Genomic DNA, 57,577 nt, shown 5'->3' on the forward strand with positions numbered 1-57,577 from the left:
TATCATTATCATTATCATAATTATCATCATTATCATCATTATCATCATATCGTCACTATCATCACTATCATCATATATCATTACCATCATCATTATCATCATTATGATCATCATAATTATTATCATTATTATAATTATATTATCATCATCATTATTATCATCATCATTATTATCACCATTATTATTATTATTATTATTAAATGTTTATGTAGTCCTAAAACCCAATATTCTGTGGGTCCTGCAATTTGATGACAAAATGACAAAAACCCTGGCACTGGATTGGACACATTTTTGCACGTCTATTAGTGAATGAAAAAATCATGGTAATCTCGTTTTTTGAGGGTATATGTGATTCATATTTCACCCCGCATATGTAAATCACCATCTTGTTTCTTTTATGCTTTTCAACCTACAGACCCCCCCCCCCCCCAAACGCCCTCCGCCGCCCCCCCTGAAGTAAGTTTTACAATGAAAACATGCTCCTTCGAAAAACTCACCTGAGTTTTGTTCATATGACGCCCCCCCACACCACCGTTCTCCGACTAAAAGCCATAGCGAGAAGCGTTTTAAAAGGCAGCTTCGGCGTTGCCCCCGCATGGCAGAAAAGCAGCATGCAGACCTTTGCGCGCATGACGTGTTGGCAAACACGTGGGTGTTACGATCCAGCTCACCCGTCGTCTGGTTCAGGATGGCACGGCTCGCCCGCAATGCAGCCGGTGGCCATTAAAGTTTAATTCGCTCGCTTTTGAACGCCATCTTCTGGTTTTTCTGGTAACAATCTATCACGAGATACCCGACTGCTGTTTCATCGGCTGACCGTGTCAATCACGGTTTCGCACAGAAACTCCATTTGCGTTTTCAAGGTTCAAGACCATTTCAGTTTATCGGTTTTGACGTTTTTTTTTTGGTCCGTAAGAGTCAAATTTAGGTCACCTGATGGACTCGGATCGAAAGAAAATCTATCCATCCATCCATCCATCCATCCATCCATTCTTCCATCCATCCATCCATTTTCTAATCCGGTTTTCTAATCAGGTTGTCCCAGACTGTCTCAGGCAGGAAACTAACTGAGCTACTGAGTTATCGGAGCTTGAAATGGGGGGCGGATGTACAAAATACAATATAATACATACTGATTGGTTTATATCGCACTTTAAAGGACAACCGACATCATTTTTTTGTTTCCTAACTGACATCAGAAAAACGTTTTATAGCATCTAAAATACCCAAAACACGCAGTCTGATATTTTTAGTCAAATGCAAAACACCAATAAAAATGACTTAAAATGTCCCAAAACTGCCACAAAATGAGCTCCGAACTGGCGAGATTCAGAAAGTCCCGCCCCCTTGTTCGTGACGTCACGCCAGGATACTCCTCCACAAAATGCCTTGCTCCAGAATAAAAACAATGGCTTCAGAGAGTTCAGATTCGGAGAAGATGCTTTCTTGTTACTTATCCAGTTATGAATATGATTCAAATAGTTCTAAAGAGGAAAGCATAAATGTTTGCAATCGTTTAAAGAAGTCCAACCGTATCAATTCGAGCCATCTGGACTCCAATGTAGCTCCCAGAAAATTCACAAGATGGCGCACAAGCTTTGTTGGAAATGGACTAATTTGTTCGCTGGGAATTTGCGTAAACATATACCTTCTTTCTGCATGTTACCGTAATTGGCTGCGACACACAACGATTCCTTCTAATTTCGCGATCAACACGGTGTTTTCAGATGAAAAAAAGTACCTAAAATGCATTGTGTGTCACTTTCTCGGTCAGGGGCGTTCCCTCCGTGACGTCACTTAGGGCATCGTCACGCCAGCCTTAAAATGTAAAATATAGCTATATGCGGTGGAATCTTTGTCAAATGCGCTCAGTAGAAGTCTTTTGAAGTGATTTTACAAATTATGGACGCAACTTGTCCGGAGGTGTCGGTTGTCCTTTAACAACAGTTGTAGCAAAGCGCTAACATGGACATAAGGCAAATGCTGCCCCCTCATGGAAGGGGAAAAAAAAAAAAACATTGCCAGAGGTCTGATCAGTGCTGTATCGGCACCCAAGCAAGAAAGAACTTCGGGCAAGGCGCTCCAAGTCATATTTTCAATAAAATTCGGCAATGGCAGTGAATGAGTTAAGATGCCGATGACGCTCAAGTCCAAACCGGTTTCGGTTTCCATTTAAACCAATTGCTCTTTTTTTTCTCCGTTTGACTCCCGGATTGCCGCATAGGACTTTTAAAAAAAGCTTATGTAATTTTTTTTCCCCCTGCCGCTTCCTACACGAGAATCTTACGAGAAAATAAATAATGAATTGGAAATCGATGCAACGCACGGACATCATCATTACGTAACGCTTCCAGTTGGAATCATACAACGCATCTACGGATTGATTTTGGAGCATGACAATCGGTCAGAAAAACAGTCAAATATTTCGCGAGGACGTCCACTTCACACTTGCAATTATCCTGCAACCCCCTTCCCCATACCACCCCCACCATATTCTTCATTTGCACTCCGGACTCTGGCCTACTTGAAAGCACTTTCAAAGCCTCTCTTGTTAGTGCTTCTTCATATCAATTATATATTTGATAGGATGTAGTCCATGTCAGCAGCTACATGTGCACAAGGTTCGCTTCGCTTCACCCCCCCCCCCCCATTCAACCCCCCCGCTGCACACGTAGTTCATAAAACAGCCCACACAACAGCGTGTGACAACCGCGTCAGGATTAGCCATCGCGGAGAAAGCTCGCGTGACCTTCCGCTCAAGGGCGCCAGTAACCGCGCATCCATGAGCGATCACCGATCGCCGCCGAGTTGTTCCCAGGGCGACGGGGAAATACGCGTGATGGCAATATTATTAGAGCTTAACTCATTCACTGATGTGCAAAAATGTGTCAGCTAAAGTTCCAGAGTTTTTGTCATTGTCACTTGAATTCCAGGACTCATAGAATATTGAGATTTAGGACTACATAAACATTCAATGCAGCATAAGGAATCTTAGACTCGTCTATCATGAGAAAAAAAGGTTAATTCCTAAATTATATGGATCTGGAGTTATCAGAGCTTGAAATGGGGGTGACTGTACAAAATACAATACATATAGATTTTTTATAGCGCTTTAACAACAGCTGAAGCTGGAACAAAGCAGAAACATGGAAAAAAAGCAAATGATTACATCTCGTGGAAAGGAAAAAAACATTGCCAAAGGTCTGGCCAGCACTCTATTGGTACCCACGCATGAAAAAACAAATCAGGAATGGTGCTCGATGTCATATTTTTAATTCCAGAATAAATTCGGGAATGGCAGCTCACTCGCTTCTAATGAGAAGATGGTTAATGTGGATATAACATTTCCATTTTACTCATTCACTGCCAGACGCAGAAAAATGTGTCCACTCCAGTGCCAGGGTTGTTGTCATTTTCACTCAAATTCCAGGACCCACAGAATATTGAGTTTTAGGACGACATAAAAATTCAATAGAGCGTTAGAAATCTTGGACTATCTTCTTTCATCAGCTAATAGAGTTATTTCCTAAATTATATGGGTCTGGAGTTATCTGAGCTTGATATGGGGGCGGCTGTACAAAATACAATAAATATTGTTTTATGTAGCGCTTTAACAACAGCTGAAGCTGGAACAAAGTGTTAGCATGGAAAATAGGGAAATGCTGCCCCCTTGTGGAAAAGAAAAAAAACATTGCCCGAGGCCACGGCCAGCTCTTTATCGGCACCCAAGCACGAAAAAAAGAAAATCCGAACAAATTCCGGAATGGCGCTCTCTGTTATATTTTCAATTCCCGAATAAATTCGTGAATGGCAGTTAATGAGTTAAAAATAACTTTGAAAAGCCACCTTTCAACCTTTAATGGCCACTGAACAGATCACACTTGGCGATGTGATTCGGTTTTGCATCGCATTATGTTGCGATAAAAGTTTTGTAACGCTGCCATTTGGCGCAACTCTAAAATCTAACCATGTTGCATCCTGAACTCCGAATCGTACGGCGTCAGCCGCACCGCCATCCATCCAGACCCGCATCAATCTCTTTTTTGCTTCATCTGTTAGCGTGAGAGCTCGTCTGCCGTTATTTATTACCGCGTACTGCTGATGAGCCCCTCGTCTAATTTAATGATCCGCACCTCCATCAGGAGGCCCACTTTGCAAAGGAGACCATTAACTGTTTACCCAACGCGCATGTCGGAAAGCGTGTTTTTGTTTGTCAGTCTTGACGACGAAGCAGACTTCCTGTTTTAGACTCTTTTGATATGTACCGTAGAATTGGTCGCTGATTATTTGTTGTTATGTGAATGGTGGCATGTTACAGCCATTATCAGGTTCGATATTGACTTGTGCGAGTGAATTTGAGCGAATTTGATCAGGGTAAGAGAACAAGGCCTGTTGTTTGGATGGTCGTGAGTTTGATCTTACTACTGGATGACATATACTACAAGTTGTGTGTGTAAAATGACATGGCCAAGACATGACCAATTTAAGTTTTATTAGCAGGATATTTTCAAAATGGCGCACAATGACACCCAGTGGTAGGTTTGTAAAATACAATCAACCCAGAACCACGTAAATAAGGGGGAGTGATAAATGTATGCCGCCTGTGTGTCATTTCACGCATGCGGTATTTCGTTACATGACAGAACTAGCAAATGATCAACTGTGTCAGCGTATTAGTCACACACACACACACACACACACACACACACACACACACACACACACACACACACACACACACACACGCACACGCACACACACAACAAAGCTGAATTCCTGACTCACCACATGCTGTATGCATGTTATGTGAGTGGGCGTAAAAAAACTCAAAGGACAGAAACTCACAAAAAAACGTGCAAGTGCACATATTGGATAGGTTTTTGTTTGTCTCCGGCTTTGTATCTCCATGTTCCTCTTGTAGGTGATGTCAGTTGCCTAGCAACCACGCCATCACGGCCCGATTGTTGCTATGACAACGTGGCGAGGTATCATCATGGACAGAATAGAGATGATAGGAGGAAGGGAGGGGGTGAAGGGTTAGCGGGGTGGGGGTCTAGTGAGGCCTGCCATTGAAGGGTGCTGATAATATGTAGCCCACAACGCGCAGGTAGGAGCATGACCTCTGTGGAGGCGGTGGCCTAGAAGGCTCATGGATGCGGGGACAAGAAAAATTTCGAGTTACACACATGATAGCTAACTAGCTAGATAATCAAAAAGCTAGCTAGATACTCAAAAAGAGAGATAGATAGATAGATAGATAGATAGATAGATAGATAGATAGATAGATAGATAGATAGATAGATAGATAGATAGATAGATAGATAGATAGATAGATAGATAGATAGATAGCAAAAAGCTAGATAGATGGCCAAAAAGCTAGCTAGACAGATAGCAAAAAGCTAGCTAGATAGCTAGCCAAAAAGGTAGCGAGGTAGATAGCCAAAAAGCTAGCTAGATATATAGCCAAAATCTTAGCTAGATAGATAGCCAAAAGGCTAGCTAGATAGATAGATAGCCAAAAAGTTGATGTATGGATAGATAAAAAACAAAGGCATGCTTTTTTTGAACAGATATAGATATACAATATAACACATATTGATTTATATAGCGCTTTAACAACAGCTGAAGCTGTAATATAGGTATAAATATACATACAGATTGATATGCACATGGCTTCTATTCAGACAGCGTGGGTGAAGTCCCCATTCATGCAAGTCGTCAGAGCGCTCCGAGTGTGAATGGTTCTCTGTCACTCGATGTGCATTGTGATTAATAACACTCATGCGTCATGTGATCATGGAGAGGATAAGCGGCATAGAGAACGGAGACACACCTAATTAGGGACTCTTTCCGGTTTAACGTCAATGGGGCAACACGGCACAGTCAATTATGGGTTGGGTTAGGTTAGCCTGTCACTGGTTACACACAGCATGATGTTAGATTTTGTGAAAACTGATCAAAAGTGCATTAACTTTATTGTGACATTGTTACAGTTCTCGTATTAAAATCAAGTTGTCAGGATCACAACAGGTTATTATTGAGCTGGTACAGGGTCGCTATAATTAGCCCTATGAGTTACAACTTTTTTTAAATTCTAAACAAACTGTCGTATGATACCATCAGGTTGCATTTATATAGGTCCCGTTACTGCATAATTGTACTAAAAATAAACCATTCAAATGTACTTTTGGTAACATCAGACCTGCAGTGGAGCGTCGATCGCTACCTCATCTCATCAAACAAAACAACATTTGAAACCTATCATTACACCAATTGGAGAAAAAAGGACCCTCACAAGCTCAGAAATCAATTGGCCAATTGATTTCAATCAATTGAGAACAATAGAGCGTCAGTGGAACTGTCGCGGCTTGGAATTGAAGTGGATTTACGTGGGACAATATCTTTTGGTCAATGGATGTTACAGCGTTCGCTTTCAACATTTAGCGTGTAGCAGACGTGCACATTCCACCATGACGTCCCTGATCCACTGGTGAAAAGGATGCTTTGATCCTCTCCTCTTTCATTTAGAACTGCTTCATACAACAAAGAGGATGAAGAAAGTGCTAAAAATTGAATGACTGTCTATCTTTTGTGTTGTGTCACATTATTTGTCGATTAAAGGGTTTCTTCAGTCGTCATTTGTACTCCTTTTGAGGGTGTCGGATGTTTCGCTCCTCATCCGAAGAGCTCCGTCAGCGAACTAAAGTTGTGCTGGTGACTCTGGCGCTATATATCTCACATTATTTGTTATTTTTAATTTTTTTTTGTGTGGTTCTTTTGACTTCAAGATGGCGCCGCGAGAGGGGCTGCCTCTACAGCAGTTCCCGTATTTTGTTTTTCTACTTCCTCCTTTCCTTTCCTTTCATCACATTGCTGCTGTGAAATGTAAATGTCTCCACTGTGAGAATAATAAAGGCTAATCCAATCCAATCCAAATTTCATATCAAGATGCCGATTACACGGCGGGATTTGGCCACCCCAGCCCATGCCAGTACTGCAACAGTTATCGTGAGCAGTCAAAGGCACACCTGTGCAATAATTAAAATATCGGATTAGCATTTTAAAGTGGATGGATGATTTCAGCATAGAATAAGGGCTTGCGTCTTGCATTGACATATTTAGTTCAGGATGATGTCATACTTGCATTATTAAAATATCTAAAGTCCGCCCCCCGACTTGAAGAAACGGTATAGGCGATTGTGGCGGGGGGGTCATCGTCACACACGCACGCACGGAGAAGATAAAATGAAATCATAGATGGTCTTTAACGTGTGTGTCTCCATGTCTGATTGGTCCCCCGCCCTCACCGCCAGGCAGTGACAAACGTTCCATTATGAGTCACAGTTGAAGCAGGCGGCCATTCCTCTACGTATATTCACAGCCATATGTCCCAAAAAACCAACAAGTCGTGCTTCCAGGAAAACTCCCTCCCTCCCCATCACCCTCCTTAGCCTTCCCCAGTTTCTTTCGCCGTCATCCCATGCCCCCTCCACCCTCCCTCCTCCTCCGCTGCGGGTGTCTGGGAGGCTATTTTTCCCCCTCCGTCTCCCGCTCATGAAGGGCCGCACTAAGCTGCCTTCCCTCTGCCCGTGTGTGGTAGGTAAATTCACCTCCGTGTTTGTGTCGTCCTCTGCCTACTGACGTCTTTTTCCATTTTTGCATGTTAGCTCAATGCTAGTCGCAATGCTAGGATTGGATTGAGTGAGGTGTTTTTTTTTTTTTTTTTTTTTTAGGGGGGCGGGGTTTCCTCTGTTTGTGCACATTGCGTCGAATGTGATTCCAGAGTGAGCGACCTGTGTGTTGATGTTTATTCATGCGTTGGGTATGTGAGGTACGAGCGTGGCTCGACACGTGTGGGTGTGCGTGAGTTAGTGGGCACGCTAAAGACATGCAGAGGGAGTACAACTCAAGCGGACTTGTTGATGTGAGCGTCAGGTTTGGGGGTGGGGGGGTCATATGTGCAGGGATAATATGGGTTGGCGTCGACGTACCTTGATGGAGGGGACACGCCGTGTGCAAGATTCGTTGAGAATGTGATAATGAAATGGGACAGTATGATGTGATGGTTGAGGGTGTTTTGTAATTTTAGGGCTGGATTATAAGTGACCCCCTCGATTTAACTTATTCACTGCCAGACGCCTGGTCCAGTGCCAGGGTTTTTGTCATTGTCACTTGAATTCCAAGACCCACAGAATATTGAGTTTTAGAACAACATAAACATTCAAAGCAGCGTAATAAACTTTCATTGTGAATCGAATTATTTTCTTTCATTATGAAAAAAAAGAGTTAATTCCTAAATTATCTGGATCTGGAGTTATCTGAGCTTGAAATGGGGGCAGCTGTACAAAATAAAATATATATGGATTTTTATAGCACTTTAACAACATCTGAAGCTGGAACAAAGTGCAAACATGGAAGTGAAAAAACATTGCCAGAGGTCTGGCCAGCACTTTATTGGCATTCCAGCAAGAAACCAAAACCCAAACTAATTCGGGAATGGTGCTCTGTGTCAAATGTTCAATTCAATTCCTGGGAACGGATTATTCTCATTTTAATGGTTTCCTATGGGAAATTATTTTTTGAGATACACACTTTTCGCCTTACAAACTCTGTCTGGGAACTATTGAAGTTTGTAAGACAATGTGTCACTGTATTTTTTTTTTACGTCACCGATGAGTACTACAGCCCGAGCTGGCTACATGTACACATGCCATTGACAAGCCAAAGCTAAAAATGTCTCAATTTTTGCAAGGATCAGATTGTTGAAGTCGCATCTAACTGTTTATACGGAACTTTTGATTGCAATGATACGGTTTCGCAAAAATTCATAAAGCGTAACTACAACATGGCCCACTTTAAAAAAATGACTTTGACACCAGTGCAGTAAATCATCAGGCAACATTTTGCACTTGCCAAGAAAATCATGGCCGTCGATGATTGGCAACATGCTATGCTTGCTTGTTGCCAAGCTAAAAAAAAAAACTATCAGTGTGGGCCTCGGCCGCTTTGTTGCATTTTATCAGATTCCACAATAAAGAAATACAGCTTAAGGAATACAAAAACAATAATACGTCTCAGTCGTACAGGAGTGGTCCATCGACCGTATATATATCCCTACTGTCCAGATATGGCGGTGCCAGACTCTGCTATGATTGGTCCCTGCTCTCAGGTTGGGGGGAGCAGAGGACTCCTCCCTGCGGCTACACTGATTACTTCTATTGTCCTGACTGATTACAGTAAAGTCTCGTTATATCGATATTCGAGGGAGTCCGAAAAAATATCGATATAACCGGGACTATCGATATATCCGACCCTGTTTGCATGTAATTTTCTCCGTGCGTGCATAGAAATAGTATCGATATAACCGGGACTATCGATATGTCCGATATCGATATAACGAGACTTTACTGTACTTCTATTTTTCTGCCTGAGTATGAGGTCTACAACTAGCCTGATTGCTACATTTGCCCTGGTATCACCTCATCATCATAACTAAGCCTATGTTGCCTAAGAAGTCTGTTGTACGAACGATCCAAATTGATCCTCAAACCACCGTGGTGATTTAGTGAAGGATTTTTCTGTTTTATGAAAATACTGTAGCTTCTTTTACTCCCCTTTCAAACTATCTATTTTCTTTCGCTAAGATTTCATTGTCGTCAAATGAGTGTTTGCTAGCTTTTAGGTGCATATGTACTGCCGATTGAGGCCCACTGATATTATCCCTGAGATGCTGATAGTCTTTTTTAGTCTCCCCAATGTATTGCTCGTTTCAATTTTCATTTTTACAATGTATTGAATGAACTACATTACTTTGTTTTTCATTTGGGATCTTTTGGATGCACTAATTTTTGTGTTTATCCGTTTAAAATAAGTAGGAATTTTGTTTGCCAAAGGGCTCTTTGTAGTTTTCAGAAACTCCTACAATGTAAGGTACTGCTACTCCTTTTAGTATCCTCCGAATTTTTGGTTTCATTCCCTAGTCTTTCCTTTTGTCATTTGTGAGGAGACCACTGAGGGTAACCACAGTTTGCGAGTGCTCTCCTGATATGTTATGTAATGTAAATTTGAATATTTTTAAAAATGTTTCTTATGGAACATACAGGAAGGGGCAGGCTCACCACATCATTCTTGACTCAGACATTCTTCCAGACAAACCTCACTAATTTCCCTCCAAAACACCATCCTACAAATTCTCATGTAAGTTTTTAACCGCACACTGATGCTTCCAACCACCCGTTTGATCATTTCCATCCTGGTGGAAAAGTTAAAGCCAGAGGGAGTAGGTGGGTGTGGGGTGTTACGTAATGATTAGCAATATGCTGCCCACAAGTGGGCATGAGCAAGTCATGGTCATGCTAGCAAACTTATACAATAGCGCAATAGCAATTGAACATTGGGATGTCTATAATGGAATTGTGGTGACGCTAAGTAGACTGCCTCACTTTGATTGAATGACAATCAACAACTGTAAATTAATATTATTATTATTATTATGGATGGATGGATGGATGACGTGAATATGCAGACGCAGTGGCTATACAAAATGTAGCGATGTGATGTTCAGTAGCTACAGTGGAACTTCCAAGTCACCTTAACTCATTCATTGCGGGGGGTGCTAATCAAGCTCTGGTCAGACCTCTGGAAATGTTTTTCCCTCCCACAACGGGGAGGCTTTTGCCTTTTGCAAAGCAGTTTTGGGACACTTTAAGTCATTTTTATTGCTGTTTTGCATTTGACTAAAAATATAAGCCTGCGTGTTTTGGGAATTTTAGAGGCTATAAAACGTTTTTCTGATGCCAGTTAGGAAACAAAAAAAAATGGTGTCGGTTGTCCTTTAACGCATAGAGCACCTGTCTACTTGAGATGCAGGAGAAAGTCAGGTGACGGCTTTATCCAATGAGAGTTGCCGTGTCACGTTCGGGGCAAAATTGTGGATTAGCCCCTTCGCGATTACCGTCCGGGTGTTCGTTAAAGTTGATGCTCAGATTTAAACATCTCATCCCTGAGCGCTGCATCTATTTTAAACTCCCCATGGCGACTGAAAGGAGTCGTTGAAGAAATGTGCTTGCGGTTTCTAAGAGGGGTCGGCTTTTTAAAAGTATTTTCGGATGATAACGTGCGCGGCGGCGGCGCCTCATGCATCATGCAAGTTGTTCGGGTCATCACGATTGGCCATGACTCCATTCCGGCATGTCAAATTGACACAGCTGGGTGGTTCCGCACGAGCGGGAATATGTGATGCGGGCTCGCGTCGTATGCTTGGTGTGTAAGAGCATCGCGGGCGAGTGAGCTTTGAGTGCTCCTGCTGTTTAACGTGGAGGCTGTGCGAAAGCAAGATGGCTGCCCCCTCCCCCTCTACCCCTCACAGAACATGCTAAAAAAATGCTACATTGTTTTGGCTCATTGGAAGATTGAGGACTTTTGAGCCGAGTGAGATACTTTTAACCAACGTTGGGTTATTTACTTGGATCCAACAGATTAGATTTAAGCAGGCTGGAGAGTTGGTCGTTTTTTGTGGACAGTGGTGAGACGTCAAGGCTTGCAAGGCCTTCTCTGCTGTCTTAAAAATATCTGAATCACAGACTAATGTGAATTAGATTTTGTCCATTAATTCTTTTTAAATAATTCCCAATTGTCTTTCAGCTTCCTTTCATTACATTTCGCCTGTTGGGCTGCTTCCAGATGTGTGTTTTCATATTTAAGCATTTAACCAATCACATTTCAGCTATCATTTGTTACCAGTGTCAGAAATTGACCTGAAGTCCTTCACGATCAGCTCTGCAGGCCCTGTCGCATAAAAATCAATGTAGATGAAACTGTTGCTTTAACCAATTAGATTTCGTGTTGGCAATCAAAGGCCAGCTGGAAGGCGATGGCAACGTCAGTTTTCGCAAAATATAATAAGTTCGTCACACGATTGGCTAATCACTAGCCAATCATAGTATCACAAGCCGCTAGGTGATCCGAGCATACTGGCCAGAGCTAGCATATTGTATTGGTTGCGAGCTGCATAAGGAAATATATTGTGTTGATTTAATAGTGATTTTGTCAACCCACAATGGCTGAAGGAGGAGAAGATATGGATTTGGTTGCAGATTTACTGTCAAAGGCCATTTTTAAGATGTACTTTGAGAGAATAGATGGGCATCATTAAGGTAGGACAGCACCGAAGCTAGCACAAATAGCAAATTATATCGATATTTTATGAGGTTATTATTGATACTTTGCTATCTTGTTGTTCAATCTTCTCTGTGGTGTGAAAGAGCGCCTGCTAACCCCATATTATGAAGCCAGGCGTTCATGGTAAAAACTCAAACATTTTAATGACAGTATTTCTTTCTTCACAAGTTATTTTCTGGCTAGCGGTAGCCTCTAAAGGGCTTGTCGTAAATCTCACCACATTTTTTACAGTCGCAGCTGTGGATTGATTCAGATGTAGCACTACTGAAGGCACAGCTCGCCACTGTTTTTGGATAATTACTGTATATTGAGTAATGAAGTCAAAATATACATGAAGGAAGTAGCTCGTTCCTCTCTGGAAAAATGCAGATGATATAATTTCAATTCATTTTAACCACAGCTATGTGGTCAATATCTTGAGTCAATGTGTTTTGGGTGAAATCGTCAATGTGCCCCAACAGTTTTAAAAGTGTCTAAAATGAGCCTATTTGGATCTGTCACCTTTGCGTTTGATCACATTGGACTCATTGGACTGCACATATTGAATTCTAAAACAGAATTACAAATTTACTCTGACCCAAGAATGGTGTTGTGATGTTAAGCCAAAACCCAAGCACAAGTCAAGTACGCGACACCCGGATCAATAAAGTCAACCCGCGTGCATGAGTGAGCCAAACTGCTTGCCGCATATCCCGAGGAAAATACCGGTGCGTCTTATTGGTGTTACACAGAGCATTTTTTTCGTTTGTTGTTGTGCGTGTGGATGTGTTCACCCCCCCCATTTAGTGCACAAACAGTTTTGACGGAAGCAGTCATTCCATAAATGTGGTGATTTGAACGCTGTTGGCAAGTGGACCGTTTGTTAGACGTCTGCCACCCCCGTGCTCACGTTGTCATGGAAACACACCAGCTCTTTTTTTTGGTGGTGGGGGGGTTCTCTATCACTCTCTTTCACACAATGCGGTATTACGAAGCTAAAAAAAAAAACCACACAATGGAATACCACAGCTCAACTGTGACCGTCATGCCTTACGTAACGGCAAGATGGAGCGGGTCAACTTCAGTTAACGGAGCACTTTATGCAGACACAACTGTGTTCAGAAATGTGCCTTTGTGGAAATCAAAATAAATAAATAAATAAATACAAGAATTAATACACACAGTAGATATGTAACTTAATAACCAAATAAATAACTGAATAAATAAATACGGTAATAAATATATAACTAAATAAATAACGGAATAAGTAAAAATACAGTAAAGTCTCGTTATATCGATATCGGATATATCGATAGTCCCGGTTATATCGATACTATTTCTATGCACGCACGGAGAAAATTACATGCAAACAGGGTCGGATATATCGATAGTCCCGGTTATATCGATATTTTTTCGGACTCCCTTGAATATCGATATAACGAGACTTTACTGTACATAAATACATGAATGAATTAATAGATAGATATATAAGTGAATGAATAACCAAATAAATAACTGAATACATAAATAACTGAATAAATAAATAACAAAACAAATACATGAATAGACAAATGAATTAATGAATAAATAAATACATGAATGAATAGATAATTATGTAACCGAAGAAATAACCAAATAAATAACGGAATAAATAAATAACCAAATAAATGACTGAATGAATAAATAACGGAATAAATAAAGAACCAAAAAAATAAATGAATAAATAAACCACCAAATAATAAATGAATATATTTAAAAAAATACATGAATTCATGAATAGATAGATATGTAACTGAATAAATAAGCAAATAAACAATTGAATAAATAAAAAACCACATGAATAAATACATACATAAATAAATGAAGACGAAAAAATAGATATATATTATATATATATATATATTATATTATATATTATATATTATTATTATATATTAATATTATTAATTATTATATTATAATTATATTATATATATATTATACATATATTATAATAAATTGTCCAAAAAATAGATATGTAACTGAATAAATAATTAACCAAATAAATAAATACATAAATAAATATTTGATCAGATATGTACCTGAATACATAAATACCCAAATACACAATTGAATAAATAAATAATGGAATAAATAACCGAATAAATAAATACTAAATAAATAAATCAGCAAATAAATAATTGACTAAATAAATAACTGAATGATAAATAGCCGGATGCAAAAATGAATGAATGAATAAATAAATAAAACAGACGCATGCTTTTGTTTTTGTTTTTTGAACAAAACACGCATGTGAATCCTTTACCCTACAAAACCTGGATTGTCCCCAGCTCCCTCCCAATCCAATAGGATGAGCGGTAATAAAAATGTATGGGTTGATATTCTGCTTTAACTTCTACGCATGACACAGAGAACATCATGACTCCTCTGTATAAGCACTTGCATTATCAAGTGTTTTACTGATTTGTGTTGACGCTTGAGATCACCTCTTCTGTCAACCAGATGAATAGTCCACACTTTGAAAATATCAGGACGTGCAATCTCTTTCAAAATGACTTTATCACCTAAGTTTAATGACGAGGATATGGAAATCGTGTCGATCTCATAGAAAGAGAACCTGCGGGAAATAAACGGCGCCACCAGTGTAATATTGACATGAAATGGTCCATTGCAGGCATATTACTCGTCAACTGTCAACACTTAACAGCCGGAGTATTTGAATGCGTTAAGTGCTGCAATCAAGGACGTCTGTGTCTTGTCTTGAACGAAGCAATATCCATGGAAACGGACACGCAAGTTGAAAAAGTCATCTCGGTGGAAGGGATTATGTCATCTGGAGAAAAGCAGTAAAATGACAATGGGCCAATACGTCATTTCACTTTGAAGACGTCACACGCATGCCGTCACATTCTTTCATCTTCACTTTCACACTTTAGAATTTGTTTAAATGGAACTGGAGATATTGAAATAGATACTACTTAGAGGAGAGATCAGTGAAACACATTTTCGAACACCTCTTTTGGGCCTTGACCTTATATCACAGACCTGCATTGCTCGCGTTCTTATAATGACACGCTTCCCAGGATATCCCTCACGAGAGTAGTGAGCAATGGAGTCGTCTGTCTATTGGATTTTTCTTTCTTTTTTCAAACCACTGACGTCACCTGGGAACATCGAGCACCTGCGCCCGCCGCCGCAGTCGGTCCTGAGATGAATGCACAATATTTAAATGGAAACCGAGCCCGGTTCTCTCACTCCACCCTGTGGGCTCTTCATGTCAACACAGTCCTGCACAAGACACTCACTGGATTGTAACTCAAATGGAATTATGACATTGATGGATTGGTTTTGGTTGATTACTGTTTTGGGGAAATATTTGAGACAACAAAAATGATCAAACGGCATTAAACTATCTCTGAAATTAACTCATTCACTGCCAGACATGTGCAAAAATGTGTCCACTCCAGTACCAGGGTTTTTGTCATTGTCACTAAATTATATGAGTCTGAAGTTATATGAGCTTGAAATGAGGGTGGCTGTCCAAAATACAAATGCAATACATACATATTGATTTATATATCAATTTAATAAAGCTTAATCTGTAAGAAAGCGCTAACATGGAAAAAAAGGGAAATTCTAACCCCCTTGTGGAAGCCATAAAACATTGCCAGAAGTCTGGCCAGCGCTTTATGGGCACCCAAGCATGAAAAACAAATTCGGGATTGCCATATTTTCAATTGCCGTATAAATCCGGCAATGGCAGTGAATGAGTACATGGGACCTATATGGGACCTATAACCATCCATTGAAAGCGACTGGAAAGTCTACAAATACCTTAACATGCATGTAACTGGGCTTTGGGAGAAAAAGATAAAACAATTACACACAGGGAGAACATGCAAACTCCTGCGACTGAAGCCACGAGAGCAGATTATGATTCAATTTTAGCTCTGTTGAGTCTGAAATACTTTTGCAGGCCTTTCAATATCATCACACCCTTGCATTGAACTGAGATATCGCTGCATTGAGGGCAAACATGAAACTAGCTTAATGCATCGTCGCTATGTGTGAGTATGTGAGTGTGTGTTCCGGACACTTTTGGACTCATTTATTAAAGGCGAGGTGAAATCCACCTTGAGCGAGCACGCTAATGAATGGCAGCGGGGCGTTCACCTCAATTTCTAAAGTAGACACGCCACAATGAATGCATTTTGCCTTACAGAACCATGGACAGCTCCGATTGTGCTGGCTATCTGAGCCGACAGGGGGCGCAGTTGCTTCATTGCACACGGCCGCTTAAATATGCCATCCAACTTAAAGCGTCGTTGTCATAAAAAAAAAATCATAATAATAATTAACAGCTTGCTAGGTGTGTTGTTTGCGGCTACCCGGCTCTCAATATATTTTTGGTTTGATTGCATTTGCGGGTAAACTTGAAGTCAATTACTAGAAAGCATGAGCGAGACAATGGGAGAAGGGGGGAGGGGGGTGCATATCATTAATCACCCCCCTCAGTCCCCGTCCCCGTCGTGTCTAACCCACAGTCCATACAGTGTAGAACGCCTAAAAACATGCTAAAAGTTGCCAGTAGTTCAAAACCGGATTAGAGTAGCTTCTATTTCCGACGGTGACTAGTCCGGAGGGAGCCCCCCCCCCCCTTTCCACTCCCCCCGAGCCCGTTTCCGCGGCTCTCCGAGGAACGCGTCGCGGGTTGTCGGTGGACAGAGTAGCGGTGTGGATGCTTTGGACTGATGTCTCTGCCGAATATCAGGAATTTAAAGTGTCTCTCGCCAGTCATGTGCCAGTGTAAGGTCATCTGTAGCAACCGGACTCTGTCGCTTATGTTCGGGTGTAAGGTAAGCCGAGCCCCCTCGTGAGGTGCATGCGGACGCCGGTTGCACCAACGCCCGCCTGATACCTCGTGTTTTTTTTTTTTTCCAAGGGGGGAATGTTCCGTACAATGCAGTCGTTTCAGGTAGGCGATTAGCATTTTGTGGGATTTGCAAGCAAATTATATGTGGCCGAGCCGGCATGGCGTCTTGCATGTAGCGGCTTGACTAGTTTCCTGCGATGAATGAAATGACTTTCTCCACAGTAGGGCAGATCATTCAGGGAGAAGCGGGGCAATTCGCGCTGACTGGTCCACATTTAGGTTGACATCATAAACATAGGGGAAAGGCACCGCATGATTTTTTTGACCTTGGGAAATGTACGTCGTCTAGCCTGGAGATGATTTAATCTCTTTCCTACATCAAGGAGAGTCAATGAGAACATTGAAAAGATAAAAAAGGGGGTGTTGGATTGACTTCATTTGAATTGGTCACGTGATGGGGAAAATTAAAAAGTGGCCAGATTCCCGTGTTTTTTAACGTAAATGTATAATCTACTTGAAAAAAAAAAATACACTAATCCAAATTATTTTACTATAGATATATAGCCTTTCTTAAAAAAAAACAATATGCTGTGCAACCACATGGTGAAACAAAATGGAGTAAATTCAGCATTTTTTCCCCCAATGAAGTTTTAGACCACCTTTGAATCACATGACCGGAAAACTGCACTTTGATTTCTTCATTCAACGAGCTCTATATACAATATAAAATTTGGATTTGACATCACAAATACTGCATGGCGAACTGACTGCGCACCAAATATCCGTTAAAAAACGACAACTACATTTTCTATTTAATTAACTCATTCACTGCCATTCACAAATTTATTCGGGAATTGAAAATGTGACATACAGCGTTCGGGTTTTTTTTCATGCTTGGGTGCTGATAAAGCGCTGGCCTTGGCCTATGGAAATGTTTTCTTATTTTCCAGAAGGGGGCAGTATTTCCCTTTTTTCCCATGTTAGTGCTTTTGTCCAGCTTCAGCTGTTGTCAAAGCGCTATAAAAACCAATATTGTTGGTTGCATTGTGTTGTATATTGGACAGCCGCCCTTATTTCCAGCTCATATAACTCCAGACCCATATAATTTAGGAAGTAACTCTTTTTTTCTGATATAAGAAGAGTCCAAGGTTTCTAACACTGTATTGAATGTTTATATCATCCGAAAACTCAATATTCTGTGGGTCCTGGAATTCAAGTGACAGTGACCAAAAGCCTGGCACTGGATTGGACACATTTTTGCACATGTCTGGCAGTGTATGAGTTAATTCAATGCAAGCACTGCAGCATTTATTTGTAAAGTAAATTGGTGTGCTTTTCATGAGTAAGTCCTGAGAAAAGTGGCTTTTAACTGACAGATTCATTTCCAAGATACCAAGAGTGTTGACTGTTCTTAAATGTTGCCGCAAAATTCACTACTTGTTTGACAAATTCATCCACATAGGCACTGGTGTTGCTCGTAAGTGTCCTTCACATTCACCACATACATTCTAATTACATTTTCATCCACTTAAAATGGAATCTGAAGGCGCCCCCTTAAGTGTACAGCTTGGTATATTAAATTACTATTTACCACACGGCTAATCATCATCTTAAACATACAGTGCCGCCCTCCACCCCCCGCTTCTTATAACTTCTTGCTTCTTACCTCCCTGTGAGATGCCACGCCTCTCTTCTGGCAACCATTAACCTCCCGCAGACCCAAGTGGCCTCGACGGTCCTCATTACCGACGCACGGCATCAAAATCGCAAACAAACATGGTCGCATTGAACTGTTGGAGTGCTGAGAATGTATAGTGCAATGGACAAAAAATATATACAGATAAAATGATAGCTAGCTAAATAGCTAGACAGACAGTAAGATATTGAAGATAGCTAGCTATCTAACAAAAATATAGATAGCTTGCTATCTAGAGACAGCTGTACAGCAATGGACAAAAAATAAAATAGATAGATAGCTAGATAGATAGCTAAATAGATAGCTCGATAGATAGCTAGATAGCTCGATAGATAGCCAGATAGATAGCTAGATAGCTCGCTAGATAGATAGCTCGATAGATAGCCAGATAGATAGCTAGATAGCTCGCTAGATAGATAGCTCGATAGATAGCCAGATAGATAGCTAGATAGCTCGCTAGATAGATAGCTCGATAAATCGATAGCTCGATAAATAGCTAGATAGATAGAGAGCTAGATATAGATAGATAGCTCGATAGATAGCTAGATAGATAGCATGATAGATAGATAGCTGGATAGATAGCTAATAGATAGCTAACAGATAGCTAATAGATATCTAGCAAAGCTAGATAGCTTGATATTGATATATACACATTGTATCTATATATTTTTAAGGGGTTCCCAGAATGCATTGCCTGGTGCACTACATTTAGCTAATGAAGTTATAAGGAGATATATCCATGTCATGTGTGTGTTTGTGTTACCAGTACAGTCGTTGAACATCTGTCATATTGAACACATGTACTATTGATTCATGTTGCTTGATGTTTGGCGGTTTGAGGTTTGGCCCTGGTAAAGCAAATGACTTAATATTTAAGGCGCACCTGCGTAGAAGACGCAGGATTATCTTTGGAAGAAAATCAAGACATTTTGGTGTGCCATATACAACGGAAAATACATTTAGTCACAGAAAACCTTTGGAATTGCGCATCGAACCGCTCCGAGTTGCCTTTCAAACAGATTGCGTCCGGCTTGTTGTGGTCCCCTGGCGCCTTGTTATCTTATTTGACAGAGTCTTTTGGGACCTCGTATATCAACAATATATTGCACGGCTACCATGTACTTATTCACGGGTTTGTCTTCTACGGTATGTTTGGTATGCGCAAGGCAACCCTGAGAAGGGCCGTCTTTTCCAAGGTGAGCAAAAGCTGCTTACATAATGGTTGTCGGACGGAACCTGGAAGTCATCTTGTCTTCCTGATCTTAATTAAAAGGCTCTTTCATGTGTCTGGAAGCATTCAGGAATGCTTTCATGGGCTCTCTTCTGCTTCATGCTCATTAATGGCCGACCGTGTCTTTAAAGATGCCATATAAGGTAGCTGAAGACGGCTAGGCTCCGGTTCGGACGGCAATCGAATGCGTTTCATGATTTCAGCGCGCCGCGATCTCGAGTTGCAGATCAATGAGCGCCTCACGCTAGCGATCGATCGGGGGCTAGCTTTACTTGAAAACAGGGGGAGGGAGGCGGTGTGACCTGCTGTCAGACGAACAATGAGACAAGTAAGAGTCATGAATGTCGCACGCTGGTTCTAATGCGTAGATGAGTCACTGGAATCGCATCGGTACTTTTTGGCTTTATATGGATCTCAGTTATTTTGGCCGTACTCAAGTAGAGGAATACGGTCTGCTTTAAAGGACAACCGACGCCTCAAGTTGTGTCCATAATTTGTAAAATCACTTCAAATGATTTCTACTGAGGGTATTTTACAAAGATTCCATGGCATGTAGCTATATTTTACGTTTTAAGACTCGCGTTTTAACGTTTTAAGACTCGCGTTTTAACGTTTTAAGACTCGCTGAATATTCAGGAAGTCTTGTTTTTGAGTTGGTGACGATTCCTGACGTGACATCACATCAGGAACGCCCCTGACCGATAAAGCAACACACAATGCATTTTGGGTACTTTGTTTGGTTTGAAAACATCGTGTTGATCCGTGTTGATGGCAAAATTAGAAGGAAAACACATATATAACGCGGTGGTGAATCGTTGTGTTGCACCAAGACTATTATTTGATACTATTTGACACAAATTCCTAGCAGACAAATAAGCCCATTTCCAATGGAGCTTGTCCGCCATTTTGTGCATTTTCTGGGAGGTACATTGGAGTCCAGACGCCTCAAAATGATACGGGAGGACTTCTTTAATTGATTGCAAACATTTATGCTTTCCTCTTCAGAACTATTTGAATTATATTCATAACTGGATGAGTAACAAGAAAGCATCTTCTCCGAATCTGAAGCCATTGTTTTGATTTTAGATCAAGGCAAGACGTCCTGGCGTTATGTCACGAATAAGGAGGCGGGACCTTCTGAAATTCGCCCATTCCGAGGTCATTTTGAAGTAGTTTTGGGACATTTTAAGTCCTTTTTATTGGTGTTTTGCATTTGACAAAAAATATCAGCCTGCACATTTTGGGTATTTTAGATGGTATAAAATGTTATTTTTGATGTCAGTTAGGAAACAAAAAAAAATGGTGTCGGTTGTCCTTTAAGTATGTCTGAAAAATGTCAATAATAATAGTAATGGCATCTTGGGTTCAACCCCGCATCTCCACTATGCCTCCCTATTCCAAAAATTCTCTACAACAGCATCTTTAGTCAAAAGGAGAATGAAACAATGTTCTCCAAACTGTCAGATGCTTAACGCCTTGCGACCGGGCGCACTGTCACCATGACAACGTATTGTGCTACCACTCTAATCTCAAAAAACTCTTCTTTGCAACAAGTAGCCAGACACAGAAAAAACATCTCAAAACATTTGCCCACATTTCAAGCTCATATAACTCCAGACCCATATAATTTAGGAATTAACTATTTCTTTCTGATGAAAGAAGAGAGTCTAAGGTTTCTCATGCTGTATTGAATGATTATGTAGTACTAAAACACACTATTCTGTAGTTCCTGAAATTTGAGTGACAATGACAAAAACCCTGGCACTGGCGTGGTCACGTTTTTGCAAAAAACATACTGTTGAAGTTCTGTAACTGACAGCAAGATTGAGTAATGTGTCCTATACCTAACTTGCGCCAATCCCCCCCCCGCCTAACTACCCTCCGACTATAAAAATGTGTTATCCAACTCTTTAAAAAAATAAAAAAATAAATCACAGAACCTCCAACGCACCAGCGCTAAAACCAATTATGCACCCCTTTAGCTCGCCGCTTCCATCCGTGTGCACTCATTTGGCATTTGACTATGCAAAGCGATTATCACTTTAAGCTGCATTCTCACTGACGCTTCAAGTGAACTTCTGACATCCTTCGTGTTTGTTCATCGGCAGCCAATAAGGGAACGCAAATCTTTTTAAGTGCGGCATCCTGATTGGGTAATCAGCTGACTGTATCCAAGGGCTAATTTCTTATGAAATCAGAGGCTAATTGAGTTACATGGAAATGCATGTTCATTCCCAGTGTAACCATTAACTCATCCGAGGGGTCCCTGTTGGCTCATGGTTGAGAGTGCAACATTAACTCATTCACTGCCAGACGATATGCAAAAATGTGTCCACTCCAGTGCCAGGGTTTTTGTCATTTTTACTCAAATTGCTGGACCCACAGAATATTCAGTTTTAGGATTCTATAAACATTCAATTCAGCATAAGAAACTCTACTTTCATCATAAGAAAAGAGTTAATTCATAAGTTATATGGGTCTGAAGTTATCTGAGCTTGAAACAGGGACAGCTTTACAAAATGCAATACAATGCATACATATTAATAAAACATTTCATTTATAAGCACCTTTCAAAACTCTCAAGGACACTTTACAGTCACAGGATATTGATTTATATAGCGCTTTAACAACAGCCGAGGCTGTAACAAATCGCGAACATGGACAAAAGGCAAATGCTGCCTCGTCGTGGAAGGAAAACACATTGCCAGAGGTCTGACCAGCGCTTTATCGGCAAAAAAAAAACAAAACCAGATTTTTCAATTCCTGAATAAATTTGTGAATGGCAGCGAATGAGTTAATGACATCAGTAAATTGCCTTTTCAACAACAAAGGTTGAACAATAAGGTGGCCATCATATGCAAATTGTCTATTCGCAAAACATACCACAAACGGCAACCATAAAATGCCGAAAAATAAACACCGCCATTAATAATAATCATCTGGATTGTGAAAGTAAATTTCTTTGCGCATGCCGTGTTACAGGATGGCATTTGTGTCTTTGGTACTTTTTTTTTTGAAACAATACAATTATATTATGCTCTATTTATCAGGTAAGAGTACCTCCTGGGAAACGTAACATCATCTTAGTCTGCCTTTACTTCTTTGTGCCAGACGTCCCGTTTCCTATTTCGAAGATAAAGACACGAGGATGCTTACGTTGGTAAATGTCAGATCCGATTTTCAAATGGGACGTGTGCCGTCAATGATGCAAATGAGTCGTCTCTATGAAGAATAAATAAATAATAATAATAAGCCGTAAAGTCTCATTAATGCAAGAAAACAAATTCAGCGGAATTTATCCAGGCGATGAACAGGAAAAGAGAAAAATGCCAAAGTGAGAGGAGGGAGAGGAAAAAAGTTGTTTTCTTGATGTCTTTTTTTATGCTTCTCTGTCTTTCTCTCTCTCCGCTTCCTTGTTGTAATGCAGATGTAAGGCATCCGAGTAAGCTGCACTGGGAATACATATTTTTAGGCTTACGTTGTATCACTGAGAGTATATTTCACAGGTCATGTGCAAGTTTGAGTTGTTACCGTTCCTGCGTAAGAGAAAATATTAATTCAGACGTATTGTATTATTGTCGAATATATATATTGGAAATTATTGCATCTTGGTGATGGTAGTGCATGTAAAACTGTTGTAGTTGTTTTCTAAATGCATCAAGAAACTCAAACGAAGGCAAGTGTGTCATATCTGGATTTTGATCCAAAGCATAATAGATCCGTGCAATCGGCTGACTGGCAGAATACTGCCGAAGGTAGGATTGGCAGAAGATGAGTGGATCGCATGTCCCCACGAGGCCCATATTTAGAAAGTGCGTACTGTTGCCTGGCAAGGGTCTTGGTTGGCAACTGAAATTGCCACCATGCTGGGATTGAATGCTTGAGAAGACACTGAAAATTAACTGAGGAGATACTGTTGTTGATCTGATGGCCTGAATTATGATTTTCTTCCCCTGAAACGGAATTATCATTCTCTTCCCTGTTAATTGGCTAGCGACCAGTCCGGGGATTAGCCTGCTTCTCACCCTGAAGTGAGCTGGGAAAGACTGCCGCTCGCACGCAATCAAAAACATCGCAAAGCAAACACGACAACGGGCGCCATATTGTCTGAACTTATTACAATGCGGAAGGAATAAAAAAAAATGCATGACAACAATTACCAAAATAGTCAAAGTACCATATTTTCCGGTGTTTAAGGTGCACCCAAAAGCTTTATTTTACTTGACAAGATGACCCTGCGCCTTATACGCAGGTGCGCCTTATATGTGAAGTCAAATTGAGGGTCTTACAACTCCTGTCAGCAGCCACGACTCAATTTCTCCCTGGAGAAGAAGTAATGCGAAACCGCAGCCTCTAATGTAGCGCCTTATAATATGGTGTGCCTTATATTTGGAAAACTGATATATTTATATATTGCTGTGTAAGCTCTCAGTCGTACAATAATGGTCCATTGATTAAATGTCTGGCACCGCCACCACTGAAAATTAAGGATAGATATATAGGGCCAGAGCTACCAGCAAATTTTAGTTCGCTGACGAAGCTTCTCGGATGAGGAGCGAAACGTCCAACACCTTCCAACAAGTACAGATGACGGCTGAAGAAACCTTTTCATTGATATTGGATTTGCCTTTATTATATATTTAGAAAACTTTTTTCGTTCATCAAAGTTGTGCCTTATAGACTGGTGTGCCTTATATATGGAAAAGGTTTCAATATACAACATACATTGGGGGTGGTGTGCCTTATAGTTCAGTGCGCCTTATACACTGGAAAATACGGTAATCCAGGAAGCGACCTTCCAATAGTCGGGCTGCTCAGGGAACACCCCCCCCCCCACGAAGCTTGCGAGGATAAAGCCGATCTGAAAATTGACGGATTGATATCTTGAAGGCCTAGTGCGATGGTGATGTGGTTATAGCCTCCGCCTCGCAGTGGAGAATTCCAGGTTAGAATCTTTTAGCGCATTTTATTGAATTAGTCTTGTGATCTCTGTGAACAGATGACGGTTGTGTGTAAACTCCTCACCTCCTGCCTTTTGTGTTTGGAGCCGACTTGGCGATAAAGGTCATTCTTCACCATCTGTTGGCTTACTCAAGCGAGAACGCATGATGCCGATTGCGGAAACTCCACCTCTCCATAGCATGGGGGCAGGGGGTGTACAAATACCTGCGTTAAGCTTTTCAACGTCGCTGTTGTTAACAGAGTGGATTTTCATTCACATTTTTTATATATTTTTATGGTGTCAAGCGCGATTATCTCACCGCATCGTACGCGTCACATTAATATATCTGTCGCGGCATGGAAATGGAACACACCATCAAACGGCCGTGTCGGCGGCAGCCGTTTGAATTCATAACGGCTATTTTGAGAAACATCAGTGCGGATTTGTTCCAAAGTCACGCATTCCAAGAGGAGCTTCTCACACAAGTCTTAACATTTGCCAATCAGAAGGTTCTCGGGCGGAATGACTTGCCTGAGCAGGGCATGGTTGACTTTCCTTCCTTCACCTAATATGGCGTCATCGAAGAGCTCAAATATGCTCCTTGAATTACAAACTGAGGTGATGGAAGATAGCATCTGACATTTGCTCGACATTAAGTTAAGGCATCGAACCGTTAAGGGAGCGGCTTACATATCCCGCCACTCCACGGAGGACGATTATCACAAGCCATGAAAAAGCAGGCTGCGGGCATTGTTCCGGTGCCCTTTCCGGTGCCCTTATTATTCTTTTTCTATTATTCAACCTAGCTTATTTATGTAATTATTTATTTTTATTTATTTATTTAGTTGTTTAGTTATTTATTTAGTTATGATTTATTTATGTATTTATTAATGTTTTATTTATTTATGCATTTATTTTTTTGTTTATTATAATCAGCTATGTTAGTTATGTATTTATTTAGTTAAACTTTATTTATTTGTACGTTGATTTATTAGAGTAAGTTATTTATGAGGTTAGTTATTTAGTTATGTGGTATTTTTTTATTTATTTATTTTTATTTACTTATTTATTTAGTTATGATTCATTTATGTTTATTTATTTAGTTAGGTTTTATTTATTTATTTGTTTGTTTGTTTATTTATTATAGTTATGTATTTATTTATTTCGTTATACTTTATTTATTTATTCATATTTTTATTTACCCTGAAGGGAAAAGCCGAAAGGAAAAGAAGACGTTATTTATTAGGTTAGTTATTGAGTTCTTTGGTTAGTTATGTTTTATTTATTTATTTTATTTAGTTATTTATTTAGTTGATTCATTTATGTGTTTATTTATTTAGTTATGTTTTGTTTATTATGTTTAGTTATGTATTTATGTATGTACGTATTTATTTATTCATGTGTTGATTTATTTATTATATTTATTTAGATATTTAATTGTTTTATTTTTTTATGTGTGTTTATTCCTTGTGTTATTTATTTAGTTATTTATTTACTTGTTTTATTTATTTATTTGGTTATTCATTATTTTATTTATTTGTTTTTTTGTAGCAATATTTGTAGTTGCTGCCAAACAGTAATTGGCAAGCTGTTTCTGAATAGGAAGTCCATATATGGTCATTAAATCTGATGTGATGTTTTTTACTGCTCAGATTGGTTACTTTCGATATCATGGGACATCACATGTGAAGCAATACATAAAAAAACTCTATAAAGATATTTTGTATTCGCAATCACACATATTCGCGGTCACAGTAAAACGTACCTCAAGCCCCGGCCGGCGCCAAGATGCATTATGCGGAGAACGTTAGCGTTAGCTGCCACCTCCCCCCAACGAGTGGGACAGAAGGCAACATAACAACGTGATGGTTGCTCATGCGGAGGGAAAAGTGCCTGGGGCGATTGTATGTTGTGGCTACACGTGTAATTGGAATGCTTTGTTTATGTTTTTTGACTCAAAATAATCAATGTTGGGCAGGCTTGTTTTCGATGAGGTGACAAAAGGGAAGAATATATAAAAAAAAAATAAACAATATTTCTCATAAATGAGAGAAAAAAAAAAAAATCAACCTTGAATTACAGCAGCGCCAATAAATTATTTTCTTCCCCTGTTTGCTGTGCTGTTGTTTTCTGCTTCACTTTGTCAATTGTCATTTATAACCCCCCCCCCCCCCCATTATTTTTCCCTTCCTTCTCCGACTTGCTGGCTCAGTGAAATGCGATCCAAGCCCCCGCTGCTGGCACCCCCCAATTATGGCACTGCAATCTCGGTTCAGCTCTGGCTGCTAGGCAGGCGGCCTGCGACGGGACTCGGCCATATCTGCACCCCCCACACACACACACACACACACACAAAAGCAGAAGACCAAGCAGGTTTGGCATCAGACAATAGTCAGATGACGCCTTGCAATTTTTTGGGGTAACAGCCACTCATTTGCAAATTGTGCGCACTAGGCGTGGTGCAGGTGTATATCCAAACCCAAACAGCAACCCAAAAGAGAATTATGGCTTCTCTCCACCTTTTGGACATGCACGTAATGGAAATTCCTGTCATCACACCTCCAACGAAACCTGCCGCTGGGCCGCCTGTCCATGTGTGGGCTACCAGCGGGGAGTGGCGGGGGGGGGTTACGGCAAAGACGCCTTGATCTCCGACAAAGTGCTGCATGAGTCACGGCGCCGCCTGACTCACGCAACCGTGAGGTTGTGGAGGACAAATTGACTTTCTAGAAATGCAAAATGATATTCGGGAATTGACAAACGTATAGTGGAGCGCCATTCCCGAATTTGTTTGGGGTTTTTCTTGTGGGAGTTGCCGATAAAGCGCTGGTCAGACCTCTGGCAATGTTTTTCTCTTTCACGAGGGGGCAGCATTTGCCTTTTATCCATGTTAGCGCTTTGTTACAGCTTCCGCGCTATATAAATCAATATGAATGTATTTTATAGTATTTTGTGCAGCCACCCCAATTTCAAGCTCAGATAACTCCAGACTCATATAACTTAGGCATTAACTCATGTTTTTTTTCTGATTAAACAATAGATTCTAAGGTTTCTTACGCTGCATTGAATGTTTATGTAGTCTTAGAACTCAATATTCTGTGGGTCCTGCAATTTGAGTGAAAATGACAAAAACCCTGGCACTGGAGTGGACACATTTTGGCACATTGTCTGGCAGTGAATGAGTTAAGGCTGATTAAATCGTTCCCGTCGGGTTGTCAAATGATTAAAAATCCACAGCGACGGTGAGCTTCATTTAACGCGGTGTCACTTCCGTCCCTGTTTCTGCAGAAATACAGGTACCAGGATGAGGAGACGCCCCCCTTGGAGCACAGCCCGGCACATCTGGCTCCGGGGAAAAGTGCGGAAATGCTACATATGAGCGACAAGAACCTCGCCGCCATGGAGGCCATCCACGGCTACACGCCACACACGCATATCTCGCCTGTCAAGGTGAGGATGACTCGCCCCCGGCTTATGGGCTGTTGTTGATCAATATCGAATGCCCTTTCGGGCCTCTCAATGCAACTTGCCAGTCAGCACTTGCGTAACGGCAACATCTTTCTGACCGATTTCACTCTCTTTAACTCATTCAGTGCCAATGTATTTGGGAATTGAAAATAAGACGTAGAGCGCCATTCTCGAATTTGCTCGGGTTTAGTTATTTCATGCTTGGGTGCCGATAAAGCGCTGGTCGTAGTCACTGGCAATGTTTTTTTCTTTTCCGCAAGGGAGCAGCATTCCCTTTTTGTCTTGTTACAGCTGTTGTTAAAGCGCTATATAAACCAATATGTATGTATTGCATTGTAATTTGGACACCCGCCCTCATGTCAAGCTCATATAACTCCAGACCCATACCATTGAGGAAATAACTTTTTTTCTGATGAAAGAAGAGAGTCTATGGTTTCTAACGCTGCATTGAATGTTTACGTAGTCCTAAAACTCAATATTCTGTGGGTCCTGGAATTTGAATGACAATGACAATAACCCGGGCACTGTCGTGGACACCTTTTTGCACATGGTCTGGCAGTGAATGAGTTAAAAAGTGGGAAATACAATGTTCCATACCAATGTTTCTTGATTAATTCCCTTAATCTTTGGGGAGGTTGTCACTGAGCTGCGGAATCGGTAATTATTCAGGGACGAGATGTGCACCATTTATAGTAGTGATGAGAGGAGGGGGGCGGGAGGTTTGAAACGTGCTTCTCTCCCTAAAATCTACCATTACCAGATAATCAAAGTCTATTTAATTCAATTTCTTCTTCACTCTGTGGTATGTGCCACAGAGTATTTCGAATCCATTACATGAGTCATTCATTTCTCCGCGGTACCTGAAAAAAAATGGATTTCTTCTTCTCGGCGTTTGCGGGTCCGCTTGGGAAAAGCAGCATTGTTTTCACAGCAGATGTGAGTAAGAACGACTTTGCGGTTGCTTAGACAACACCCTGGCAGCGATGCCATGGCGGATGCGAAAGAGGGAGCGTGACAAAATAGTCGACTAAAGTCAAACGAAAGTTCTGTTTATAATTGGGGTATTTGTGTGCTGTCAGCAGGAAGCAATAATGTCATGGCCAGGAGCTGAAGGGGGGAGGATTTGGGGAGACCATCAAAAAAAATACAAAATTGGGCTATTTTAATGGAAATTATAAATAAAAAATAGTATATTATATATATATATATATATATATATATATATATATATATATATATATATATATATATATATATATATATATATATATATATATATATATATATATATACAGTATAAATACAAAAAATACAATATTTATTACTAGTGTCTACTTCAACAAATGTAATTGCATTGAAGATTTCCAATGTGCCTCAACAGCTCTGAAATCATTCCCATTACCCACTAAATGTTAATCAGTTTGCTACAACGAATTTTCACTAACCTCCAAAAAAAAAAACTCCAAAAACGAGAATATGTTTGTTTGCTGCCTACGTTTAATGTCTTTTAGAGTTTTAGTCATCTTCTAACGCTCCATAATGCAACCATGCACCATGTTCGATGTAAATAATGCAATGCTATCATGGGTAAATGATTTATTCGATTCGCCCGTTCGGCAGTTTCCGGCGGATCACGGAAAAGCCCGAAATATTCTCTACTACGACTTTGGAACGCATAAAAACAAATCCAAGGTGATTATGGCTCGATATCGGTAAGGCAAGATGACAGACGACGAAAGTTAAAACCTCTGAAAGAAAACAAACAGCTTTCAATTGCTGCTTAACTAAATTTGTTTCTATGTCATATTTGGCACAGATCATGTAGCAATATGCGCTAATCGTAATCGACATTTGACTCAAGCCTTGACTTGAATATTAAAGGCAAAATGCAAATGTTACTCACTTCACAGATGTCCCTCGGGTGCGATGTGGTCTTTCGTAACATCTTGGCGGTCCATTTGATTGATTCCATACTGTATGTGTTGACTAGAAAGCCCAAAGCGGGGAAGAAAAAAAAAAATCAAAACATTGGCACATTGTTGATGCTTATGCATATCCAGTGTAACATTAGACAGAGTGCAAATTACACTAAGTGTAGGGCATAAATCCAAATTTAAAGGACAACCTACGTCTCCGGACAAGTTGTGTCCATAATTTGTAAAATGGCTTCAAATGACTTCTACTGAGCGTATTTTAATAAGATTCCACCGCATATAGCTATATTTTACGTTTTAAGACTCGCGCTGAATATTCAGGAAGTCTTGTTTTTGAGTTGGTGACGAGTCCGTACGTGACGTCACGAAAGGAACGCCCCTGACCGAAAAAAAAGACACATTGTAGCAGCCCTTCCATCACGTCAATGTATTTTGCTGTACTTGTTTGGTCTGAAAACCTCGTGTTGCACCCAAAAGCCGCCAGAACAGGGCGTACAAGCTCCATGGAAGTAATGTATCAGCCTGTGGAAACGGGCTGATTCATTCCTCACAAGAGCTGGTCGCCATTTTTTCTGCCTCTTTTCTGGGACGCTACATTGCTGTCCAGATGCCTCAAAATGACACGGAAGGACTTCTTTAATCAATTGCAAACATGTATGCTTTCCTCTTCAGAACTATTTGAATCATATTCATAACTGGATGTGTAACAAGAAAGCATATTCTCCGAATATAAAGCCATTGTTTGGATTCTCCAGCAATGCAAGACGTCTTGGCGTGACGTCACGAACTGGGGGCGTGACGTCGGTTGTCCTTTAAAGTTATAATTTACATACACGTGCATGCGCAGTGAAATAACACTATAACGTCTTGTTTGCCAAATTGTCAACTTTTACAGTGAATTTGTTGGGAAGGATCAAACCTGGGTGAAGTGATAGACTCTTTTAAAAACATTCAGTGTAGGTAGGGTTATTTTTATTCCCTAAATAAATACAACACCTTTTAAATCGTGTTTTCAATTTTAATGTAGGTGATTTTATCAGGTTCTATTAAATCAAAATAACATTTCTGAGCCCAATCATACTGAAAATGTCAGTAAAATTTCAATTTGACTAATGACTAAAATTTATCATCCTACCAATCACAAAGTCACGGCAATTGGGTCAAGAGGTTAATTGAAACACAGCCTGTTATGAAACTGAATATGCACATTAGTATAGTAGGGAATGCGCTTAGATCAAAGTGGGCGTGGTCCAAACTAATAACCTGGGACCACTATCATATTTGATGTATTTTAATTATAGCCTTCATCAATATTTATAGCAGCTGATCTAGGTTCTTCTATCAGCTCTGGTGACCTGCTTTCTCACAATTTCTGCTGAGAACTCACTGCGACATGAAGCTGTCAGCATCCGCTCTGATAAATTAAAACATAAAATAAGCCTTTGTTCCAGCCTCCCCTGAGCCCGCCCCGCATGTCCAGTACAATTACCCTCTCTATTTTGTTGTTTTTCAGCCTGTGTTGATGTCTACAGGACACACTCCAATGTACACCTCTGCTGTTTCCACACTGGTAAGAGCACTAACAGGCACCTGGAGGGGGGTGGGGGTGGGGGGGGGGGCAGAAAATTGTCATGATCTGTCATCACATGTGTGCTCGTTTCCTGTCATTTTCTTCAATCTGGTTTTGGCCCGTTCTATTACAGATTAAAATGACATAATGATCCACCATTCCGAGATATTCATCTGGAGCAGGGATGAGGCCATCTTTTTGATGGTTGTGTCATGGTGTCCTCGTCCACTCATTCATTCATTAAAAAAATGTGAATATCTTTTCTGCAGTGGAAATAAATGTGTGGGATACAATGTGGATTTCCAGATTGATACAATAATAATAATAATACATTATTTTTATAAGCACATTCTATGGCAGTGGCAAGCCGTGGATTTCATAGCTAGGCCTTCAGTAGTGCTACGTCTGAATCGATCAGCTGCGAGTGTGGTGTGATATAACTAGACATCCACTAGAGGGTGCCATTGGCCAGGAAATAACTTAAACTGTTCGAATTTTTACTATGAATATGTAGATTCATGATAACGTCATAAAATTGCAAGATTATTTGCTATTTTTGCTAGCTTCGGAGATGTCCAACCTTAATGATGTCCATCTATTCTTGAAAAGTCCGTCTTGAAAATGGCTTTTAACAGTATACCTGCAACCAAATCCATTTCTTCTCCTCCTTCAGCCATTGTGGGTTGACAAAACGTTTTTTAAATCAACACAAAAATATATTTGCTTATGTAGCTCGCGACAGATACAGTGTGCTAGCTCTGGCCAGTATGCACTTATCACCAGCGGCTAGTGAGACTATGACGTTTCCAGCGCCTTCCAGAAGGCCTTGGGTGTCAACTTGAACTCTGATCGGTTAAAGCAACAGTGTCATTGACACTTATTTTACGCGCCAGGGCCTGCAGAACTGATTGTGGAAGCGTCCAGGTAGATTACTGACCCCTGTAATCTGAAATTATTTAATAAGGATTCATGGACAAAATATAATTCACAGTAGTATGTGATTCAGATATTTTTAGCCCAGCAAAGAAGGCCTTGCAGGCCCTGACGGCCCACCACTCTTCTATGGTGACAAGTTAGCACTTGTCAGTGTATGACCGTCCAAAGTGGCGTTCTTGACCTCGAACAGATCATGATTTCGACTTCTGAATCAACTTGTCACAATCAGTCGTTGATCTCATGCCCCGTGAATTGCTCTTGTCATTTTTTTGAAAATTCCAAGTCAGCTGCTTGTCCTTCTATTTTTCTCACAATGGCTTTGGCGGAGAAGGTGCTGCCTCTGTGATGCATTGCAGTATGTGCGTGGGCACCGTCGCAGCTTGTGTAGTACTCGCGTGGTCGTGTTCGTACGTAGGCGGTGTCGTCAGTCTGTCGCTTTTATTGCATTAATGGCGCAGGGCTCGCCACCAGCACTCCAGGCCTCACTGATTTACAGGTAGGAGGCTCTCAACAAACACGGCGATACGTACTTGGGTAAAGTAGGTAAGAGGAGAACTCTGGGTGATAAACAGGATACAGAAAACATTTGCTTTCGCTTGGCGAACAATCAATGCTCATTATGGGACTGCACGAAACAATCAGCAACCGCCATTTTCCACTTCTGCTGACTGTCAATCACAAATCCGGCATGCCGCTGTGAAATTGGTGATTGAATAAGTGAGTCGGGTGCTTCCGCTGCGAAAGTTGGATTCTCAAGGTGGAGAGGGGGTATCAATTAACAGCAGACCGAAGACATTCATTGTTTCAATTAGCATAGCAACAACACCATAATTATCATACTTAGTGCCAGAAATATTTTGCCATTAAATGTTTTTTAGATTTTTCTAGGGGGGGAATGTATTAATTTTTTTGTACTTTTTTTAAACTTTTTTTTACTGATTTGTTTTTTGTCATTAACATAATAGGTGACATTTTTTTCATTCATCGTATCAATTCGTATAGCAACAACACAATAAATATAATACTTAGTGTCATAAATATTTAGCCATGAAATGTTTTTTAAATCCAATTTTTCTAAGGGGGGCAATTTATTTATTTTAATTTCCTTTTTTTCCCCACTGTTTTTTACATGAACAGAATAGGTGAGATTATTTCATTCATATCATAATTAATATTTTGACATTAAATGTTTTTTAAATCAACATTTTCTGGGGGGGGCAATTTACTTATTTTTAACTTGTATTTCCTTTTTTTCCACTGATTTGTTTTGCCATTAACAGAATAGGAAATATTTTTACTTTCATTGTTTCAGTTAGGAGAGCAACAACACCTAAATATCATATTTAGTGCCAGAAATATTTTGCCAGTATATTTTTTTTAATCAGATTTTTCATGGGGGGATTTTTTTTACTTTAATTTACTTATTTTAACCATTTTTTTGTTTGTTTTTGCCATTAACAGAATAAGTGAGATTTTTTTTCATTCATTGTTTCAATTAGCATAGCAACAACGCCATAAATATATACTTAGTGCCAAAAATATTTTGCCATTAAATGCTTTTTTTTTAAACAGATTTTTCTAGGGGGGGCAATTTGTTAACTTGTTTTTCCTTTTATTTACTTTTTTATGTATTTTTCCCCATTAAAAAAATAAGTGAGATTTTGTTCTTTCATTGTTTCAATTATCATAGCAACAATGCCATAAATATCATACTCAGTGCCGGAAATATTTTGTCATTAAATGTTTTTTTTTTTAATCAAAGTTTTCTAGACGGAGGGGGGGGGTAAAAATAGTAGTTTTTTTAAAACTACTTATTAACTTTTTTAACAGTTTTTTTTGCCTTTAACAGAATAACAAGTAAGCAAATAACACATAAGAGCCCCCCCCCCAAAAAAAAAAAAAATGTTGCTTTGCAAATATGTGGTGGTCTAAATACCTTTTTGACAGCACCAGTCAACACATACAGTAACGTCTCGTTATATCGATATCGGATATATCGATAGTCCCGGTTATATCGATACTATTTCGATGCACGCACGGAGAAAATTACATGCAAACAGGGTCGGATATATCGATAGTCCCGGTTATATCGATATTTTTTCAGACTCCCTTGAATATCGATATAACGAGACTTTACTGTATTCAAACAATGTGAACGCAGATCTTATATCTACGATATCACGATATATTAGATGGTGATGGTAAACCAAATCTGTGGTGATTGGGGGTAATGAATGTGTATTTGAGATCACACACTTGAGTCCCACACCTACAGAGCTGTAGAGAATCAGCAGGCAGCTCTTCTTATCATTTGTCTATTCTCATCTATAAAGATGCAAATCAATGTAGCGCAAAAAAAGGAAAAAGAAATAAATCTTTGTTTTCCACGCAAATCCTCTACAAAGACTGCCACCTCCTCACTGATGTGTCTGACATCCATCTTTAATTGCGGGCTTCTATAGCATTCCCCCATGGGATCTCCATCATACCATCCCCTCTCTGCTCTGCACTTTTGTCTTCCTGTATCAGCTGTCTATCTTCATTTTCCTCACCCTCCTTACTTTTTCTTTAATAAATGTTTGAAGATGTCCCTGCAGCTTCCGTGTAATTACCGTACGCCAGCAGTCCAGGTCCGCTGGGAATGGAAGGGTATAACTACGCACGAGAGAGGAGGAGGGGTGCGGGTGAATGAGAGCTGAGTGCACACTATGAATGACAGATGATAAGAGCCCACACTTAGAAAGGTGACGTAATTGGAAAGGTAAGATGGAGGAGTTTTTGCGAACAAAATGAGAATGTCAAGCTGACAGCTTGCTCTCCCGCATGTCCTTACGTTGATCTGATCAATGGGTATGGCACAACCGGCGACTATGCAGCCCATGACCACCCTTAGTGGACCCTTTATTAACTAATTTGCTGCCATTTCGGAATTTATTCGGGAATTGCAAAGCGCCATTAACGAATTTGATCGGATTTTGAGTTTTCTTGCAGTGGGTGCCAATAAAGCGCTGGTCAGACCTCTGGGAATGTTTTTTTTTCTTCCACGAGGGGGCAGCATTTGCCTTTTGTGGACGTTCGGGTTTGTTATAGCTTCAGCTGTTGTCAAAGCACTATATAAATCAATATGTATGCATTGTATTGCATTTTGAAACGCTGCCCCCGTTTCAAGCTCAGATAACTCCAGACTCATTTAGGAAAGAACTCTTTTTTATGATGAAAGAAGAGAGTTTCTTATGCTGAATTGAATGTTGATAGAATCGTAAAACTCAATATTCTGTGGGTCCAGCAATTTGAGTAAAAATTACAAAAACCCTGGCACTGGAGTGGACAATGCATTCTATTTTGTACATCCACCCCCATTTCAAGCTCAGATAACTCAGACCCATATAACTTGGGAATTAACTCTTTTTTCTGATCATAGAAGAGCGTTTCTGGTTTCTAACGCTGTATTGAACATTTATATCGTCCTAAAACTCAATATTCTGTGGGTCCTGCAATTTAAGTGAAAATGACACAAACCCTGGCACTGGAGTAGACACATTTTTGCACATCGTCTGGCAGTGAATGAGTTAATAAAAGAAATAAAATCATAAAAGAATGAATAAAATACAATTCACATGTTTGCGCTATTATAGCCAACTTGCTATTACAGCCCACTTGCTATCATAGCTAACTTGCTATGAGAGCTAACTAGCTATCTATCGGACTTTTAAACCTGCTTGTGATGTGAGGCCGGTTTGAACTGCTTGTCCTTTAAAGTTCCACCACAACATCATTCCCCTCTCGCATCATCATGATATTGAAAGACAGCCGCGTAATTGCCAACAAAATCCCCCCTCAATCCCCCGCTCGCTCCTCTTTGCCTCAGCACCACGGGAGGGGAGGAGTAAAAGTACAGTAATGCAGCAGAAAACATGAACTGCATTTTTCAAGGCAAGCGACGTCGCTACCCGCTGATGTGGATGATGGAGGACGTCAGGGATTAGTCCTTTTTTTCTGAGGTTGGCATAGGTGACTTTTTAAGACAGGACGAGAAGGACTCGGATAATAGCCGTGAATCGGAATTTGCTAAGCTCAAGTTGTTGTTTTCGGGGATGCCGTTCTGAGAGATCAAGAAGGAGGAAGACACAAATTAGGTCATGCATGTTCTGCCCATGGATAAACATGGACGACTCTGTGTCGTCAAAGTGATGTGGAAGCTATGTGGACTGTTGAACCAATGTTGTGAAATCGCCTTCAAGCGTTGAACTCTTCCCGAGTGGGTGTGTCTTTTTGGGTTTACACTCTTAACTAAACCATCGTTTGGACCTCTGCACTGAAGTAAAAATGTTTATGACCGAGTGGCGTGCGAAAAAGATGGGCTGCCAGCTCCTCAGCAATGTATGGAACCCCAAGGAACCACCGCATCATACTAGGGTAGGTTTGCGTTTCCTGTTTACGCTCGAGATCAATTGTATCGTCGGTGGTATAAATAAAAGCGGCTCACAAATAAAATACACGGTACTTTTCATGATGCAGTTTTAATGCAAGACTCACTCGGAGGTACGATCATCGAGCTCGTTCTGGCAAATATCGTTTCTTACAGTACTACGTATAAACATTTGGTGCGTCCCCCGATGCTTGTATTGCTTAATTGTAGTAGTAATTTATTGGGCATTTGAAAGGAAAACATTAAATGTGACGACTGTTTAATGAGCCTTCCAACTGCGGGTTGCACACTTTGTGTCTGCACTCACCTCTCTTGACGCCTCATTTTGCAAATTGATGCAGGGAGATGTAACTCCCATTAGGTGATTGATTGATGTTGATTGTTTGTATATTGTAGACAAAAAAAAGGATAATCAGACAAATCGGAAAACCAGCTTCCGCATGGATTTACTTTTATCGATGAAAAGGTTTCTTCAGCCGTCATCTGTCCTTCTTTGGAAGTGTCGGACGTTTGGCTCCTCATTCAAAGAGCTTCGTCAGCGAACTAAAGTTGTGCTGATAACCCTGGACTTATATCCCTAATTCTTAGGCCGATACCACATATGCTTAGTCATTTTAATGAGATTAAATCAGAACCATGGATAGAACTATAGAGGTAATCAAGAGTGGAGAGGTAATCAGATTGACTAATGATATGAAATCAGAGCAAGGGATAAAACTATCGAGGTAATCAGTGGAGAGGTAATCAGATTGGCCAGTCGAAAAACTTATCCTGTGACTGTAAAGTGACATTGAGAGTTTTGAAAGGCGCTTAGAAATGAAATTGATTATTATTGACATTATTATTATTATCATTTGCTAGCTATTTGCTATCTATTGGCTCTGGCTGGCTAGCTAGCTATCTGGCTGGCTAGCTATCTATCTAGATCGCTATCTATTCACTATCTAGCTGGCTATGTAGCTAGGTATCTGTTGGCTAATGATTGCTTAGCTAGCAAGCTTTCTATCTATTTGAGTTACTTCTGGCGCGTGTGGCTTCCGCTGCTCACCCACAGAAAAACTTGTCCTGTGACTGTAAAATGACCTGAATGAAAGGCGCTTATAAATCAAATGTATTATTATTATTATTATTATTAATGAGGTGAAATCAGAGCCAGGGACAATAGAAGTAATCAGATTGGCTTCAGGGAGTGGTGCACTGCTTGCCCAGCCCTAAAGCAGGGAACTATCAAAACAGAGGTCCGCCACCCACACCTCTGTCCATTAGGGATACAGTATAAATAAGCTCAGAGTTCCCAGCACACCTTTAGTTCGCTGATGAAGCTCTTCGGATGAGGAGCAACACTTCCGACAGCTTCGTAGAATACAGATGACGGCTGAAGAAACCTTTTCATCGATGGACCACTCCTGTATGAGTGAGAACCTACACAGACGTAATTTATATTTCCTGCAGGCTATATTCATTATTCCTGTCGAGGGTGAATAAACGATGATGAATTTGACGTCACGTTCAACGGCACGGCTCATTGGACTCAGCTACACATTGCTGCATTGCACAGGCGCGGTTTTAATGGTAGAATGAGCATGAAGAGGAGGCGGCAGGAAACTTGTATTTATGGTTTGGGGGTTGCTAGATTACAACCGTTATCATTAACGTTAGGGTAACGGCAATCCTCGCGGTAACGATTTCCGATTGTGTTTCATCGGCTTTTTACGGCTCTTCCCCCGACATGTAAATGCTGTAAATACGCAGCGGTGAAAAATCTCCTTAATTAGAAGCGGCGCTTGGGCTCAGCCTTGCTCATTGTACAAATGGTGAAGCACTTTCGCATGATCATCAATCAATGGCAGATATGGTGTACGAAAGATGCAAATCCTGCACAAAATCCAAATGAATGTCGATGAGAAAGGCCGAAAGCACCTGCGAAGAAATGAAGGTGTGATTGGGTGGATCAGAAAATCAACTCATAACTGCTGACATTTTTACTATGCTTAGAATATAATAGAATATTTTTTTTTATCCTTTCACCCCCAATTCCACCCCCTTTCAAATTGCTGCTTTGGACTGCAAATTTCCCCATTGTGGGACGATTAAAGGTTTTCTGATTCTGTATTAGCAGTACTGCAACGCGCCACATGGGGCACCTCATTCGCTTAGTTTGGTGAATGGTAAATCGCAGTGACTGATATCTCATTTAAAATAAACAGTGGTGGCCCATCAGGGCCTGCTGGCCTAAAAATATCTGAATCACAGACTAATGAATGTGAATGTAAATTATATTTTGTCCATGAATTCTTATTAAATAATTCCAAATTGTCTTTCAGCTTCCTTTCATTGCTTTTCCCCTGTTGAGCTGCGTCCGGATGTGTATTTTTGTATTTAAGCATTTAACCAATCACATTTCAGCCATCATTTGTGACCAGGGTCAGAAATCTACATGGACGCCTTCACAATCAGTTCTGCAGGCCCTGTCGCATAAAAATCAATGGTGATAAAACTGTTGCTTGAACCAATCAGATTTCAAGTTGGCAACCCAAGGCCTGCTGGAATGTGCTGGAAACGTCAGTTTTCACATACTAGCCAATCATAGTATCACTAGTCGCGAGTGATAAGAGCATACTGGCTAGAGCTAGCATACTGTATCTGTAGTGAGCTGCATAAGCAAATATATTGTTGTGTAGATTGAATAGCGATTTTGTCAACCCACAATGACTGAAGGAGGAGAAGAAATGGATTTGGGTGGAGATTTACTGTTAAAGCTATTTGCATGACGGACTTTTCAAGAAAAAAATGGACATCATGAAGAAATATAGGTCAGTTATTTCCTAGCTAATGGTCCCCTTTAGTGGATGTAGTAAATCACACCACACTTTTTTCAGTCTGGATTGATTCAGACATAGCACCACTGAAGGCCTAGCGATGAAATCCACGTCCCGCCACTGAGAATATCCATACATGCTCTTTAAAATTGTCTATATATTCAGTCTATTTAGCCTACTGAACAATTATAATGATATTAGATTATACATACAGTAAAGTCTCGTTATATCGATATTCAAGGGAGTCCGAAAAAATATCGATATAACCGGGACTATCGATATATCCGACCCTGTTTGCATGTAATTTTCTCCGTGCGTGCATAGAAATAGTATCGATATAACCGGGACTATCGATATATCCGATATCGATATCACGAGACTTTACTGTATTTATAAATTGGCTCGTTCGATAACACATCTAGGACAGTGTTTAAAAACAGCCATGCCAAGATACTGTAAGGCAACAACTTCCAGTTGAGGTAATAGTTGCTAGCATGAATTATTTATCCAACCCTCATGAAAACATAATAGCAACGGACACGAGCTCTTACTCGTTAGCTCGTATCCTTGAACGTAACAACCGTGCCAAAGATGGGAACGCCGTCCGTCGAGAGCTAAAATGGCCGTTTGTCATGGCTCCGACGGAAGGTTTCACGGTTTTTCTGACGAGAGCTACCTTGTCTTTGACTCTGTGGCATGATTTTTATTATATAATGTATATCTCTTTTTTCCTTCTCTCTCACTCCAGGGAAATAGTCCTCCTGTGGTGGTGAACACGGACACGCTGGATGGATCGCCATATGTAAGGACTGACGTCTAATCTCGAACGCGACTTGAGAAAATTATATTGAGAGAAATTCAGCCAGGCCATGTGTTGTTTTAGCTGATAAATGGATGTCATAAAAATACTTTTGAGGATCAACAAAATGAGGCATCAACTACTTTTTGCGACAGTTCAAACACAGGTTGAAAATGGAAAAAAAGGTGTTTCTAGGTCAGACATCAGTTCCTTAAATTTTGTTTTCCGCAGAGGACGCCCTTAATTGCCAACTCCTGATGAGTTTTTATGCCCCTTAGCCAGAAGGTAAATTAGTGGAAAAGAACAACATGGCTATTCATCAATTGTGTTCTTTACTGGCACAATCATAACAATGCTGCCAAAAAGGAGAAAAAAAATGAAGGGGGGGTGGGCTAAGGGGAATAAATATAGCAAATTGAAATGGCCAGCCATCATGTCAGTGTCCTTGATGACCAAAATCTGTATTTGTTTATTTTAATTAACTCATTCACTGCTATTCCCAAATTTATTCGGGAATGGAAAATATTCCCAAATTTGTTCAGGTTTTGTTTTTTCTTGAGGTGCCGATAAAGCGCTAGTCAGACCTCTGGCAATGTTTTTCCCTTCCACGAGGGGGTAGCATTTCCCTTTTTTCCACGTTAGCGCTTTGTTCCAGCTTTAACCGTTTTTAAAGCGCTATATAAACCAATATGTATTGTATTGTATTTTGTGTAGCTGCCCCCATTTCAAGCTCAGATAACTCCAAACCAATATAATTTAGGAATTAACTCTTTTTTCTGTTAAAAGAAGAGAGTCTAAGATTTCTTACGCTGAATTGAATGGTTATGTCGTAAAACTCAAGATTCTGTGGGTCCTGCAATTAGAGTGAAAATGACAAAAATCTTGGCACTGGAGTGGACACATTTTTGCACATCATCTGGCAGTCAATGAGTTAATATGACACATTTAGAAGTGATTATGGATCCTATTCTGTTTGAAAGTCAATTAACTCATTTATCTCCCGGCAGGTGAATGGTACAGAAGGGGAAATCGAATATGAAGAAATCACACTAGAGAGAGTAAGTGGCAACAACATAAATCATCCTCATGTCCAGCTAAATTTTGACTTTTGCATGATTCGGTTGAGATGTTAAAAAACAAAACTGTCATGTCTTTATCAGTAGTTATAAGTTACAAAGTGCACAAAGAAAATACAAGAATATTTTTTTCTTCCTTGTAATTGCTGCTGTAGGGGAACTCGGGCCTGGGCTTCAGCATAGCTGGGGGAACCGACAATCCCCACGTGGGTGACGACCCGAGCATCTTCATCACAAAAATCATACCCGGAGGAGCAGCGGCTCAGGATGGACGCCTAAGGTAAACAAAATGGGAGGGGGTTAGAAAAATATACACGGCTCACAGCGGCCTAAATGCATCTAAGATATGGCGTAACAGAAAAATTAGTTAGCCTGGTTAGCGTTTATCTCTCAAGTTGCAATCAATTCAAATGGGTAAATAAAAGCCGACTCTGGTAACATCGATCTAGCACGATTGGAGTTCCAAAATCACTTTTTTCAGTCAGAGACGAAAAAAGTAGAGTTTTCTGAAATGTAGCGTTTTCCGCAGCACTCAGATCAGAGCCTCGCAAAATTGAACCCGCTATCATTGAAATGGCCATGAAATCAATTTCAAGCACATGCAAATGGGAAAGAGTGATAAAACAAGTATTTATAGTCTTTTAGGAAAAATACTGTGAAAGTACTACAATAGATCCTCGATCACGCTCATCATTCCTAAATGGCAGTTTTTAGCTGCCATTTTGACATTTTTTTTGGAAAGATGGGACCACCCTCAACATTTTTTTTTTCATTCTCTTCGATAGTGTGAACGACTGCATCCTCTTTGTGAATGACGTTGATGTAAGAGAGGTGACACACAGCCAAGCTGTGGAGGCTTTGAAGGAAGCAGGTGCTATCGTCCGCCTTTATGTTCTCCGTCGGAAACCCGCAGCGGAAAAAATCAGTGAGCTCAAACTTATCAAAGGGCCAAAAGGTACGTCCAAAATGGCAACGTTTTTGTGGCTTTTCTCATCACGGCTGCAAAGTACTTCCCCTCGGGAATATTTGGAATGTGTTCTTTTTAGGGCTAGGTTTCAGTATTGCCGGAGGTGTTGGAAACCAGCACATACCGGGAGATAACAGCATCTATGTCACCAAAATCATCGAAGGTGGAGCAGCACATAAAGACGGACGACTGCAGATCGGGGATAAGATCTTGGCGGTCAGTCACTTTCTTTTAACGATATTGGTAATCACAATTCCTCGATATAAAGAAATAGCTTTTTTTTCCGGGGCTCCTGTCAGTCAAGGGTCTTTAAATGACATAAACACAGACCCGTTTAACTCATTCACTGCCATTCTCAAATTCATTCAGGATTTAAAAAATGTGACGTGGAGCGCCATTCCCGAATGTGTTCGGGTTTTGTTTTCTTTGGCGGGGGATGCCAATTAAGTGGTTAAGCTGGTCAGACCCATGGCAATGTTTTTCCCTTCCATGAGGGGGCAGCATTTGTCTTTTTGTCCATGCTAGCACTTTGTTACAGCTTCAGCTGTTGTTAAAACAGCTATATAAATCAATAGGCATGTATTGTATTGTATTTTGTAGAGCTGCCCCCATTCTAAGCTCAGATAAATCCAGACCCATATAACTTGGGAATTAACTTACGTTTCTTATGCTCAACTGATTTTTTAATGTGATTGAAAAATGATGAGAGATTTGAAAGGTGCTTATAAATGAAATGTATTATTATTATTATTATTATTATTATTATTGAGTGAACACATTTTGGCACATCATCTGGCAGTAAATGAGTTAACTGAGCCCCACATACCCACACACATACAGTACTGTATATTCATAACTAAGTCAATAAATGACTAAGACGTAATGCCAGAACGTTATCGCCATCTGCTGGAAAGTCGACGTAATAGCAGCTAACATCGAGCATTTGCTTTGTTGATTGTATCAAGTGTCATTTATGTTGTTTTAAGAATGACAAATTAACTCCGTATTATTCCCTTCAGCTTTCTGGGAGGATCCGATTGAGCCAATGTGTCACCTTGATTATTTTAGTGCTCAGAGGCCTTGTCTCGTTCTCTGTTCTCCTGTTTCTGGTCAACTGAGAACAGGTCAATAATGTCTGTCTGGAAGATGTCATGCATGAAGACGCGGTGGGGGCACTGAAGAACACAGCCGAGGTGGTGTACCTCAGGGTGGCCAAGCCCAACAACCTGTTTCTGACCAACTCCTATAACCCTCCTGATCTCACCAACAGTAAGTGTGTCTCAACAATGAATGCCGGGAATGCATGGAAGATCGGTGTCAAAGTCAAGGCCTGGGTGCCAAATCTGGCCCATCACATAATTTTATTTGGCCCGCGAGAGCAAATCAAACTTGTGAAATTCCCAAAAATGCAGGCAGGAGGGAGGAGCATTGTATATATGACAAATCGTATATTAAAAATAGTCAACTGGAACAAAATCTCAAACAACAAACTCAGCAGAACAGAAAGGTCCAAAGTAGCAAACAAAAACTGGCCTAAAACATGACTAGATGAAACAAACCTGGCAGGGTGAAACAAATAATAATCTGGACTCGCCAATGCCCGATCAAACCTTTCTAATGTATTTTTCCTAGCATATTCCCACATGGATACTGAACTGAGCCACCCCAACTACCTTGGTTCTGATTACCCACAAGCCCTCACTCCCACCTCACCGAGTCGCTTTTCGCCTGTTCTCCACGGCCTGATGGGAGACGACGACATCCCCAGGTGAGGACTGTCACTTGAGCCCCATTGACAGGTTGGTAGCATTCCCATCTGGGTTTTTCCGTCTCCTTTTCCCAGAGAACCTCGTCGGGTTCTTATTCACCGAGGTTCCACGGGTCTGGGATTCAATATCGTCGGGGGAGAAGATGGAGAAGGGATTTTTATCTCTTTTATCCTGGCGGGAGGGCCTGCCGACCTCAGCGGAGAGCTTCACAAGGGCGATCAGATCCTCAGTGTAAAGACAAGACGCACTAGGCTATTCTTCCCTTTGGCTTTTTTTTTTAGCTGCTAACATCTATCCGTGTCGACGTTTGTCAGGTGAACGGTGTGGACCTCCGAATGGCCACGCATGAGCAGGCAGCGGCGGCTCTGAAGAACGCCGGCCAAACGGTGACCATCATCGCTCAGTATAGACCAGACGGTAAAACCCGAACTTGAGCGTATGAACGTTTTTTTTTTTTTTTGCAAGAATCTCAAATAGGATTTCCAACCCCCAATCAGAGTACAGTCGTTTCGAGGCCAAGATTCACGACTTGAGGGAGCAGTTGATGAACAGCAGCATGGGCTCTGGGACGACCACGCTACGAAGCAATCCGAAGAGGGGATTCTATATCAGGTAGGGTTCTTGGTGAGGTGGTGGAGAAGAAAAAATGGAAGAATTGAATTGAACAATTGACACAATTCATTTGTGTCATTTTTCGACACGGATTTACAAAATCATGCGAGCAGTATAATCATATACTGATTCTGATCATTTGATTGGTTTTGAAAAGAACCGTTTTTAATTGGTGGACTCCAGATTATCGTAAATCCGAAAAAAAAAAAACAGGATGGGATTGTAATGAACTCATTCACAGCCATTCACGATTTTATTCGGGAACTGAAAATATGATGTCGAGCTCCATTTCTGAAGTTGTTCGGGTTTTGTTTTTTCATGCTTGGGTGCTGATAAAGTGCTGGCCATGGCCTCTGGCAATGTTTATTTCTTTTCCACAAGGGGGAAGCATTTTCTTTTTACCGCATTAGCGCTTTGTTCCAGCTTCAAATGTTGTTCAAGCACTATATAAACCAATATGCATGTATTGCATTGTATTTTGGACAGCGACCCACATTGCAAACTCATATCACTCCAGAGCCATATAATTTAGGAATTATATGGCTCTTCTAAGGTTTCTAACACTGTATTGAATGTTTATGAGGTCCTAAAACTCAATATTCTGTGGGTCCTGGAATTTGAGTGACAATGACAAAAACCCTGGCACTGAATTGGACATATTTTTGCACGTCGTCTGGCCGTGAATGAGTTAAAGGCTACAATGTGCCGGAAAAAAACAGCGGTTGGGGCATGATTTTTAAAACAAATAAATAAGGAGGAGGGGTTGCTTCAATGAAAATTTTCAATTTTGACTTCTAAGTGACTCGTCGGTGCGGCACAGTGATCCAGCCTTCCCGTAAAGAGTTTGCATGCTTGCGTGGGTTTTCTCCGGGTGTTCCGGTTGCCTCCCACATTCCGCAAAGATGCGTTGCAGACGAACGCAACACATCTGGACCCCTTATGAGGATCAGTAGAACAGAAAATGAATTGGAAGTGACTCGTGAAGGGTTTAAGAGTGTCCGTTAATGCAATGGCCATGGGCAATGTGGAGATGTGTAATGGATGCGGCGACTGTATTCCCCAAGGGCTCTGTTTGACTACGACAAGACGGCCGACTGCGGCTTCCTCAGCCAGGCGCTTGGCTTCAGGTTTGGGGACGTTCTCCATGTGTTGGACTGCGGGGACGAGGAATGGTGGCAGGCGCGCAAAGTCAGCCCCCAGAACGAGGCAGAGGAGGTCGGCTTTATTCCCAGCAAACACAGGTCAGATCCGTGCGGCGTCTATCAAAATGTGCTCATTTCATCATGAGTACAGACCCCCGCCCCTCCACTCCCCATTTCCTGCTTTTCATTTGTTTCTCGTATACTTCCATGCCCAGGGTGGAAAGAAAAGAATGGTCACGTGTCAACACCAAAGAGAGGGTAGGTTACAAAATATCATTATTCCAGACAAGCCCGTATTATTATTATTGTCATTGTCATTATTATTATTATCATCATCATTATTATTATTATTATTATTAATTTGTTTATGTATTTAGTTATTTGCTTATTTTTGTGTGTTTATTTGTTTCTTCATTTTTGTTTCCTTGTGTATTTATTTGTTTGGTTTATTTATGTATTTATTTGGTTTGCTTTGTTTATTTATTTATTAATGTGTGTATTTATGTATTCATTTATGTATTAATTTATTTTTGTGTTTATTTGTTTATTTATTGTGTGTTTGTTACCTTGTGTATTTATTTATTTGGTTTGTTTTATTTATATGTGTATTTATTTATGTATTTATTTCTTTGTATATCTATGTATGAATGCATGTATATATTTATTTATTTGGTTTATTTGTGTATTTGTGTAGTCATTTCTTTGTTTATTTATTTGTTTGGTTGTTTATATCGTTATATATTTATTTATTTGTTTGTTTATTCATGTATTACGTATTTATTTATTCATTCATTTGTTTGTATTTCTTTCTTTATTTGTGTATTTATATATTAATTTCTGTATTTATGTAGATTGTTTATTTATTTGTGTATTTGTGTATATATATGTATTTATTTGGTTTACGTATGTATGTATATATTTATTTATGTATTTCTTTATTTATGTATTTGTATTTCTTTTTTGAGTATCTCACTATCAATTGTCGTCCTCATAGGATCACGGCCGGGACACTCTGGGAACGCAAGGTAATTCGCAGGCTTTACAGTCGACATTTGCAACACGAGAGCTGGATTTGGGACGCCAAATACTGCCGAAGATATAAAACGCTGTACTCCTAGATATTATAATAACTCTGAAGCAAGTTTTATAGGATACGCACTGTTTACGTACAATTTCATTCTTGTAAGAAAACTTTGACTGCAGAAATCTCTCTGATTGCTCATCTGTCACCAGGGAGAGATAAAACGTCGCAGAGTTATGAGACGGTCACCCAAGTGGAAGGTAAGGCGGTCAAGGGCCGTGTCGTTAAAAGTGGCCTTTTGGAATTGTCATTTCCGATTTATGCTGAAAGTCTCTCATCTCCCACTTTGTTAGTTCACTATGCGAGGCCCATCATCATCCTGGGACCCGTGAAGGACAGAATAAACGATGACCTATTATCCGAGTTCCCTGATAAGTTTGGCTCGTGCGTCCCGCGTAAGTAATGGCGCCGTCAATCAACGTCACACGGCTGCAATGCCACTCTGAAACTTTTTTTCTCGGCGAGCATTTCCACCAGGAGAGATGTAATTGCTCTCCCTTTGCGATTGGGACCCCCTCACCCCACTGGGTTTAAAAATGTTTTTTTTTTTTCTTTACAGACACCACGCGTCCCAAACGGGAGTACGAAGTGGATGGGCGGGACTACCACTTTGTGTCGTCGAGGGAACAGATGGAGAAGGATATTCAGAGCCATCGCTTCATTGAAGCGGGCCAGTATAACAGTCATCTGTACGGAACCAGCGTCCAGAGTGTGCGCGAGGTGGCGGAGCAGGTGCGTGAAAAACAAAATTAATTAATTAACTCATTCACTGCCATTCACAAATTTATTCCGGAATTGAAAATATGACATGGAGCGCCATTCCCAAATTTGTTCGGGTTTTGTTTTATCATGCTTTGGTGCCGATAAAGCGCTGGCCATGGCCTCTGGCAATGTTTTTGTTTTCCACAAGGGGCAGCATTTCCCTTTTTTCCATGTTAGTGCTTTGTTCCAGCTCCAGCTGTTGTTAAAGCGCTACATAAACCAATATGTTTGTATTGCATTATACCCTCATTTCAAGCTCAAATAACTCCAGACCTTTGCAATTTAGGAATTACCTCTTTTTCTCTGATGAAAAAAGAAAGGTTTCTTACTCTGCATTGAAATTTTATGTAGTCCTAAATCTCAATATTCTGTGGATCCTGCAATGTGAGTGAAAATGACAAAACTCTGGCAATGGAGTGGACACATTTTTTTGCACGTCTAGCAGTGAAATAGTTTAAAAAAACTATTTGATGAATTATGTAATTAATTAATAAAAAAAAGGACATGGACGAGGATGCTGAAACGTCATTTCATACACGCCGACAAAATATCGCAGTGAGGTAGCCTGATAAAAGTGAAACACAAGCATTTAAATTTCCAGGAAATATGTCAAAACCACGGGTGTCAAACTCAAGGCTCGGGGGCCAGATCTGGCCGACCACATCATTCCATGTGGACCGTGAAAGAAAATCTAACTTGTTAAAATGGCAAACCAAAAGTTACAAATTCTTATATTATATAAATGCTTCCGGGTTTAGAAGGAGAACAGTAAGAAAAAAAAGGAGTTTGAATCCCCTGCTCTTGAGCAATGGTTGATTTTCTTTTAAAAATAAATGTTTGAAGTGACAAAGCGGCTCATTTGTGTACGCAGCAAGGGAAACACTGCATTCTGGACGTGTCGGCAAACGCTGTCCGACGACTACAAGCTGCTCAGCTTCATCCTATTGCCATTTTTGTCCGGCCTAAGTCACTGGAGAATGTTCTGTACGTACACTTTAACTTGGTTCGAAAAGAATTTGACGACATACGTATTGAGATGAAATACTGCAACAGATTGTTTTTGATTGATAGAGAGATTAACACTCGCCTGACGGAGGAACAAGCCAGGAAAGGAATGGACCGAGCCCTCAAACTAGAACAAGATTTCCTCGAGTGTTTTTCTGGTAAGAACAGAATATCGCGGACGGAAGACTAAAATACACAACTTAAGAATGGCTGCCAACAGGAACAGGTGGTTGCACGCTTGAATCACAGCTGACGAGAACAGCGCTAAAGGTTTTGCCGGCTAATTATTTCAGGATACACGTATAGCATGGAGTGGTAACTTTGCATTTTTCACACTCACTCCGAGTACTTTGGGTTGCCTTTATAATAACAACCAAGTCCACGATGAGAGAGAGAGAGAGAGAGAGAGAGAGAGAGAGAGAGAGAGAGAGAGAGAGAGAGAGAGAGAGAGAGAGAGAGAGAGAGAGATAGAGAGAGAGAGAGAGAGAAGAGAGATAGAGAGAGAGAGAGAGAGAGAGAGAGAGAGAGAGAGGAGAGAGAGAGAGAGAGAGAGAGAGAGAGAGAGAGAGAGAGAGAGAGAGAGAGAGAGAGAGAGAGAGAGAGAGAGAGAGAGAGAGAAATAGAGATAGAGATAGAGAGAGCGATACAGGGAGGGATAGATTAAAAGATCGAGAGATCGAGAGAAACTGAGATATAGAGATAAAGAGAAAGAGGGAGAAAGGGAGAGAGAGGGAGAGCGAGAGAGAGAGGGAGAGAGAGAGAGAGAGAGAAACAAAGGTATAGATATAGAGAGATCAGCGAGATAGAGAGAGAGAAAGAATGAGAAAGAGAGAGAGAAAGAGAGATAGAAAATAGAGAGATAGAGATAGAGATACAAATAGAGAGATAGAGGTAGAGATATAGAGGGATAGAGTGAGAGAGAGAGAGGGATAGAGTGCGAGAGACAGAGAGAGATAGAGAAATAGAGATAGAGAGAGATAGAGATAGAAATAGAAATAGAGGGAGAGAGAGTGAGAAAGATAGAAAAAGACAGCGAGAGAGAGAGAGAGAGAGAGAGAGAGAGAGAGACAGAGACAGAGAGATGAAGAGAGATAGCGAGAGAGAAAGGAGAGATAGAAAGATAGAGAGATCGATAGAGAGGGGGGAGAAAGGGGAGATAGAAAGAGAGATAGAGATAAAGAGATAGAGAGATGGATAGAGGGATGGATAAAGAGCGAAGTAGAGAGAGAAAGACAGAAAAGGAGAGCTAGGCTAGCTAGCTAGCCAGATAGCTACATAGCTTGATAGAGAGATAGAAAGGGAGGGAAAAAGTCATATGGCCTGTGCATGACTTTCATGCTAACCGGTGAATTTGGGTGATGGCAACACCAGATGGTGAACGTCAGCTGAAGCATCTGCATTCGCAGCTCGCTGCGCTTTTCGTCATCAAATGGCTTCATTTAATGCAAGAGAGACTTTCCATACCAATCGGAGGACATATTTTCCCTTGATTGCACACAAGTAGTTTGATCACTCCAGATGGTTGTCATTTGTTTTTTTGTTGCTTTTTGTCCTTTTTTGTTTAGTTTTTTTTAACACTGCCAACTAATATTAAGATATACAACAATGAATTTACATTTTCGAGGGACCACAGCATCTTTTGACATTTTGGAGCCATTCTCTGGACCATCAATAGGAGGAATATAACCGAGGCCTCACACCTACCAGAATCCAATCGCATCTGCACTTGGTTTTCGGTTCTTGAACCTCTTTTGGTATCTCTTCTCTTTCCCGCAGCTGTCGTCGAAGGAGATAGTTTTGAAGAGGTCTATCACAAAGTAAAGACAGTGATCGAGGAGCAATCAGGGCCTTATATTTGGATCCCCACCCGGGAGAGGCTGTGATGCCTTCCCCTCTCCGCATACCATCGACAGACTCACGCCACCCTTCACCGCCGAGCCGGACGCGCCTCCTGGGCCGTCCTCCAGAGAAGCTTCACTGAAGAAGACAGATAACAAAAACAGGAAGTGATGACATAAGGGGGGGGGGGGGAGAAATGAGACGGACACACTCTGAAACTGACTGAAATAGACTTAATTAGTATTCCACTTCCATGAGGCTAAGGACACGTTCACACCTGGCACTAAAAATCCATTTCAGGTCCAAATCGGGAGGACATAAAATGTCGAGTTGGTGCGTGGCCATGACGAGGAACACACCTCAACTCTTTGTTCCTCGGCATCTTAGCGGAACGAAAAGGTCCTCACATCCGGAACAGAGGGCTGAGTTACGGCATATTCCGGATGTGTATTGGTGTTATGTGTGAACTGAAGCTTATCTCGTTGGTCGCAAAAAAAAAAAAGTCTGGAGGTGAACAAGTGATCCGAATTGAGAAGATATATTTAAAAAAAGGTAGTTCAGGGTGACAAGGGTGGACCCCAAAAGGGAGCTTGAAGCCTACAATTGACATGAAGGTGCCCTAAATGACTGTCTGTGTATGCTCTCAGTCATACAGGAGTTGCCTATCTAAGTTTCTTCAGCAGTCATCTGTACTTCTTTGAAGGTGTTAGACGTTTCGCTCCTCATCCAAAAAGCTTCATCAGCGAACAAAAGTTGTGCTGGTCAACCTAAATCTTAGGCCTATACCACGTAGACTTAGTCATGCTAATGAGTTTAACCCAGAGCCAGGGATAGAACTATAGTGGTAATCAGAGTGGAGAGGTAATCAGATTGGCTAATGAGGTGAAATCAGAGCCAGGGAAAGAAAAAAATAGAAGTAATCCGATTTGCTTCAGGGAGTGGTCCACTGCTCCCCCAACTTTTGAGCAGGGACCTATCAGAGCAGAGGTCTGGCACGGCTATCTCTGTCCCTTAGGGATATATATAGGGCCAGGTTTACCAGCACACATTAAGATTGCTGACGAAGCTCTTCGGATGAGGAGCGAAAGGTCCAACAAATAAGTACAGATGAGAGCTGACGAAACATTTTCCTTAAAAGACTGAGGTAACCCCCCTTTTTTTACTTGTATACCATCCATTGACTCTGCGTTGTGTCGGATCAGAAAATGAGTCATGGGGTGCTGTTAAGACCCCCCCCCCCCCAAACCTCCTTGGTCTTCTATGCGTTAATATTTGGCTAGTATTTGTTCGCTTTTATTTTATCTTGGTTCTGAAGTGAACTTGAACAAGTATAACCCTGATGACTAAGACTATCATAAGGCACTATTATTTAAAGGCTCAGAACATGATTATTTTGAGAGAAAAAAATATGCATTGTGCATGAATCTGAAAGACAATGGAAGAAATCTGTGGTGGGTGGTGTGGGGATCCTTCAAAAGTCAAGTTCAGAAGAGTGTGAGTGAGATTTTTGAAGCATGTCTCATGATAAAAGAGGAGAGACACGATCACTTAGCAGAGCATTAAGTATCAACACACACGTTGTTCTTCACCTCTTCCTCGCACACACACACACACACACGCACGTCCTCACACAAATTGTGACCTCAGAGTCACAAACCTGGATGAATGTTATCACTCTCTGGGCCCCAAATAAAATTAATAGCAGAACTTGAACTCTTCCGAACCGAAGCCTTCAGCCACAGACAACCACGCAGTTTCCTGGTGGCTGTCCTCAAAAGCCATGACGTCATAAAATGCGTGTGTAGGAGGCACAGGTCGTCTTTTACTCTCTCGCTTCCGATTCTACTCTGCTTTATCCCCTCTTGTGGCCATACATACTAAAGCTAAGTCACAAATAAATGGTCTATATATACTGTATATATACAGTATATATACACACACAGATATAAATATATACACATATATCTTTTTTATGAGGATTTCTATCAGGACTATAGGCTGTACAAATGAGAAAAAAAAATCTCCAAACACGTTCCATTGGTTCTTTTGTTTGAATTTGGAGTTTGGTTTTATGGGATTTAATCACTCAGCGGAAAAGCTACACAAAAAAACTGACGGATATGTGTGACCAATGGAAAGTCTATACAAAGCGAGCGTGGGCAAGTGCAAGAGTACATAAAATATGAAATATAGATACTATATGAGAAAATCTCTGCTTTATAACACCCATGGTGTATAATGGGTGGTGTGCAAAAGAGAGACTATAAAACGTGCACAAGGGTGTAGTGCAATATGACGATGATGTTATGCAAAGATGGTTATACAGTATATGTCCAGATATTTAAATTATTAATTGCACTGACAGCATTTAATTCCACAGGTTTAAAAAAAGGCCAAAAAAAATATCACAATTATTTTTGTTCAAGGTTTTATGAAGCATGTGATTGTGTTGAGTTTGTTTTCATTTAATTGAATTCTTAAAAGTGCAGGTAAAGTTTTGATTGCTAAGTCATATTTATTGTTGATTTATTTTATTTTATTTATTTATTTGCTCACTGACGACAGAAGAGCTGAAGGTCACTGATGACAAATATCAAATTTTCTTTATTTATTTGGAATTGTCTGTATATTTTTTATTGTCTGTATATTTTTCCACATGTGAGAGAGTTTTTTTTTGTGGTCTTGCTGTATATAAGACGCTGTCTGGCTTTAGAGTTAGCTGTGGACACTGCAGAGTTGATGCAAATGATGCAAACTATTGAACTCTGGCATTCAGCAACACAAATTGAATGTTTTCAGTTTATTAATTTGGAGGTTCCGTGTATTTTTGAATATCTCTCTCAACCATCCATATCATAGTGTGATATTCTTCATCAAGAGAAATCATCTTCATTTTTACAGAAAAGACTGATGACAACAAAGTCGACAGATGCAGAAAATTATATTTAACAAATGACAATTATCAAGCAAATTAAAATGTTCCAGTTCAGTGACGCGCTTGTTGTAAATTAGCTATGAAATAATAAAAACAATGGATTTAAAATGCTTTTGAGAATGGACTCCGTAGGGCTTGTTTATTTGGATTGACGTTTGACCATAAATAAATGTGTTACGTCAGCATAATCACACTTTTTTAGCATGGGACCTACTTTTGAAGTCAAAATGATCGAAAATATTGATTGAGAAATATATTGAGGATTCTTGCTTTTTTTGTTGATGTATAATCGCATATGTGGCACAACACAACATAATTCTGTTGTTTTTTTTGTCATTACCTGAGTTCACAGACGAGACAAACGCACTTCGAAAATGCCACTGTGAAAAAAAAATCCGACTTCCATTCCGTATGACAGCGATACTGTTTTTCTTCTTACTTGGTCCAGCTCCGCCACTAATTTTTATACCCTATCTTACATTTAAGAGGAAACAAACGAGCTAAAATTACGACGTAGCCAACGGCTAGCTTAATAACTTTGAAACGATCAGCATTGTTTGAGCAAGCATGGTGTACGTATTAATAAACTGCCATCTGATTGGTTTTCCGGTATATCAATCAAGTGAAGGGATGGCTGATAGTCTGACGTTTATTTATTTTTTCTTCAAAACAGCTAAACTTTATTTACAGATCTTAAGTTCATGACAATCAGCATCATGGTACCTTGGAGCTAAAGTGGTCGATGACGATCGACATATTGAGTACGCCTGGCGCTACGTAGTCTGTGTTGATACCAGCAGAGGGCGCTCTTTTTCCGTTTATAAACTCATGAGCCAGCTCCTTCCTCCCAACCTCCTCATCTTGGCAACCATTTCCTCCCGACAAAAGCAAACATCGTAGGGAGGACCTTTCTGTGAACACAGCAAACAATAGTCTGTGCGTATTGGCATGCAAATGAATGCAAAACACGAAAGGTGCCATTTCATGCCAAGACTTGTTAGCCTAAGGAGAATATACATGTATTATCCTTGTTGTTCATCTGGCGTGCCTCTTTCTTCAAACAAGCCCAGAAAGAATGATTATAAGATTTTTTTCCCTACCTCTATAATGACATAATTATCGACATAATCAAACACTTTGTGTGAATATGTCGTGATTATGAAGCGGCAGCTCATTCAGGGGTGCGCACCTTAGCCCTGTTATGCCGGGCAGACACAATAGGAAAAATACTTACACAAATACTGTTAGCACACTCATTACCCGCAGTAATGTTCCAGCAGAGGATAAAGAATCTATGCTTGAAGCCGCATCTACGCCATTTCCCTTTCTGTGATAGCGTTAAGCTAGCAGATTAAATGTTTTTGGGTTGCGCTAAACACATTCTTTGAGTCGAGATGAGTGTTTACAGAAGTCATTTAACCATTTTGAACAGCGGCACATTATTTTTGTTTCTGTTTTATTTTCTCATCAGTCGGCCCACTCATATTTATCCCAATGTGATAAAACGATACGGAAGCGTCATTAAAAAAAGGCATAAAAAATTTATTTCACCATAAAAATGTTCCGAAAGTAAAACCTAACCACCGTTTTCAAAAATTCCTTTTTTTTAATTTGACCGATCGCAGTTCCCATATGAACAAAAGGCTGTGAATGTTTTTAATATAACTTTCAAGATACCCGCGCTCGTGTGGTCATAACCTCATGTGGTATCTCTTTAATTTGGAAATTTTCAAGATGTTCCCAGTCAGAAATGCGCCACTAATTTTCTGCAAGGATCCTGTTATGGCTGCCAGCAGGCTAAATAAATCTTACAGAAGAAGCTGAAGGAATGCTTTCAAATTGCGTCATTAAATAAAGCCGGTGATTAGGGTACCATTTTCAGTTCCTGCTTTAAGTGAGCAAAGAAGCTAGCAGGGAGAAATTAGCGTGAAGATTTGCTTCACAATCAATAGAATCAAGGTGAAATTCTTTTCATGTCATCCCTATTAAATTAGTGACTTTTTTTAAGCTAATGAAGCTAATTTGCTCTTCAGCAGCTGATATAAAAGCAGCCCGGTGTGGAGTGGAAACTTGAGCTGAAGATCTCGGGGGTAAAGAAAATGGGATTTCCGATGCGACTTAAAAGCAGATGATTTCTATCTAAAATTACTGAAGCAACGTGGCCTTCCACAAACGATGAAAGACGGTATCCTTATAACCGAAGCAAAAAGCCCAACGCTCATCATTAAGGAGCCTTTGCAGTGTTCCACCTTGAGTGCCGCTAAATATTCAGTCCAAAAATGGCGCTTAAAGGATAACCGACACCATATTTTTGTTTCCTAACTGAAATCAGAAAAACACTAAAATACCCAAAACACGCAGGCGGATATTTTTAGTCAAATGCAAAACATCAATAAAAATGAGTTAAAGTGTCCCAAAACTACTTCAAAATGACCTCGGAGATGGCGAGTTTCAGAAGGTCCCGCCCCGTTGTTGGTGACGTCACAGCAGGACGTCTTGCCTTGCTCAAGAATCAAAACAATGGCTTCAGATTCGGAGAAGATGCATTCTTGTGGGTGCCCAAGCTCCATTGGAAATGGGCTGATTTTTCTGCTGGGAATGTGCGTCAACTACTATCAAATAGTAGTCTTGGTGCAACACAACGATTCACCATCGCGTTATTTATGTGTTTTCCTTCTAATTTCGCCATCAACACAAAGTTTTCAGATCAAACAAAGTACCGAAAATGCATTGTGTGTCGCTTTCTCCGTCAGGGGCGTTCCATACGTGACGTCACGTCAGGAATCGTCACCAACTCAAAAACAAGACTTCCTGAATATTCAGCACGAGTCTTAAAACGTAAAATATAGCTATATGCGCTGAAATCTTTGTAAAATACCCTCAGTAGAAGTCATTTGAAGTGATTTTACAAATTATGGACACAACTCATTCACTACCAGATGACGTGCAAAAATGTGTCTTCTCTAGTGCCAGGGTTTTTGTCATTTTCACTCAATTTGCATGACACGCATAATATTGAGATTTAGGATGACAGAAACATTCAATTCAGCGTAAGAACCCTTAGACTATCTTCTTTCATCAGAAGAAAAGAGTTAATTCCTAAATTATAAGGGTTTGGAGTTATCTGAGCTTGAAATGGGGGCGGCTGTACAAAATACAATATAATCACACATATATAGCGCTTTGTTACAGCCAAAGCTGCTAACATGGACAAAAGGCAAATACTGCCCCCTCGTGGAAGGGAACAAAAACATTGCCAGATGTCTGACCAGCACTGTATCGGCACAAAACCCGAAAAAAAAAAAGCATGAAAGGCGCTCCACGTTATATTTTCACTTCGCAAATAAATTTCGGAATGGCAGTGAATGAGTTAATGATTGACATGTTGCCTGAAGGTTTTGAGATTTGACGCGGGATGTTTTCAAGCCAGGTTGATTGCACGGTTATCTTTCAAATATGTAAAAAAAAAAATTCAGCTGTTAGTCATCAGTTTGCGGAACATGGCGGCAATCGACGTCATTCGTTACCTCCAT

The 57,577-nt window shown here is 40.4% G+C and overlaps 1 protein-coding gene across 2 annotated transcripts; it reads left to right on the forward strand.

Moving 5' to 3' along the window:
* Positions 1-7,447: 7,447 nt before the first annotated feature.
* On the forward strand, positions 7,448-54,164 carry LOC148886568 (disks large homolog 4-like). Of its 2 annotated transcripts, none has more exons than XM_089017160.1 (22): positions 7,448-7,596; positions 28,190-28,351; positions 31,817-31,873; positions 40,806-40,859; positions 41,864-41,914; positions 42,088-42,212; positions 42,718-42,887; positions 42,979-43,115; positions 44,024-44,168; positions 44,532-44,667; positions 44,743-44,899; positions 44,983-45,085; positions 45,166-45,280; positions 46,345-46,521; positions 46,638-46,680; positions 47,417-47,447; positions 47,656-47,703; positions 47,797-47,898; positions 48,063-48,235; positions 49,137-49,249; positions 49,337-49,428; positions 51,047-54,164. In XM_089017160.1, the coding sequence occupies exons 1-22, from the start codon at positions 7,555-7,557 to the stop codon at positions 51,151-51,153; spliced, it is 2,340 nt and encodes a 779-aa protein (XP_088873286.1). In that variant the 5' UTR covers positions 7,448-7,554; the 3' UTR covers positions 51,154-54,164. The 2 variants fall into 2 exon arrangements, with proteins under 2 accessions (XP_088873286.1, XP_088873285.1); XM_089017159.1 differs by lacking the exon at positions 7,448-7,596 and adding an exon at positions 16,808-17,015.
* Positions 54,165-57,577: the final 3,413 nt, after the last annotated feature.

Source organism: Hippocampus bargibanti, linkage group LG16, assembly GCF_051943395.1.
Source record: "Hippocampus bargibanti isolate YZ-2025 linkage group LG16, ASM5194339v1, whole genome shotgun sequence".
Lineage (NCBI taxonomy): Eukaryota > Metazoa > Chordata > Actinopteri > Syngnathiformes > Syngnathidae > Hippocampus > Hippocampus bargibanti.

Excerpts from the sequence above, each read along its gene's own strand:
- LOC148886568 (XM_089017159.1), top strand. The coding sequence starts at position 16,911 with ATGTCTCTGCCGAATATCAGGAATTTAAAGTGTCTCTCGCCAGTCATG. Across the intron at positions 40,860-41,863 it reads CGCTGGATGGATCGCCATAT|GTGAATGGTACAGAAGGGGA; the intron begins GTAAGGACTGAC and ends ATCTCCCGGCAG. Across the intron at positions 46,522-46,637 it reads TTTATTCCCAGCAAACACAG|GGTGGAAAGAAAAGAATGGT; the intron begins GTCAGATCCGTG and ends TTCCATGCCCAG.